Source organism: Meles meles, chromosome 5 (genome assembly GCF_922984935.1).
Source record: "Meles meles chromosome 5, mMelMel3.1 paternal haplotype, whole genome shotgun sequence".
NCBI classification, from domain to species: Eukaryota; Metazoa; Chordata; class Mammalia; order Carnivora; family Mustelidae; genus Meles; species Meles meles.
This window is the reverse complement of record NC_060070.1, coordinates 102885646-102957734: the sequence shown is the minus strand read 5'-3', so window position 1 is coordinate 102957734 and position 72089 is coordinate 102885646. Positions and strand designations below refer to the sequence as shown.

At 36.9% G+C, this 72089-nt stretch overlaps 1 pseudogene; it reads left to right on the top strand.

The window, feature by feature from the left end:
• Positions 1-36487: 36487 nt before the first annotated feature.
• On the top strand, positions 36488-59271 carry LOC123942183 (annotated as a pseudogene).
• Positions 59272-72089: the final 12818 nt, after the last annotated feature.

Below are 72089 nucleotides of genomic sequence, written 5' to 3'. Positions count from 1 at the left end.
GAACGTCTTACTTTCCTCCCATATTCATCTTTACTGCAGAAACAGAGATTGGGGCACCTGGGTGGCTCAGTGGGTTAAGCCCCTGCCTTCAGCTCAGGTCATGATCTCAGGGTCCTGGGATCAAGCCCTGCATTGGGATCTCTGCTTGGCTTGGAGCCTGCTTCTCCTCTCTCTCTACCTGCCTCTCTGCCTACTTGTGATCTCTCTCTGTCAAATAAATAAATAAAATACTTAAAAAAAAAAGAAAAGAAAGAAACAGATTATGTTGGGGCAGAGTTGGACTTTAATGAAAAGAATTTTTTTTTTAAGATTTATTTATTTATTTGAGAGAGAGAGAGCATGTGCACACATGTGCATGGGAGGAGGGGCAGAGGGGGAGAATCCTCAAGCAGAGTCCATGCTGAGCATGGGGCTTGATCCCAGAACCCATGAGATTATGACCTAAGCCAAAAGCAAGAGTCAGATACTTAATGGACTGAGATTCCAAGGAGCCCCAGCATGGAAATATTTCATGGCATTAAGATTTAAAATTTGTTTTCATTGTGTACTGAGTCTATTCCACTTTTTTTTCACTAAATTTGATTTTTCTACTATACCAATTTAGACCTATGCCAAATTTATGTTAAGGTATTAGAACACAGAATGACCAACATTTTCCATCTCTATTAAAGAAGTGGGTGTATTTCACAATGTTACTATTTACCAAAACTAAATTTTAAAAATAAGTTTGGTCACTGTATAGTGTTAAGTCTTGGAAATTAGGAGGGAGATATAACATGTTATGATTTAAAAAATAAAGTAATACAAATGATCTCAAAGCTTAATGTCAGGACCTCATTATATTTGAATCTTTATACATTTATTTTATTTTTGTAAAATTGATAAAATAAAAAGAAATGTAGCTTATTTCAAATAACTTTGAATATTTGAGTTTAATAAATTAGAATTAGGTATTTTATGCCTTAGGCTTTGAATAAGCATGTATTCAGTAACTCTGATGTTAAGATGCATGAATAAATGTATCTCTGATGTTTTGACAACATTGCTAGATGATGGAAACACTGTGATATATTAGACATGGTCCTTGCTCTCATGAAGTTGGAATTTGGGAAAAAGAAAGGGGAATATATATAAATCCATATAAGGTCAAGGAACTGAAACATGTAAGCCATGCAAATGTATCTTACTTTCCTCCAATCATCTCACTCAAAGAGAAAGAGAGAGAAAACATGCAACTAGGAATAACATTTTTTTAAATGCACATTGCCACAACTTCTATTTAATGTTTTAATCAAGTTTTAGCCAACACATTTAGATAAGTGACAACAATTAGAGGCATAAATATTTGAGGTAAAATTATTTCTACATTCTCATAATATAATTTTGTATCTGAACTATTCAAAAAGAGTGAATGGTAAAACTACTCAAGTAATAGGGAAATTTAATAGTGGGTTTTTAATTAATGTATTAAAATTATGAAACTACTTATATAAGCAAGATATAATGAAAGAGGTAATCTAATTTATAATAGCAACAAGAAAGAAAAAAATACTGAAGTGTAATTTATGAAGATATAACATCAGATCTGAACATGTGAATATATAAATATATAATATATAAATATATAAAATGTGTATGTTCTCAGATAGGATAATTCAACATCACAAATATCTCAGCTCTCCTAAATTAATTCATAATTTAATGTAATCTCATTAAAGTTACGGAAAGTCTCTCCACCACCCTTTTCCCCTGGCTAGAAAATTTTATTATAAAGCTAACTTGGAAATAGAATAAATATAAGAAGACATACAAAAAGTCCAAATTATTAAAACAGTGTGGTATTAAGAGAGGAATGAAGCAAATAGAACATAATAGAAAGTCCAAAAAGGACACCAAAGAACACACAGTGTTTTTTATATTTAAAAAATTATTGGAGGTGGGGTGCCTGGGTGGCTCAGTGGGTTAAGCCGATGCCTTCGGCTCAGGTCATGATCTCAGGGTCCTGGGATCGAGTCCCACATCGGGCTCTCTGCTCGGCAGCGAGCCTGCTTCCCTCTCTCTCTCTCTGCCTGCCTCTCTGTCTGCTTGTGATCTCTCTCTGTCAAATAAATAAATAAAATCTTTAAAAAAAAATTATTGGAGGAAATATATTTTCTGGCCATTTAAAATGCTTCAACTGCCCTCACCCCAGTATTAACGTATTTTGAGAAATACAAATAAACACAAATTCATTTTTCTGTATACATACATTAAATTCACTCTGAAAAAATACGTGTACCATCTTCATTTGAAGTATAATAAAATCTCAAATTAAGCAGTAACTAATTTGATGAGGCAAGAGAAAAGCATAAATCCAGTATTGCCAACAGCCACTACTTTTCAAAATGACTTTTAAAAAATTGACTATTTAAAGATTTTATTTATTTATCTGACAGAGAGAGAGCAGGAGCACATAAGCAAGGGGAACAGCAGAGGGAGAGGGAGAATCAGGCTCCCCATGAGCAGGGATCCCAATGCAGAGCTCAATCCCAGGACCCCGAGATCATGACCTAAGCCAAAGGCAGAGGCTTAACCCACTGAGCCACCCAGGCACCCCCCAAAATGACTATTTTTTAAAAATGTTTTAGAATTACAGAAAAATTGAACAGATCCTAGAGTTTCTATTTATGCCCCTTGCACTTATATGGTTTCCCTTATTAAGATATTCCATCAGGGGGCGCCTGGGCGGCTCAGTGGGTTAAAGCCTCTGCCTTCGGCTCAGGCCATGATTCCAGGGTCCTGAGATGGAGCCCCGCATCGGGCTCTCTGCTCAGCGGGGAGCCTGCTTCCTCCTCTCTCTCTCTCTGCCTGCCTCTCTGCCTACTTGTGATCTCTGTCTGTCAAATAAATAAAATCTTAAAAAAAAAAAAGATATTCCATCAGTATGGCACATTTGCTATAGTTGATGAACCAATACTGATATAATTAATGTCCATGATTTAGATTTCCTTAGCTTTGACCTAATATCTTTTTTTTTGTATTCCACAATCCCATCCCATTTCACTTAGTAATCATGTCTCTTTAATCTCCTATTGGTTGTGAAACTGTCTCAAACTTTCTTGTTTTTAACCTCCTTGACGGTTTTTGTCAGCTGTATTGCAAAATGTCTGTGTCTCTCATAGATCAATGGAACAGAATAGAGAGCCCAGAAATAGACCCTCAACTCTATGGTCAACTAATCTTCAACAAAGCAGGAAAGAATGTCCAATGGAAAAAAGACAGCCTCTTCAATAAATGGTGCTGGGAAAATTGGACAGCCACCTGCAGAAAAATGAAATTGGACCACTTCCTTACACCACACATGAAAATAGACTCAAAATGGATGAAGGACCTCAATGTGAGAAAGGAATTCATCAAAATCGTTGAGGAGAACACAGGCAGCAACCTCTTCGACCTCAGCCGCAGCAACATCTTCCTAGGAACATCGGGAAAGGCAAGGGAAGCAAGGGCAAAAATGAACTATTGGGATTTCATCAAGATCAAAAACTTTTGCACAGCAAAGGAAACAGTTAACAAAACCAAAAGACAACTCACAGAATGGGAGAAGATATTTGCAAATGACATATCAGATAAAGGGCTTCCAAAATCTATAAGGAACTTAGCAAACTCAACACCCAAAGAACAAACAATCCAATCAAGAAATGGGCAGAGGACACGAACAGACATTTCTGCAAAGAAGACATCCAGATGGCCAACAGACACATGAAAAAGTGCTCCACATCCCTTGGCATCAGGGAAATACAAATCAAAACCACAATGAGATATCACCTCACACCAGTCAGAATGGCTAAAATTAACAAGTCAGGAAATGAGAGATGTTGGCGAGGATGCGGAGAAAGGGGAACCCTCCTACACTGTTGGTGGGAATGCAAGCTGGTGCAACCACTCTGGAAAACAGCATGGAGGTTCCTCAAAGTGTTGAAAATAGAACTACCCTATGTTCCAGCAATTGCACTACTGGGCATTTACCCTAAAGATAAAAACGTAGTGATCCAAAGGGGCACGTGCACCCGAATGTTTATAGCAGCAATGTCTACAATAGCCAAACCTAGATGTCCATCAACAGATGAATGGATAAAGAAGAAGTGGTATATATACACAAAGGAATACTATGCAGCCATCAAAAGAAATGAAATCTTGCCATTTGCGACGACGTGGATGGAACTAGAGGGTATCATGCTTAGTGAAATAAGTCAATCGGAGAAAGACAACTATCATATGATCTCCCTGATATGAGGACGTGGAGATGCAACAAGCGGGGTTAGGGGTATAGGAGAAGAATAAATGAAACAAGATGGGATTGGGAGGGAGACAAATCATAAGTGACTTAATCTCACAAAACAAACTGGGGGTTTCCGGGGGGAGGTGGGTTTGAGAGAGGGGGAGGAGGGTTATGGACATTGGGGAGGGTATGTGCTATGATGAGTGCTGTGAAGTGTGTAAACCTGGCGATTCACAGACCTGTACCCCTGGGGATAAAAATACATTATATGTTTATAAAAAAAAATAAGAAATAAATAAAAAAAAAGAATTAACTCCTCCTTGGGAAAAAAAATGTCTGTGTCTCTATACAGAAAAGGAAAGAATAATTCCATCTGGCTTTGATCACAGTGTAGTCGGTGGGATGTGTGCTAAGAAGAAGTGCTTATAAATGTATATAAATCTTTCATTACTTTCTACTAATGTTATTTTGAAATAATATTAATATTGTATGACAAATGATTGTTAACGATGAAAGCTAATTTTTTTAGAGGCACTGTATGAATTGGCATTATGGATATAAACTCACAATATGCTTTCTTTGGAAAAATGTGTATTTCTCGATTTCTGCTTCTGAGCATGTTGGGGGAACAAAAATTGTATTCATCCTCATGTCTTTAAACATCTAGAAAGCTGGATAAAACATATGCTAAGAGTACTCTTTAATCATCGGAAAACAGGAAGCATGGTCTTGTCATCTCTGGGAGAAGGGCAGCAGGTGAGAGGAGCCCAGTAATTGCCTCCACTTACCACAGGGAAGCACTTTCCCTGCCACAGTGCAGAGGGGGCAACCTGGAGTATGACAGTCTCACTGAGTTAAGACAGAAATTCAATCTGAGGAGGGCCAAAGCAGCTAGAATTTCTGAAGCAGAATAACAGGAGGGGGCTGCTCAGAGAATTTCAGAGATGGCAGCCGGTTCTCTAGCGTTCTTTGCAAGAAAAGTCATCTGCACATGCACAAGAAATTACCCAAGGTCATGAAAAGAACCACCTGAAATCTGTAGGGCAAAAGAGTGCCGGGAATAACAATGGTATGTTAGTAGAGAGCTTCAAACTGCAGAGTGAAAAAAATAAATATAAATAAACTGATGTGGAAAAGTAGGAAGCTCACTCAAATGTGGAGGACAACACAGAGAGCTAACCAGATTGGAGGAGGGAAAAAGTGAGAGCATTAGTGAACCGGTATAAGTTTAGAAGATTTAAGGCAGTCTAAGGTAGAATCTGCGAAAATGGAAAGGAGGGGGTAAGTTATGATGAAATTAAAGGGGACATTGACAGTACTTGTTCACAAACTGAACATAAAGGGGAACTACAGCACAGCCCCAACAGCTCTGATTTGGGGATCAAGATAGACGGTGATGCTATTCACCCAGAACTGGAATACATGGAGAAGACTCAGAATTGAGGAATAATTGTACATACAGTTTCAGATATTTTCAGTTTAAGGTCTCCACAGGGTACTATTGAAGTGGAGAAATCTAGCATCAAGTTAGACACTGAAGCTAGAACTCAGGGGAAAAGCTGTTAGATGGCACAGATTCAGAAGTCATTCGCTTAGAAATGGACAGTCTGACGACCCTGGATGAGGAAGCTGCATTCTACACAGAATTTCTCAGAAGGGTCCAACAGAGAAGGGAGAACTAAGAATTTTGAAAATCTTCTTACTCAGAGAAATGCTGGATAGAAGATGGGCTGAGAGGTCCTGCAGTACAAGAAGCACCATTAAATATACACACATATGTGTAAGTACATGCTCATATGTAAATGATAAATGAAGATGAAGTTATTGTTTACTTTATTGCACTGTAATCAAAATGACAATTAACTATAGTCTTAGTCAACTCTCACTAAAAACATTGCAGTTAGTCTTTAATACATCCCTCTTTTCACTCTGCCCTGGAGACACTATGCTCTAAAAGCAAAGTAACTGTACGTAACTGATAAATATTTTTATAGATCTTGGGTTTCTGGTCAGACTCTCTTACTACAAAATCCCTTGTAATCATCTCTCCTTTACAGCACTCACCACTCTGCAACTGTCTCTTTCACCGTACCATGAGCTTCCTGAGAACAAGACTATGTCTGCTTTTTATGTGTCGTATTTCCCAAGTCCATTGACTACCAACAGGCACATTGTCAGCTTTCAGTGTGAGTGAATAAACAGACTTTTCAAGAATGCATTCATTCCATTATTAGTTGAGTACAAGTATCTAAAAAATATATATTCATATAGTTCAGTTTTTAGTAACATTTCACTTTATACAAGATTTAGCCACATGCCAATTTACAATATACAAAATGTACTATTCAAATTTATCTTTCAGTCCAATGCTTTCTGCCATAAGATAATTCTCTGTATCATTATTCATCATGATACATTTCTTTAAGTGAACTTAACTCTACCATTTTTATCACTGATGCCACCATTCCTCAGCCACTCAGGTGGTGGGTGGAGAAACTAAGAGGTAGCAGATACTGCTGAAACTTAAGGAATCGTCTAAACATCAGGGCTGGGATTCCTATCAGATACCATGCTTTAAGATATTAATAAAGGTGGTGATCACAACATTTATTAATCTCTTCTGTCAGATATGATACTGAGTGATTTACATATGCTTATGAAATTAATCATACAATTTGTAAATTACAATTTGGAGTTGAGAGAGAGAGATTAAGTATCTGTTCAAGGACAGACAGCTAGCAAATTGCCACCTGCATGCACACTCACATCTGACTCCAAAGATCTTGCTTTTAACCTCGTGGTCTAGGCACCAACTCAGGAAAACACATGGGATACAAGACACTATAAGGCATTCATTCTGAAACAAGGCTCCAAATTATTTAGGTTTTTGTTTTCTTTTGTCTCAGTGCTTTACACCATTCATTCACCAATACAAACAATGGTTTCTTTCGTACCCTAGGTCAAATCTAACCGCAGACTGAGGCCAACTGACGTCACCTGCTTAGCACTGCTCGTCCCTTTCCAGTCAGGTTTCTCTCTTAGTCTTCCTGGAACAACCCAACTCACCTCCAAATATGCAATTACAATGTGGCAAAAAAAAAAAGGAAAGAAAAAAAAATGTTCTTCATGTCCAAGAACAAAGCCCATGCTTCTTCAAGCACAGATATGACTCAACCCATGCAGGAGTCCCTAGTTGACTCCTGGTGTTGTGCAACCAAGTCCCCTTTCCCTTCTAGTTCCCTCAGCATTTCCCAAGATGATCTGCACCTCACTTTCAGGCAATTCATTCCCTTTTATTCATTCATTCATTCATTCAATTTTTCATTCTATGTACATTTATTGAGTGCCTATTTGGTATCCAGTAGTGATATAAATGTTATTGAATAGAGTAGGAAGCAACAGAATGAGGTCCCTTTACTTGTGCAATTTACAGAGTGATCAGACCAAGAGTAACTAGATAACTAACTATAGACTGCTTGGGGATGATATCTCCAGTGAGGAGGAAATGTTTGAATTGAGACAGGAGTAACAATACGAAACCAACAGTTGTGAAGACTCCAAAGTAAAGAAAAGAAGAGCTTCGTGTGTTTGAGATGTATCAGGAGAGCCCTATGGATGGAACATAGCAGGGGAAACAGTAGTAGAAGATGAGGTTAGAGATTAGAAGCTGTGACAAGGAGTTTTATTTAATTGTAGTCGCAGTCGCTAGAGGATTTTAAAAGGGGAACAATCATGATCTAATTCCTCTTTTAGAAATCTTTAGAAAGATCACCCAGGCTACTGAGTAGAAACAAATTTGCGGAGAACAAATAGTGGAAGAAGAAAGACCCCAAAGGAGCAGTGTTTTAGGCTTAGATTATCAGCAAACAATGAAGATGGAGAGAATAAACATGTTGGTAAGGTATCCTAGAGGAACATGCAACATGTCTTGTCACTGACTTTAATAAGACCTTAGTTTCTGAGCAACTAGTTGGATAAATAAGCAATTTAGACACTTGGAGAGAGGACTGGGAGATAAATAGATGGGGACCAGAACCAAGACTCCCTATGTAACCATGATAGGTTTGACATGCCTGTTAGACTTCAACATAGAGACAGAAAGTCAAAGATTGGGTATAAGACTTTAGAATTCAAAAGAGGAGTCCAGGCTGGGAAAATCAACAATGGGCTGGCAATTGAAGCCATAGGACCTGCAACTGGGAGGGAATGAATATAGTGATCCCAGCAGAGGGCCTCTAAAATAGGATTTCTCAATTTTGTTGGTTTTAATAAATTTATCTGATTTCAAATATTTCATAGGTCTATGCATGATACACAGTTAATATTGCTTTATTTCTGGATATCTATCCCACAATTACTCCATAAACTCTTTAAGAGAAATGGCCTCTATTAATTATTTGGGTATTGTCCATTGTGCATTGTTATAATGACAACCTGAATTGAAATGAATTAGAGTGAACTGAAATTCGAGTCAATAGAATCAGAGAATTTTTATGAGTCATTTAATGAAAGTAATTTTTACTTTTACTTTTGTGAACCCAATTGAAAAAATAATAGGTTTTATATTACTAAGATGTCACTGCTTCCACTCAGTTTAAAGAAAAACATTTTTCTTTTTGAATCACTGCTCTCAGCTTCATACAAGGATGTTTACATAAAGAATACTGTAATAAAAATCCTTCCCTGACTCTGTTTTTCCTTACAAAATTGTAATGTCACCATTTCCATAAATACTTGAAATGAAGTAACATGAGACCCCATTAGAACTTCCCTAGAAAAAAGACCCTCTGCTAAAATTTGAGTGAAGGTAGTTTATTTGGAAGGTACTCTCCAGAAATTTGCTGGAAATGAGCAAGAAAGGGGAAGTGGAGGTAAAATGCTAGGCCATCGAGAAAATAACTACTGTGGGAAAATAGAATTTGGTTTTTCTGGGAAACCTGAGAAGCAAGTGTAGGACATACAGTTCAGGGGTGAGGAGCCTTCTGTTGTCTACCTTCCCCAGAACTATTGAAGTCCCCAGTCCTTCCCTCACTTCTGGGTCCAGACTGAGTGGGATCCCAAACAGAACCTAGAAGCCAATAATATTGGATACCCCAAGTTGGAAAGTGGGGGTGTACTGGCTTGACAGGCTAAGTGTGAGAGGGTCGTGTAGGAGACACTGACCATATTTACTAAAATGATATAGGACATGACAGCAATCTGGTTCAGTAAGTTTTTAAAGGACCAACTAGTTTCAGAATATTAAAAAGTTCCCTTTACAATTTTGCAGAGCACTTTAGTGTATCTTCAGTTTGAGGTAGTTGTCCTTTAAAAAGAAATAGCAATGGGTTTTTGTGAGTCACCCTTTAAATCCTCTTTAAACAAATAATAATGGGGAGGAGGAAGAGAATGAGAATATGTGGACTCACGAAATGGTAACCTAAGACTTGAATTTAAAATAAGAAGGAAGGTGAATCATCAATCTAACCCTACGTGACCATGTATTTCTTCATTTTGAGATTTAGGGATGTTTGAAGATGCATGTGTAAGAAAAAAAAAAGTCTGTATAATAAAGTGGTAGAAAAAGAAAAAAATTGACGATTTGCACTTATTTATAAGGGTAGGAAAAAAAAGCCATGCTCCAAAAAATAAATAAATAACTCTCCTCTTCATTCTTTTCTACCAACATGGTCTTTCCTTCAATCTTTGACTTTCAATGGCATTCAAAGTAAAGTATACTTAGGATAGTTCGTGTTTTCTTATGAAGAAAGCATGCAATCAATGAAATATCACAGATAGGAGGGTATGTTAAGTTCTAGAATGGACTCATCAAAACAGAAAATAATCCCTTTTCCCTTTTCAGAGCCACATGTAGGAGTCAGTTACTTGGTGGTAACCAAAGAGAACTAGTTTCCAGGCGCCCATGGTATAATATGGGTCTGCCCATATGATGACCCAGAAGACCCGTACACAACTGTCCCTATCTAGATTTTTATATGCTTGGCTGTTAGGGTGCCTGGGTGGCTCAGTGGGTTAAAGCCTCTGCCTTCAGCTCAGGTCATGATCTCAGGGTCCTGGAATCAGGCCCAGCATCAGGCTCTCTGCTCAGCAGGGAGCCTGCTCCCCCACACCCTCACATGCCTTTCTGCCTACTTGTGGTCTCTGTCAAATAAATAATAAAATAAAATCTTTTTTTTAAAAAGTACTTTATATGGCTGGCTGCTGCATTTAAACACATTTCATTTACAATGCCATGATGATTTGTGAACCATGGGCATGAGAAACCAAAAAAAAACTATGAAGAAAGAAAGCACCATATGTATGTTAGTTAATAGAATTTTTGTTTAACAATTACTTCAACACCTTTTTAATCTGAATTATCATGGGTGGATCATGAGTGAAGTCTCCATTAATCACTACTCCTTTCACAGTAAAGGAGTGACAAGCGCTTTCTTCACAGATGTGGAGAGACAAAATCTCAGCTTTAGTGCTGGTGTGTGTATGTGTGTGTGTGTATGTGTCCTGTGGTTTACATTTATTAGGTTTTTTACAGGTTCTTGCCTACCCTATGCTGGGCTCCCAGATTTCTTATGTACTGTTCTTGGTCTCAGATTTTTTTTTTCACCAGAAAAGGGTCTCTGCTATTATAGATGACACACGCCCTTCAGTTCAAATTAGCTGTGAACCGTTTTGAGTTGCATTGTCTAATGTTGATTTCAGGTTTTTCATGTCTGCTTGTTCTTTGCAGCCGCTTCTCTGGTCCAATGACATCAACACTTACATATCTTCTTGACACATATCTCTTGTTTATTGTCATGTTGACCAATTCAGCTCCTGTGATTACAATATTCAGTGCCACACACTGCGCAAATTTCATACTCAGTACCAACTTTACTCTTGCTGTTCCAACTAACTCCTGAGCTATTAATTTTATTATGGCAATTATCAATATGAAGGCACAAGCAATATTTTGATAATAAAAACCCATTGTGGCGCCTGGATAGCTCAGTGGGTTAAGGCCTCTGCCTTCAGCTCGGGACATGGGTTAAAGCCTCTGCCTTCAGTCGGGTCATGATCCCAGGACCCTGGGATCAAGCCCCGAATTGGGCTCTCTGCTCAGCGGGGAGCCTGTCCCCCATCCCCCCACCTGCCTGCCTCTCTTCCTACTTGTGATCTCTGGCTGCCAAATAAATGAATAAAATCTTTAAAAATATATATTAAAAAAAATAAATAAAAACCCATTATGTTCTCTACTAATGACTATTTAAAATTTGGAATGCTGTCCTTACAGTCAAGGAGTATCTATTTTCATTGCCTTTGTCATTTTTGGTAGACACATTCCAACAGGCTGCCCTAGAAACAGTTCTAACCTTTTATCTGTGAAACATTTTTTCTTCTCTCTTCAAATGTTCCTCTGTCATAATTGACTGACAGAGAATAATTCCAAGCCTGTGCATACTTACCTAAAATTTGGTCTATCTGAAGGGAGGGAAATAGAAGGAAACGAATATAACTTTTAATTTTTAGTTTGCCAACTCTACATCTTCACTTCTCCTTACACATGTGTACACTTTGTGTTTCTTGAAGTTAGAGTGTTTTGTTTTTGTTTTTTTTTAAGATATTTATTTATTTATTTATTTGAGAGAGAGACAGTGAGAGAGAGCATGAGAGGGGAGAAGCAGACTCCCCGTTGAGTGGGGAGCCCAGTGTGGGACTCGATCCCCGGACTCCAGGATCATGACCTGAGCCGAAGGCAGATGCTTAACCAACTGAGGCACCCAGGTGCCCACAGAGTGTTTGTTTTTGAGCCAAATAGGGGTTTTTGGAAGAATAATCTAAATGTAAGAAAAAAAAATCAAAGTGCAATGCACCTATGTATTTTTAAAAGTGAGTGGAATTTTCTGGCACTATATTACCATCACAGGAAAGATTTGAATAAGTCCTAACTGGTGGTGACTCAAGCTAGAGCCCTGTTTGAAGAGATTTCTTTGAGCCTTTCACTTCACTTTCTCAGTGGGAAGGAATCTTTAAGAAAAAGATGAACACATAAATCAAATTTCTTTGTATATGTGCAGATACAATAGAGGTTGAGAATTGGAATGCAGTTAGTTAATGAACAGTATCAAAAATATGTACAGAAATATATCTGCAGTCAAGAATTTAAGTCTAAGTTTACATAGAACGCCTCCAAACTTTAGTTTGAGAAGGAAAGTTTTTATTTCTTTTACCCGAGGATAAAAGGTATATACACAGTTGCATGTATCTGTGAAGATTCCTTTTTGGAAATGTATAAAATATAGATGATTATGAAATCCATACACGGCATTGAAAGTGAATATTTATCTTGATGCTAATAGATTATTTGGGGATTAGGTAAAGAGAACCATGGGGTGGAGCAAAAGTTATCTAGAATTTTAATGTTTAAATGGACATCTGAAAAATGAAGGTAATAATTCTCTTATGCATAAAACAAACACTAGACAGTCATGCAGTTATGAAGAGAACTCAGTCATTAAGAATTTTTAGATAAGTTAGATATGTAGTTTCTAAAACCATTTTTCAACCTTTCATCTTTAGCTTGGCACTTGCTTCTGAAATTATGAAAACAAAAACAAAGAAAGAAAAAGGGACCACTCAACCTAGATATTTCCTGACATCTCCCAATTTTCAAAGCTATTTTGCACTCTCCTTTAATTTGCCATACTGTGATAACACTGTCTACATTTTCAAACCTCCTAACCTCTCAAAAATTAGTCAAACAGGATGAAAACATGGCAATTATTGACATCTGATAATAGCTCCCAGGGACCTGTGATTTGGAAACAAAAACAGTCATTAGTGATCTAATGATAGTGTTTACAATATACATTTTAGCAATCAGCCTCTAAGACTTGCAGATTCTTTATTTCTAGTACTGTTACAATTTTTATTTCCATTCTAACCCCACCAGTCCATCAGCATTTGTATATTTCACTACTGAATTACTTCAACAATGTAACTCCTTTTCTTCTTTTCAGTTCTTCCTCTTCTGAATACAATCCAAAAATTAGGTCATTAATCTTCCTAAAAGGTCGATCTTGTGATCCCAATGTTATCTTTGAGATTTAAAAAAAAAAAAAATCTAGTACTGGAGATTAATACACCAATTTCTCTACCTTTTAGCCTCAAATTGTACTGATAGCCCTTTATGGTGCTATTCCCAGAAGTAATATTAACTCCCACTAAGTCAGTTCTTGAGTATTTCACTAATTTATCACATTCAATTTTACCTCCAACTTTTGTTTATACAGCTTACTGCCCATTTGAAATGCTCCCTATCTCCCATCTGACCAGATATTACTTTTTAAGCTCAATTAAAATGTTCACACTTCATAAAAGTTGTGTCTAGCCACCTGGATATTCCCCACTCTGTAACGATCTAAATGCATATTGTTATCAGTGTGACAGTGATTGACTTGTATAGTTCTTCCTTCCTACCTCATGGGATGGTACTGTGCTCTTTTTGTCTTCCCAACTCTAGCAATACCCTTCACAAAGTATTCAATAGAAAGTTTGTGGAGGAAAAAAATGAAACAAATGGAAAATAATAAAATCAGCACAAATTAATTTCATATCTTGGAAACATAAGCCCATTTTGTTTTCAGTTTAAGTTCATTAATGGTGTCATGAGAGTTGGGATAGAAGCCCTCATTTTATAATGAGGCACTAAATGAACAGTTGGGAATGCTGAAAGTGGAATATATTTGCATTAAACTTTGCAAGGTTTGTAATCATACTGACCTGGCTTTCAATCTTAGCTTTCACCCTTTCTGACTAATGATGGAGAGAAGATTGCTAAGAAAATTTTCATCTGAGTCTCAGAATGATATTTACATCATGGTTGTTTTGCAATCAGATGTTCAAAATGAACAGCACAATGTCAAGTGCAGAGAACGAGTTGAATAAGCACTTGCTGATTTCTTTGTCAGTGGTAGTCATGATGGTGGTGTTATCTATCTTTAATCCCACGAAGATATCACTTGGTGTGTAAGCTAACCTGCTGGTACAAACAGACCTCAACACTTCATGACTTAAACAAAATAGAAGTGTGCTGTGCTCTCCAGTATGCAAGGCCAAAAGCAGGTAAGTGTTCCAAAGAGAAAAATAACTCTGCCTCATGAGGTCATTTAGGGACCCAGGTACCCTGCAACCTGTTGAAAGTGTTGAACATTTTCTTCATCATTAAACTTGATTCAGTATCACATTTATGTTCTGGCCTGCGAGAAGGAAATCTGGTGAAGGGCAGGCATCTACATTTTTTTAAGCATTTAAAGCCAAAGCTGTACCCATAGTTTCTATTCATATTCCACTAGTTAATCACATAGTCACATGGCACATTTAGTGGCCAGGGAAGATGGGACCTTAACCATATTTTAGTTACCATATACGTAGCCCAGGGCATGGAGAAAGACCTCTCCCAGGGAGAAAGGAGGCTAGGAGATCATAATAATTGACCTTGGGTATAAGCTGCCAATAGCACTCTTTATTGTTCATTTCTTTTCATAGATTAGGGTTTACAGTCTCCCCCTAGAAAATGAAGCTGTTTATGGTGGTGCTTCTTCTAGAATATTTAAACATCTTTACATCTTAATTTTTATTTTGTTTTTCAAGAACAACTAGTACATTTTAGATTATAAATTTTTAAAGCCAATGATAGTAGATTGAGGTGAGGATCACTGGATCTTCAAAAATAAAACCCGGGATGGGTTTAACCTAGTAACAATGAAAACTGCGGTGAACGTGCCCACAGTAAGGAAAATATTTACAATGTGATCCAGTGTATACGTATATTTATACCACATGCAAAATAGAATGTGTTTTTCTGTTTTAAAAATAATAGGCATGGCATTTGACTTTATGAACCACAAGCTGAAAATATTGTTTAGCCTTTACAGGTCTATTGAATGTTTTGGAATTGGTCACCTTTCCCTAGGTATAAAAGTTCTCCTTATCTGAATCCTTAGCCTTTCATTACAAAAACTAAACACAAAGAAAAAACAAACAAACAAAAAACAAACAAACAAACAAACACCCCTACATAGTTTAAAATAGAACTAACTATATGAGTAATTTCAGGTTTTATTGGTCTTTATTTTAAGATTTTTTTTTTTTTTAATTGATAGAGATCACAAGTAGGGAGAGAGGCAAGCAGAGAGAGAGAGAGAAGGAAGCAGGCTCCCTGCCAAGCAGAGAGCCCGATGCGGGGCTCGATCCCAGGACCCTGGGATCATGACCTGAGCGAAAGGCAGAGGCTTTAACCCACTGAGCCACCCAGGCGCCCCTATTTTAAATGGACATCATAACCAAATTGAATCAGGAATTCCAGTCTTAATGACTCTCCTGAAATAAGTATGAATATTTATTAAGCACTCACTATTTTCCAGAACTTTACATACTTTATGATGTTAGCATGGTAAAAAAAAAAAAAAAAAAAAAAAAAAAAGTAGGTGTGTTGACCTCCAAATTTGGTTGCCTGGCTTTGAATTTTCTTTATGACACTTCTAGCAGGTTACTTAACTGATCTTTACCTCACTTCCTCTCACAAGATGATAATAATAACATCCAGCTTAAGAATTGTTCTAAAAAATAAACTATTTGAAAAGTCTTATAATAATCTGGCAAATATTAGCCAATTTAATTCACTCAAGTAATATATACTGAATAGCAGATATAGATGAAGCATATTTTAGGCACAAACTTTACTGCAGTTAACTACATAGGGGAAAAAAAAGTCCCAGCCTTTGTGGAATTTACATTTCAATACCATCCTATTTCAATTCTGAAATGTAGGACTCATTATCCTCATTTTACAGATGAGGAAATGGAGTTCAGAGCTGTGATGTAATTTATCCAAACAGCTAATCAAGTAAATAGTGATTGGCAGAGTCCAAAGTCACACAAAGACCAGTCTGGCTCTGGCTTCCATCATACTATATGGACAGCAAACTTCTCTTCGGTTGCCATCATGCACCGGGTACAAGGTAAACCACACACACTGTACACAAAAACAGTGAAAGACAAGGCGCTTCCCAGCTTTAATGTGGTATTTCTGGAGATCTTGACTAGAAATATTTTCTGATGTCTCCCAACACCACATGGACAGAACCTGAGATCTTTATGTCCCCCTGCTCCTGAATGACCTTCTCATTATGAGAAAAATATTTGTGGAAGGGAAGAAAATTAAGAGGTAAATCATTTCTATCTGAAATTATTTGAATGAAGAAAGAATAATTTGCATGGTAAGTTGTGAAAGGGATAAAAATACCTCATTTGCTAAAATTCAAGACCAGAATCAAATCAGTAATCATGAGGGAAATGCAAATCAAAACCAAAATGAGATATCACTTCACACCTGCTAGAATGGCTATCATCAAGAAGACAAGAGATAAGAAGCATTGGTGAGAGTGTAGAGAAAAGGGAACCCTTGTGCACTGTTGGTGATAAAGTAGTTCAGCCACTTCAGGAAACAATATAGAGTCTCCTCAAAAAACTAAAAATAAAACTAACATATGATCCAGCAATCTCAATTCTGGGAATGTATTAGAAAGAAAAGAAAACAACATGTCAAAGAGATATCTCCATCTCAATTCACTGCACATTGTTCAAATTAGCCAAGATATGGAAACAACCTAATTGACAATCGATGGATAATGAAGATGCATGGACATACAGTGGAATGTCATTCAGTCTGAGAAAAATGGCAATCCTTCCATTTACTATAACATGGACCTTGAAGACATTCTAAGTGAGATCAGTCGAACAAACACAAATATTGTATGATATAACTTATATGTGGAACTGAACTCAGAGGAACAGAGTAGAATTTAGTTACTAGGGACTGGGGGATGGGGCAGATGTTGGTCGAATGGTATAAACTTGATTAAGAAAATGAGTACGTTCTGGAAATCTAATGCATTGCCTTGTGATTATAGTGCACAATATTATATGCGTCAAAGTTTCTAAGAGACTAGATCTTAAATATTCTCAGCACAAAGAAGAAATGATATGGGATAGGATGCAGGTAGATGTTAGCTAACTGATAGTAATCACACTGCAACATATAAATAAATCAAATCAATACACTGTACATCTAACACTAATGTTACATGTCAAATATACCTCAAAAAACAGGCAAAGAAAGAGAGCAGAATCAATATTGTTGGTGGAATAGATTAATTCTTTTACTGTGGTATTGTGTCTAAATATAATTCTCTTGTTTTAATGGTTTGCTTCTACATGAGGGAATAGAACATACAAGTGATTAAATGAGGGAATAGATTTTTCTTCTAGCTGTATTATTTTACTACTACATAATACCTCTGATCATACTTCATCTTTCTTACTATATATGATGAAAAGAACTTTAGTGAAAATCTTTTCTTTTAAGGAAAAAATTCATTACATGTGAGTACTTTATCGAGATTATTTAGGAAAGAGATGTTCTATTTAATTGAATGCTCCAAAACATTGATAGAAGTCATAGATATGATGCATAAAACTTTTTATAATACAAGTGTAATAAAATGTTTAATAGTTACATAATGATGGGCATAAGTGAGTTATTCTTTGATAATTTAAAAGGAAAGTCAGGATTACTAATGCTATAAGTCATCATTCTAACATTTCAAATAATTAACAGATTAATTATTGGACGTTCAAAGGTTTACAGAAAAATTGAGCAACAGTTCTCATACATCCCCACTATTCCACTCTCCCAAATCTCCCAATTATCAACATTTTGCATTAGTGTGGTGTGTTTGTTAAAATTGATGACCCAATATTGACACATGATCATTAACTAAAATCAGTATTATACATTAAGGTATGTTTTTTTCTGCTGTAGACCCTATGGGTTTTGACAAATGTGCATTGACATGTATCCATCATTAGAGTATCATACAGAATGCCCTCCCTTAAAATCCCTTAAAATCTTTCTCTCCACTTCCTGCCCCTAGGAGTCCCTGGCAACTATTGATCTTTTTACTATCTCCATATTTTGCCTTTCCCAGAATCTTATATTTTTAGAATCATATATTATGTAGCCTTTTCAGATTGGCTTCGTTCACTTAATGGTATGAATTTAAGGTTCTTCCACATCTCTTCATGTCTTAATAGCTCACTTATTTTTATTGTTGAATATTTTCATCGTATGCATGTACCACAGTTTGATCATCAATTAATTTATCTATTGAAGAACATCTTGGTTGCTTCGAGGTTTTGGCAAATATGAATAAAGTTTCCATAAATATTCTTAATTCCATTAATTAACATTTTAACATCTTTTTTAAAAATTCTACAGTTCAGTAGATACATGTATAGGAAGGCTAGGAGATTTCTATGAATAAATAAATCCTAGAAACTGGTTAAAAAGAATAAACTCTTGGTGTTAACTCATTTTAAAATATTTTAGGTCACTCTCTTTAGTCAAGAAAAATGATTATAAAAGCATTCTGTTACCTCAAATTCAAGACAAATGGGCGTTTGATATGTAACTACAAAATCTTACTAGAGACTGAAAATAACCAAAACAATTCAAGCCATAATAAACATAGTCCCTTTTATTTAACTTACAAAACTACCCAAAATTTGCTGTATAAATTAGCATATAACAGGTGTTTTTTCCTAAAAAAAAACTATTAAAATTTTTGCTGTAGCACACCATGCTATCTAAATTTTTATTTAAAAATTGTACAACAATGATGGCTTACAGAGTAAGGAAAATCAAATAATCAGTTCCTTAACAATTTTTATAAATATTTACATCTAATATGTATATGGTATTTACTATGTATAGATTCTGTCTTAAATGTTTTCATATACATTAGTGAATTTATTCCTTATAATAGGGCAATGTGTTGATACCACTTTAAACTTGATTTCACAAATAAAATATCATAATCACCTTGAAAAGGCAGGATGGATCTTCCCCACCTAAAATTTGGTGCAGATGTCAAGAGAGATGACACCATACATACACAAATGATATGAAAATGTTTATAAGTCATAAGACAGAAGTTTCTAGGAAGAAGAAGATATACTCCCAAGTAGGCCCAGAAGTGGTTTGAGATAACAGGGAAAAGAAACTGGCTAGACTTTTGTGGTGGTTAGGGGGTGGAAGTTGAGATGAGGTTTCCTGAACATGGTTTGAACCACCCAACAGAGGAAAAAGGAGGAAGCATTCAGGCTTTATTTTGAGATTTCCAGACACAGGGCAAAGGGGGAATAGGGCAAAGTAAGTCTTGATAGTGAACAGCAATCAGCAGAAATGGAGTCTGATTTATTACAAACAGAAATTGAGGTTCAATGTAGATAGTTTACCTTGGTCATAGAGCTTATAAATTGCAGATCTGGGATTAAAACTCAGGAAGTTGCTTCAAGCACCCATGCTCTTAACCAAGATACTCATTTTCTTTTTAAAAAAGCATCACTTGCTTACCATAGAAAATAAAGAATGCATAAATAAATTAGGAATAGAAAATAGAAATGACTTTTATTCAAATGATTCACAGAAAACCAGTTATATTTATTTTTATACTACCCTTTAACATTTATTCTATTTTAATACTCTATAAACTGCTTTGAATCTTCCTAAATTACATCCTGAACATTTTTCAAGGAATTAAATATTCCCCCAAACAGTGTATAGAATTCTAAGATGCCACTCATGGTCTCCAGCTCTTGGCATTGTTTCCAATATTGTCTTTTGCAGTTGATCGTGGGCAGATTCTAATCAATAGACCATGACAAAGGAAATGAGATGTCACTCTCATAATTATGTTACTTTGTATTAACAAGGTACAGGTATTCTATAGATGTAATTAAGACCTTTCAAATTCATCAAAAGGAATATTATCTAGTATATGCATGATATAATTAGGTTAGTCCTTTTAGAAAAAGACCCTGACCTCTCCTGAAGGGAGACACTCTTCCCCATTCTTTGATTTCGTAAGTACAAACTCACATCCTTCCTATCTATCTACCTATACACCCACCCAAATACAAACATAGGGTCAATCCTCATTATTTGTCAATTCTACACTGAGTGCAGAGAGATGAAACCTTTGAGCGGCCCCACACACATATTCCCAGGTGAGGTCAAACAAGGCTATAATCTGCCTTCTTATTTCAGCTCTCATACTGTAAGCTACTATCTTTTTCAAAGACTATGTAAGTGCCATGTTTTTGCATTTTTGTGTTTATTGGAGTGATTTTTGGTTTAAAATAACCTCTAACCACTAGGCTGAAGTACTGTCTAGTGTTCTTAAGTACAAAAAGTCTGTGATGTACCTTATGGAGAAAGGCCCATGTTAGATAAGTTTTGTTCAGGCATGAGTTATAATACTGTTGGTCATGAGTTCATGTTAATGAAGTAATAATATAATATGTTCAGAAAAAGGAAGAGCAAATTTGTGGTTCTACATGAGGCTACTCCAGAATGTTCTAAGTAGCATCTACAGTGAAACTATGGAAAAGATGGAAAAGTGGTTAAATTTGTGGGTTCATGAGATGATTATGGATAATAATAAAAAAAAAAAAAGAGGTATAGTGGTAAGCATTTGTGAGGCTGAAAGCCAGAGAAATTTTTGATCACGTTACTCAGAGTCAGGAAAATGTAAAACCCGAATCAGCTAGTACTGGCTCCCTCACACATTTCAAAAGGTGGTAACTGCATGAAAAATGTTAAATTGGCAATTAACAAAATACTTGAAAAAGTGTTTTCTAGGAAAAAGGTTGTTATGAAAGGAGCATATTTCCAGTAGTCATGTCCTTGTTTCACAAGGACATTGACAAAGGAACCTATATAATGCAAGTGGCATTGTAGATAACACAAATGTGACTAGAACCTTGAAAGTCTCGCAAAAACCTTACCCTGTATTTCCCTTGAAACAATAGCTCAGTATTTGCTGATTCACTGTTCACGTGACTTTACAGAATACCATTACCCTGAATAACCAGGACTGGACTGTGTGTGTATAAAATGTGTATATATTATACACACTACAATTACATATGTTATCGTATAACACAGACATATAAACCCATTTGTTTATTGCTAGCCACTAAAAAAGTCCTATAAACATACTGGATCAAAGACAGAACATTAATTGTTCTTAATATAACTTGTCAAAGCTGTTCTTCAGAAATGAAGGAGATATATAAAGACATTCCCAAACAAACAAAAGCTGTAGGAGTGCTTCATCATTACATTTGCCTGACAAGAAATGCTAAAGTGTTCTTTAAGCTGAAATGAAAGGATACTCACCAAGTAAAAACATGAATGTATAAGAATCACCAGTAAAAGTAAATACATAGTCAAAGTCAGAATTCTCTGGTATTGTAATGGTGGTATATAAGTCATTTGGACTTTGTTATAATATTTTATTTTGTTTTATTTGAGAGAGTGAGCAGGAACGGGAGGAGGAGCAGAGGAAGAGGGAGAAGCAGGCTGACCCATGGTGCTGCTCCCAAGACTCTGGGATCAGGACCTGAGGGGAAGGCAGATGTTTAACTGACCTAGCCATCCAGGTGCCCTATCTAGTATAAAATTTTTTAAAAACAAATGTACCAAAAATAACTATGATTGGTTTTTGATTCTTCATATAAGTTGTTGTATCTTAACAACAAGTAAAACAGAAAAATCAGCAGCACCTCTTGGATCAATAAGAGAGGCAAAGACCCAGGACGAATCACTGCCCCCCAAAATCGGAGAGATAGGCAAACATAGGTAGTCCTGGCTGACCACCGTAGGGACTCAGGAGCAGGAAAAACTCAGGGAATCAGGGCTAGGGTAAGAAAATCTGAACTATAATAGATGAATTGCAGTGTGGACAACTCTGAGTTAAAAACCTCAATGTGGACCCAGGCATAGGATGGCACTTACAACACTATAAGATTTACCTCTAGCAGCTTGGGGAGATTCCCACAGCTAATATGGAGAAAAATCCCCTCAGGCTTTGAGTCAGGGAGGAGAAAAGGAATCACCTTGAAATGTACCAAAGTACTCTGATCTTTTTCACAAGGCTTACCCTCAGGGGAAACTAGTTAACAAGACCCTAAACTTCTGGAGTATTATCAGAACACAACCATTCTGGATAAGGAAAATACCCAACTCCAGCACACTCTAGTCAACTGTCCCTGAAACTGTGATTAATATGTTAAGAACTCTAAGGAATAAAGCAAATGGCACATAACAAAAGATGGACAATGTAAATGGAGAAATGGAATTCTTAAGAATCAAAGAGAAATACTAGAAAAACTGCTGTAACAGTAAAGGAGGGCAGTTGGAAGGCAGGGAGGGGCAAGGGAACGTGTCCTAAGAGGAAACAGACCCCATCCTGTTATTCTACACCACCCTGAAAGGAGCCCTCCACCGCTTCCCATGTAAACAACTACCTGATAGGTAGATGAGCATGTGGACAAAAGCCTGATTGGGTGACAGGCCCATGGAAGTTTAATTAGATTAAAACAGCCAGCCAACAATCTCATAAAAACCCTAGACTTAGAAAACAACTGCAGCCCTCTCAGGTCCCCTTCCTTCTGGGGAGCTGTGTACTATCACCCAATAGACTTTGCTCTGCTGTCCACCACTCTGTCTAGCCTACCTCTTCATTCTCTGAAGTGGTGTGATCAAGAACCCATGGGCGCTAAAGGAAAAGAAATCCTGAAACAATAGAAGTGAAGAATTCCTTAAATGGGCTTATTGGTAGACTGGGCATGGCTAAGAAATAAACCTCTGAGCTAGAGAATATATCAATAGATCACTAAAAAAACTGAAAAAATAGAGAAAACAAAATACAAGAGAATATTCAAGGACTGTGGGTTGATTATACCATAGTATAAAGTAAGCATAATGGGAACACAAAAAAGAGAATAGAAAGGAACAAAAGAAATATTTTGAAAAAATAAATACTATAAGTTTGCCAATTAATGTTAGAAATCAAACCAGAGATCTGGAAAGCATAGAGAATACTAAGCAGGATGGATGCCAATAAAACCACACCTAGGCATATTATTTTCAAAGTAGAGAAAATCAAAGATTAAAAAAAATTCTTGAAAGAAGCCAGAAAGGAGAAGAAATAATGTATCTACAAGGGAATAAAGAATTATATCCAGTGTCTCCTCAGAAACCATGTACACAAGAAGAAAGTGAAGCCAGGGGCGCCTGGGTGGCTCAGTAGGTTAAAGTCTCTGCCTTCGTCTCAGGTCATGATCTCAGGGTCCTGGGATCTATCCCCACATTGGGCTCTCTGCTCAGCAGGGAGCCTGCTTCTTCCCTCTCTTTCTGCCTGCCTCTCTGCCTACTTGTGATATCTCTCTCTATCAAATAAATAAAATATTAAAAAAAAAATAAAAAGAAGAAAGTGAAGTCAAATATTTGAATGTTGAAAGACTACCCCCTCCCAAAAAATCACCAACCTAGAATTTTGTTGTAAAATTATCCTTAGAATAAAAGGATAAACAAAAAAGTCTTTGTTTATTAAAACATGAAGGAATTTGTTGCCAGTAGAACCTCCATGGAGAAAAAGTTAAAAGAAGTTCTTAATAGAGAAGGAAAATGATAAAGATGAGAAACTGGATGATTTTCTTACAAAACTAAGCATAGTTTCACCATACGAGCCAACAATCATTCTTCTTGGTATTTACCCAAAATTGTTGAAAACTTATGCCTACACAAAACTCTGAACATGGATGTTTATATCAACTATATTCAAATCTGCAAAAATTTTAAAGCAACCAAGATATCCTTCAGTGGGTGAACGGAAAAATAATTTGTATTACAACCAGACAATGGAATATTATTCAATGATAAAAAGAAATAAGCTAATGAGCCATGAAAAAACACTTAGGAGACTTAAATGCATGTTACCAAGTCAAAGAAGCCAATTTGATAGTAATTACAATTGTATAACACTCGGGAAAAGATAAAATTATGGAAGCAGTTAAAAAAAATCAGTGGTTGGTTGAGAAGAGAAGGATGAATAGGCAGAGCACAGAATTTTTAGTTTAGTAAAAAACAAAAGCTATGACTGATCTTTTAATGGTAAGTAAATGTATCATTATTTATTTGTTTAAACCTACAGAATATAGAATACCAAGAATGAAATCTACACCATCTTCTCATTTTTTTAATAAACCTAAAACTACCATAAAAATTTAAGTTTTTTAAAACTATATAGTTAAAAAAATGTATGACTATAATAATAATAATGATATATTATTGGATATAAAGAGAAAACACATAAATTGCAACAAAAATTAACACATCGGGGGAGTAAAAGTATAAAGTTTTTGTATGTGATTAAAGTTAAACTGTTAGGGGCGCCTGGGTGGCTCGGTGGGTTAAAGCCTCTGCCTTCGGCTCAGGTCATGATCCCAGGGTTCTGGGATCAAGCCCCGCATTGGGCTCTCTGCCCAGCAGTAAGCCTGCCTCCCTTCCTTTCTCTTTGCCTGCCTCTCTGCCTCCTTGTGATCTCTGTCTGTCAAATAAATAATAAATAAAATCTGTAAAGTTAAACTGTTAGTTTAAAATATGAAAGTTAAAACTCTAAGATATTTCTCATAAGCTTTGTGGTACTACAAAGCAAAAATTTATAGTAGATTAACACAAGACAGTAAGAGAAAGAAAACAAAGCATACCACTACAAAAAGTTACCAAATCACAAATTAAGAAAGCAGGAGAAGAACAAAGGAAATGCAAACAGAAAACATTTAATAAGATAGCACAAGTAAATTGTTACCTATCAATAATTACTTTAAACATAATTGAATTAAAGTCTTCAATCCAGAGACATAGACTGACTGCATGGATTAAAAGATTTTGTGATTTGCTGTCTACAAGAGATTCACATTTGCTTTAAGGGAACACACAGGGTGAAAATGAAACAAAACAAAACAAAACAAAACAAAAACTAGAAAAGATACTTTAAGCAAATGATAACAAAACGAGTGAAAGTGTAGCTGTACCTCTAACAAACAAAATAGACTTTATGTCAAAAATGGTCGTAAGACACAAACATTTATTATATAATGATAAAGATGTCAATTCATCAAGATATAACTGTTGTTATTTGTGCACCCAATACCTGAGCACCTAGATATATAAATCACATACTAATAGAACTGAGAGCAGAAATAAGACATCAATACAAAAATAATAGATGACTTAACTATCCTACTCTCAACAATAGAAAGGTTAATCAGACCAAAAAACAATAAAGAAACAGCAGATTTGAGCAATGCTATAGACCAAATAGTCCTGACAGATATCAGCACACTCTACCCAAGAGCAGCAGAATTCATATTCCTCTCAAGAGCACATGGAAGATTCTCCAGAATAGAGCATACATTAGGCCATAAACAAGTCAACAAATTCAAGAAGATTGGAATCATATATAACATCTCTCTGACTCCAGTAGTATAAAGCTAGAAATGAATTACAATGGGAAAATTGTAATTATTTTTTAAATTTGGAAAATTTTATGGGGAAAATTTGTGGGGAAATTAAATAACAGGCTCCTAAAATATTAATGTTTCAAAGAAGACATCAACAGGAAAATTAACAAATATCTTGATACAAAAAAAAATGGAAACACAATCTACTTATGGGATGCATGAGAAACAGTTCTAAGAGGAAAATTTATAGCTGTAAATGATTACATTAAAGGAAAATAAAGATCACAAAATAAGAAGTTTTATACCTCAAAGAATTAGAAAAAAATAACCAATCACAATGTTAGAAAAGAAAGAATAAAGATTAGAGCAAAAATAAATGAAATCAAGAATAGAAAAATAGATCAATAAAGCTGAGGTTTGGGGCGCCTGGGTGGCTCAGTGGGTTAAGCCGCTGCCTTCGGCTCAGGTCATGATCTCAGGGTCCTGGGATCGAGTCCCGCGTCGGGCTCTCTGCTCAGCGGAGAGCCTGCTTCCCTTCCTCTCTCTCTGCCTGCCTCTCTTGTAATTTCTCTCTGTCAAATAAATAAAATCTTAAAAAAAAAATATTTAAAAAAAAAAAAAAATAAATAAAGCTGAGGTTTTTAAAAGATTTTATTTATTTTGAGAGAACACACACACCCATGAGAGGGGAGGGGCAAAGGGAAAGGGAGAGAGATAATTTCAAACAGACTTCATGCTGAGCACAGAGCTCATTTTGGGGGCAGATCCCATGATTCTGAGATCGTGACATGAGCCAAAATTAAGAGTTGGACACTTAACTAACTGACCCACCCAAATACCCCAGAACTGGTTTTCTTTAAAGGCAACAGAACTGACAAACCTTTAGCTAAGGAAGAAAAAAAATTAAATAAATAAAATTATAAATGAAAGAAGAAACATCGGCACCGAGATCACAGAAATACAAAAGATAAGCAATGATTTTGACAATTATATGCCAACAAGTCAAATAGCCTAGAAGAAAAGGGAAATTCTTAGACATATACAACCTCACAAGACTGAATCATAAAGAAAGAGAAAATCTGAGCAGACCACTAATAAGTAAGAAGATTGAATCGGTAATCAAAAATCTCCTAACCAAGAGAAGTCCAACATTGGATGGCTTTGCTGGTGACATCTATCAAATAATTTAAGAAGAATTAATACCAATCCCTCTCAAATTTTTCTCAAAAAATTAAGAGGAAACACTTCCAAACTCATTTTTCAAGTTCAGCATTAACCTGATACCAAAGCCAGGTAAGAACACTGCAAGAGGGCGCCTGGGTGGCTCAGTGGGTTAAGCCTCTGCCTTCGGCTCAGGTCATGATCCCAGGGTCCTGGGAACGAGGCCCGCATTGGGCTCTCTGCTCAGCAGGGAGCCTGCTTCCTTCTGTCTCTGCCTGCCTCTCTGCCTACTTGTGATCTCTGTCTGTCAAATAAATAAATAAAATCTTAAAAAAAAAAAAGAACACTGCAAGAAAATTAAAGGCCAATATTCCTGATAAATATAGATGCAAGAATTCTCAACAAAATACTAGCAAAGAAAATTCAACAGCATATTAAAAATATCATACAACATATTCAAATAAGATTTATTCCTAAGACACAAGGATAGTTCCACACACACAAATTCATAAATGCAATTTATCAAATTAAAAGAATGAAAGATAAATATATGATCCTGAAAACAGATGCAGAAAGTGCATTTGATAAAATCAACATCCTTTCATTATAAAAAACAAATTAGGTATAGAAGAGATGTACCTGAAAATAATGTTGTCCATATATGATGAACCCACCACTAACATCACACTCAACAATGAAAAGCTGAGGAACAAGACACATGTACCCATTCTCACCACTTCTATTCAGTATAATACAGGAAACTCTAGCCAGTAATTAGGCAAGAAGTTACTATTGTTTACAAATGAAATGATGATGTCTATAGAAAATCCTCAAGTATTCACCAAAAACCTGTTTGTGTTGAAGTATCTTTAGACATATGTTGGAACTTCTTGTTTTATCCTCCTTGTTTCCTAACTTCTATTTCCATACATTTCACTTGTATGACTTTGTGGTTGAATTTGATCTCATACTTCACTAATTCATTCTTCATATGAATCCATTCTGATACCCATTTTATCTGTTGAATTTCATTTATTTTAGTAAATTTCTTATTTCCAAAGTTTCTTTTTTTTTAATATTTCATTTATTTACTTGAGAGAAAAAGTACAAGCAGGGGGAGGGACCGAGGGACAAGCAGACTCCCCACTGGGCAGGGAGTCCAATGTGGGGATTGATCCCAGGACCCCAAGATCATGACTTGAGAAGCCGAAGGCAGATGTTTAACCGACTAAGCTACCCAGGTGCCCCACTTGTTGGCTCTTTTTTATGAATGAAATCTCCTCTTCATTCCTTTGAGGTTTATGATTTTATTTGAACACTTGTTCTTTGTACTCTAGTCATGCTTTCCAACTTAATCAGAAAGGAATTTTCAGGTCACAGAGATTTCTGTTTCCTCTTAAGTATCTTTAGATACCCAGGCATTGTCATCCCTCCCTGAGGATGCCCTCTCTATATGCTTAATCTCATTGCTTCTGGGTGACCACAAAGACCTCTACTTAGCCCTAAGCTGGGAGTGGGGAACAGAACTGCATACTTTTTGGTAGCTCCACCCACCAATAGTTATGTCTGTTGAAATTCCTTCTTCCTTAACATACTCATCATGTGCCAGTTTGGAATACCTTCTTCAACGCACCACCGGTCATCCTTGCCACCCATCCCAGGAACTGTCTTGTATGTAACTTTTGGGCTATGACCCCTCCTTTAATCTGATTCCATTGTTTGCCACCTTCCAGTAATTCATTCCTGGTCGAGTGAGGAAATAATGTTTCTATTTCTAGTTTTGTTATGGATTTTTAAAAATATGCTATTGGGTGTGTGGTAAGGGAGTGTTGTCTAAGATGTAAACTCAGTTCATCATTTTAAGGTGATCCTGAAACAATTTTCTAAGTTAAAAAAAATTATATATATATATTTTTATATATATATATATATGAATAAGATTAAAGGAAGCAAGGAAGGAGACATTTGAAATAAAGATGACAAAAAATCATACAAATCTATAAGAAAAATGCTAAGGTATAAATAGAAAAAAACCCAGAATTTATTTATTTTTTTAAAGATTTTATTTATTTATTTGATGCACAGAGATCACAAGTAGGCAGAGAGGCATGCAGAGAGAGAGGAGGAAGCAGGCTCCCCACTGAGCAGAGAGCCTGATGCTGGGTTTGATCCCAGGACCCTGGAATCATGACCTGAGTTGAAGGCAGAGGCTTTAACCCACTGAGCCATCCAGGTGCCCCCAAAACCCAGAATTTAAATGACAAAAATAAACATGAAACATAAAAATCAACTTCAGTAGTAAATAAAATATAATTTAAGAACAAACTGCTTTATATCTGTTAAATTCATAGAAAAGGTGAACGTCAACAGGAAAGTTAATGCTAGCAAGGGTGTTGTAAAATAAACACTCCTATGGACTACTGACTATTGAAATTAAAATATTTGCCGAAACATTTCAAATTTTTATTTATCTGATCCAAATATGTGATTAGATCTTTAAAATATATTTAAATGGGGATGTTAGTTTTATACAAAATTTATAATAGAAGGAAAAATAAGTATCTAATAATAGGAGGATAGTTAAGTGTTTATAGTTTGAACTATAAGCTTATAGTTTGAACTATAAGTTGATGTTTATGATAGCTTATTTTATGAGGACATGCTTATAAAAACTCTTAAAAACATAACATAATTATGTATATAATTTGCTTTCAACTTAAGAAAATCTGTGTGGGGGCGCCTGGGTGGCTCCGTGGCTTAAAGCCTCTGCCTTCGGCTCAGGTCATGATCCCAGGGTCCTGGGATCCAGCCCCGCATGGGGCTCTCTGCTCAGTGGGGAGGCTGCTCCTCCCTCTCTCTCTCTGCCTGGTGCTCTGCCTGCTTGTGATTTCTGTCAAGTGGATAAATAAAATCTTAAAAAAAAAAAATCTGTGTGAATAAACCAGAAACTAAAAAGAAATTTATGAAAATATCAACGGAGGTTTTATATAGTTGATAAACTTCTTTTTTAAGTATTTTCTTTTCTGTATTTGCTTCAGCTTCTGTAGGGAGAAACTAATATTCTAATGAGTAGGAAGAGAAAGCATTTTAAAAAATTAATCACCTAAATTACTTTATTTCTCAGCATCGTTTTTTTGTTTCATGTCTGGTAATTTTTCCCCTTTGTATTAGTGTGCCAGGGCTGTTGGGACAAGGTAGGAAAAACTGGTGGCGTAAAGCACAGAAATGTATCCTATCCCAGTTCTGGAGGCTAGAACTGGCACAGGGTGACAGCAGGTCTGTGCACCCTCAGGAGCCTACAGGGGAGAATCCTTTCTTGGTTCTTGGTAGCTTTTAGTGTTGCCCCCCAGTCTTTGGTATTCCCGGGCTTAGGATGGTCCAGCTCCTCCTCTGCAACCACCTTCACATGGCGTTCACACTTGCCTTCACGTCATCTTCCTCTTGTGCATATCTGTCTCTGTGTTCAAATTCCTCCTTCTTAGAAGGACACCAGTCATCTTGGATTAGAGCTCACTCAATTACTTCATTTTTACTTGGTTACAGCCGTAAAGACTCTATTTCCAAACAAGGTCCCATGTGAGGTACTTCAACATGTTTTTTTTTGGCGGGGGGTGGGGTAGGGAGGCACAATTCAACTCATAATATCCCGGCTCGTCAAGTTACGATGCCCTGCCTACTTCTGTCTTCAAAGAGATTATCTCTTAACTCTGAACATCCCTCTTAACTCTCATCAAAATGTCCTGACTTGGGGTGGCTGGGTGGCTCAGTGGGTTAAAGCCTCTGCCTTCGGCTCAGGTCATGATCCCAGGGTCCTGGGATTGAGTCCGGCATTGGGCTCTCTGCTCAGCAGGGAGCCTGCTTCCCACCCCCTTCCCCCCAGCCTGCCTCTCTGCCTACTTGTGATCTCAGTCAAATGAATAAATAAAATCTTAAAAAAAAAAAAGTCCTGACTTCATGGATGACATGGGTTAGAGGCTTCTTCTCAGTTTGATACTCCCTTATGGGAAAGGGCTTGACTTGGGGCAGGGTTAATGCTCAGTAATGGCTTTTGGGGTCAGGCACTAGTGGCAGACTGGAAGATATTTTTCAGCACCTGTCCAATCCTATCTCACAAGGAAAGTGACAAAGTACTTCCCTTACTACAGGGGAAGGCGAATGAAAGAGTTGTTCCGACCTGGCTCACTGGAGAAAACTAAGGAGGAAAAGACTCAGGATCATTGAGAAGAGGCAGAAATGTTATGTTGGATAATTGCCTCCTCAATTTAATATGGTGGTACTTTGCTTAGAGAAACCTTTCCTGGAAGTGGAAGTAAGTTTCAAAGAAGAAAATGATAGCATGAGCCTAGAACCAGTTTCCTTGCTTTCTCTTAAAAGTCTGCATTCAAAATATAAGAAAGGAAGTACATAATAAGTACGGTAATTTAGGTGGTCTTGGTAATTCTCAGTAAAATGCATTCAATGAAGTATCAATTAAGTACTCAGGAGATACTAAGCATTACTTATTCGCTGAATGGGTTAGAGATCTAAACCCCAGTGAAAAATCTTCTTTCATTTTGAAGACAGAAAGTGGCAAATGTGGGAACAGTGATTAATGTTTTTTTGGTCCCTCCCTACCCCAACCCTGTGCCCAAACCCCTATTCCTTTGGCAGCTCACATAAATAGTGTTCTGGTACAAATTATGGACCATAACAGGGGATTTTTATTTTAAAGCTACTTTGGATTCGGTGTCAGCATATATTATTTAGATCTATATATTGAATTACATGACAATTTATTCTAGTTCATCCCTACATTTAAAATGTGTGTGCTGCATGGTGTTACATCTGCAAACTGACTTACAGGAATTAATTTCAGAGGAAACCCTCTTGTAGAATCAGTCCTAAACCATTATCTCAGCATGGCTTTGTGGCGTCATCCTGGGAGAAATGCCATTTCTTTGCAGGACTGTGATTTCTGTGGCCCTGTCCATTCAGGTTCACTACAGCAGAATGAGAGGCTTTGACCTGGTGACAATTATTCGAAGCAAGTCCCAAATTACAGCATTGTGTCCTGTCTCTGCAAAAACTGAGGATGATCCTAATGAAGCACCTATGTTTGAAATCTGCTACATACCAATTTAAGTACTGTTGTTATATTTGAGACAGGACTGTATTAGAATGTCATTTTTTGCTGCTATTCTGAGTAAAATAAAGATTTCTACCTAAAAAATCTTTTTTTTTAAATTTTCTAATTTTTTAAAAAGATTTTATTTATTTGACAGACAGAGACAGTGGGAAAGGGAATAAAAGCAGAAGGAGTGGGAGAGGGAGAAGCAGGCTGCCTGCTGAGTAGGGAGCCCTATCTGGTTCTAATCCCAGGAGCCAGGGATCATGACCTGAGCTGAAGGCAGATGCTTAATGACTGAGCCACCCAGGTGCCCCCACAAAAAAAAAAAAAAAAAAAAAAAAAATCTTAGATCTAAGTACAATTCAAGTAAAACTGGCATTTCAAATAGGTGATCTCTGAAATTAGTAAGCAGACCATCATTAAAGCTGTAAGGCGCCTGGGTGGCTCAGTGGGTTAAGCCGCTGCCTTCGGCTCAGGTCATGATCCCAGGGTCCTGGGGTGGAGCCCCACATACGGCTCTCTGCTCAGCAGGGAGCCTGCTTCCCTCTCTCTCTCTGCCTGCCTCTCTGCCTACTTGTGATCTCTGTCTGTCAAATAAATAAAATAGTGGGTTAAGGCCTCTGCCTTCGGCTCGGGTCATGATCCCAGGGTCCTGGGATCGAGCCCCATATCGGGCTCTCTGCTCAGCGGGGAGCCTGCTTACCCCCTCTCTCTCTGCCTGCCTCTCTGCCTGCTTGTCATCTCTGTCTATCAAATAAATAAATAAAATCTTAAAAAAAAAAAAAGCTGTAAAGCAAACATTAATGCTGCATGATTCTGTCTTCCCTTTCTTTTACTTTCTTCTCCATATATCTATTAGTCTTTATGATGCTGAATTCAGAAGCATGCTGCAAAATTCCAAACACATGACTTGCATTCATGAATTCATCATAATGCCTAAATTGTTCCTTAGCAAAGCAGTTAGATATCTGCAGGTCTATAGGCCCAATTTCCTCTAAAATCATTTTTCTGGGATGTATTACTTTCCTATCATTAGTTTCTCAATATTTGATCATCCCTGGAATAGACTAAAATGCAGAATTTCATTTTAATTTTTATCTATGAGAAAAGCTACTTAAAAGTTGTTGCCAGTTTCTCTTTCTTGTATACAGATATCAGGTCCTAAATTCTGGAAATTTCTCCAGAATGTACTCCCTAGTTATTACCTCAAAATAAAGCAGATAAATCATAATGCATGTCTTGTCTTGGTAAAGATCTTTGGCTTAGGTGTGGTTGTTGGGTGACAGTATATTCTTAATGAAATGTCTTACCTCCTGTATATCTTTGTATTCAAAATTTTGGCTGGGATAAAGGTGGAATCTGGAAGGATCAGGAGTGGAACATATACTCCTTTGAATCTTGGGCACAAGTTGGATAGACTGGAGCTTGCTGCTGTGAAATGAGGCCTAAGAGGAGATGGTTTTGAAAGAGGGGATCCAACCCATACCATCAAGGGGGCCTGACTCTGTGCATTGTGCGACAGATGCTGGAATCCCTCCACCCAAGCCATGTAAGTAGCACGAAGAGGCTACAGATATAAATGAAACAGTTGCTACGTATGAACTGAGCCTAACCTGAAGCCAGAAGTATTTCTTCTTGGAGCTTCCGTCACTTGAATATGAAAATTAGCATAATTTATTTTCTACCTGGATGGAAAAAGGAAGAACACTAAGTTATACTAAAAATATTTGTGTGCATTTTTGTAGACGGTATCCATATAGTAGTGTACTTCTTCAAATAGGCCGTTACCCCCTGAGAACAAGGGCCATATCTTCTTCATGTTTTTATATTTTATGACAGTATTGTTAAGTGTAATTTAGGTATACTGTAAATACCTGATACGTTTTGTTTTTTACTAAATGGTATTTTATTTTTGTGTGACTTCATGGTTCATGTTGTGATTTCATACACACACACACACACACACACACACACTTGTCTACCACAGAGAGAGAGGCAGTTATTCCAAACCGTGTCCCTGAAACTTGGGAAAATAAGGATTTGTTCATAAAGTCTCAACTGATCATTGACAGAACCAAAATCTAAATGCAAGCTTATGGAATCTGAAAACATCACTATTCAATAAGAGCCACTGGTGGCAAGCTGGTGGTTCTCCAGTCAAATTTCAGCCACCGATTTCTTTGTTTTCCTCTTTTTTGACTCACCACTAGATGAGACACACTCTCTCCAGTCATCCAGGCTGAGCAGCACCTTCACTTCTCAAAACTTAGATTCCTTGCCTGGTCCCTAAAGATTGGATGTCCTGAACTTTACTATAAGCTACACAATAGGGAAAGCTTCTATATGTACTTAGGGACAGAGTTAGAACAGAAGGTACTAAGGGTTAAAAGGAAGCATTAGAAGCAGAAAGAAAGTCCTTTGTTAGGAGAGATCCTCATAAAAAATCCCTATGAACTTTCCTGCTTATAGAATACAAAGGAATTACAAATCATGAGTTTTGTTTTTAAGCAAATAAAAAACCTCTTAATACCCCTTTTCAAATCAAAGGGAGCACATAAAACAAGGAAAAGGATTATGTTAAGTCTACAACTTTACTCTTGCGGTATCTGCTCTTAAAAACACACTGTGCTTGCTTGGTTTATTATATTTTTAGTAGAAAAGAGAAATAACTTGCTCTCCAGTGATATAAATCGAGAGAGTTGTGATAGAAAATCACCAAGGAGCCACAAAATCTGCCAGGTGAAGGTAATAGAAGAAGTCAGGATGAATTCACACTTTAGAAAGAAATCCCACTGGCCCCCACGGGTCACACCTTGCAAGAGCTGTGAGGTCCAAACATTTCCTGGTGTTCCCATCCCCCATTACTGGGCGAGCACCGTGAGCCTTAGGTTCAGAAATAACTACTTAAGCAACAAATACCAATTCAGGCTAAAGCTGAAAGCAATGCTGTGATAGAATCATACCACTTAAGATCATATTTAATAGGAAATTAAAGTGCAGTCTATCCCTTTTAGCCAATCTGTAGCTCTAATTTTCCAGACATTTCCCCCCTCTTTATGCTCTTAAAAGAATCAAATAAAGCTCAAGCTCAGAGAATGGAACCACCCTTCATTTGGACAGATCTTAAAAGAGAATTAATGCTCTAATTCACACTGAGGGCCTTTTAAGCACTGAATTGCCTTAAATTACATCACTTTTATTAGAAGTCTATTCCTCTGTACTTGCCCATCTTCTCTAATTCCTGTGGCATTCTTGAAGACCAGATAAGACGGGCCCTTAAAGGGGTGGGAGGTTGGGGGAACAGGTGGTGGGTAATGGAGAAGGCACGTTTTGCATGGAGCACTGGGTGTTGTGCAAAAAGAATGAATACTGTTACGCTGAAAAAATAAATAAAATGAGAAAAAAAAAAAAATAAAAGGCCTAAATTTAAAAAAAAAAAAAAAAAAAAAAAAAAAAAAGACGGGCCCTTAAAGAGTTCTTTGGATAAAATGTTCTTCATGGGGGAAATAGATTGGTGAGATTTACGATTTTTTTCCTCCTCTGAAGTACTGGTAGGAGTTTTCTGCAGTAGTTAAGAAGAGCTCTAAGGCTATAGGAAGCTCAAGAAGAGTTTTCAGATCAATTTGTGGGAGCGCCAGGTATTTGCCATGATCACTCTGATAATCTTCCCCCATTGATACGGGCCACGTGTTTGACTCAGCTAGCTGTGGTTCAGGATTGCTGGGATCAGTAAGAAACCAAGACTAAGAGGTTTACCAGCTCTGTTACAGGACTGACAGCTGACTCTGGCTTAGCCAGTGCTTAAGAATACAATTACAGCCTGCATTGGGGTAGGGGACCGTTCTCTTGGGACCCGATTGGCAACTATGACCCTAGCAGGTCAAATCCAAATACAGAAAATTACTGAAGTCTAGGCAAATGGACTCTCTGGGTATCTGGTTATATTTTGAATTTATCCTCCCTGGAAGTGATTTTTTTTTTAAAGATTTTATTTATTTATTTGACAGAGAGATCACAGTAGGTAGAGAGGCAAGCAGAGAGAGAGGGATAAGCAGGCTTCCCGCTGAGCAGAGAGCCTGATGTGGGCTTGATCCCAGCACCCTGAGACCATGACCCGAGCCGAAGGCAGAGGCTTAACCCACTGAGCCACTCAGGCGCCCCTGGAAGTGATTTTTATATACAAGATAGGACATTGTGTTTTGGCAACATTAAGGGTCAGTTAGGTCAGGGCTGACCCTCACAGGAAAACAGGGTGTGAAGGAGAATTTGAGATTAAGAGGGAGTAAAAAATTGGGAAAACCTGGCTAGGCAGAGTACGGGGTGTTTGCAGGTTGGTGAGCTCAGCACACCAAATCCTGGTTGTAGTTAAGACACCTTCCCCAAGACCAGTTCAACACAGTTCCCCTTACCTCCTGTTGCCCTCTGTCTTCTGCCTCATTCTGGAGTGCAGGGTTGGGGATCCCACCTTGAGCTCCAGAGGTCAGTCTGAGTTCTCTGAATGTAGCTTGTTGGCAACATTGAGAGAATACAGGCTTTCAGAGCGGACCATGGAATGCAACCAGCACAAACCTAAACTTGGAGTCCTTGTTTTGCCAGGACCTTCACTTTTACCTCTGGTAGGACTGGTTCAAACAAACATTATGCCTACGTATTTCATGCTGCTCAGTACAACATCTCCTACTCATGCCTACACATAATTATCCTTACCAAAATCATTTGCTTACTCATTCGTGAGTATAGTTTCAAAGAGAGCAGTTTACAGACAACAGATCCAATATAAGAAGCTGGTAAGTGTCGTGGAACAAGAGAACTTTTAATGTATTTGTTGACATAATTTTCGTGTATCTATTTCTTAGAAGACTGTGTCTGCTTTGTAATTCTTTTCCCACACTATTGGAACAATGTCAGTAAAATAAGTGACGATGATGTATATGTTAATCTATACAAGAAAAGTAGATCTACCTTATTGTCAAATAAAATATGGGGGGAGTGAACCAAGGAGGTGAAATAGGGCTCCTTCCTGAGCTCCCCCTCCTGCCACCAATGCACTGAATGTCTAGCTACACATAGAGCAATTCCTTATGAAAGAAATCCAGAAAGTAGCCAATAACTCCTACACATCAGACAAATGAGAAAATACCCATATTGAATGGGTAGGAAAGGCTGAGCATACTCTCGCCATAAATCCCACCTTTGCACCCCAGGTGGGACCATACATTTGCAAGAACAATACATTTGAAAACACCATACATTTGAGAGAGAACCCCCAACTCCCACATTCTCCCTGAGAAGCAACGGGGTTGGGTTCCATGTCTAGTGCCCAAAGTTTAAGGACTCACACTAGAATGTTAGACTCCCCTACACACTTCGTTTTGAAAACCAATGGTGCTTATGTCCATGAGACCCACCAGACTTTAGTAATTAAGAAATTCTTAATGAGTGCACAAGCCTTTGCCACAGCTACCTATTTGGGGCTCAGAACACAAAGAACAGGCAAAATCATCTTTCTCCCAGCTTTTTCTGGAAAGAGCTTTATGGGAATACTATAAAAACTGCTCCTGAGGCCAGGCTTCTAATTTCAGCAGGCATTTAGGGCTGGCTGTGTTGCTCCTCAGAGACCTAGGAAGCCAATGGATATCTCTCTCATTTTCTCTCCTTCCACCATGCTCCAGGTCACCGGTATCTCCACGGAAGGAGTTTGTTCACATAAGCTTGCACCCCAGTTTTTCTGGCTGCCACCTGAGAGATGTGTCTCCAGATTGCCTGGGTCTCTGTCAGCTAACAAGGTTTATTCTCAAAGCACATGACTGTAGCAAACAAAGAAGCAGTACTTACTAGGTACACAACGCTCTACACAGCCACCTTCTGCTCAGTGCAGCAGAAGCACGTTAAAAATGGAGTCAAGTATCATATGGTCTCACTTATTTGTGGAGCATAACAAATAACATGGAGGACATGGGGAGATGGAGAGGAGAGGGAGTTGAGGGAAACTGGAAGGGGAGATGAACCATGAGAGACTATGGACTCTGAAAAACAACCAGAGGGTTATGAAGGGGCGGCAGGGGGGTGGGGGGGGTGGGAGGTTGAGGAACCAGGTGGCGGGTAATAGGGAGGGCACGTACTGCATGGAGCACTGGGTGTGATGCCAAAACAATGAACACTGTTATGCTGTAAATAAGCAAATAAAAATAAATAAATTAATTTAAAAAAAAATGCCCTGCTCCCAGCCTTTCCCTGAAAAGGGTTCATCTGCATACTTGAAACTCTGCTGTCCGAGGACCAGGTTTCTAATTTAGCAGGCATCAAGGTGCTGGTTGCCAGTCTTCCCAGTAAACCAGGGAAACTGGTGGACACTCTCCTGCCTTTTCCCTCTGGTCTGCTCTAATAATAAAACTAAGTCGCCAGTATCTTCCTGGAAGGAAACTGTACAAACATCCACCACCCCACCTTTTGTGGCTGCCACCTGAGGGAAGCACCCCCACATTTCCTGCCCCTACATCCATCCATTCACCCCATACACCTGAGCCTAGCACAGAAGAAACTCAGACAAAAACCAAGCTTCTTCTTTCTACCTGGAAAGGGCTTGACTACATGTTTTTCCAATTCCTGGTTGATGATAGAATTTTGAATCGGCCTGCAATCAAATATAAAAATCAGCTGTGTTTCTATGCATCAACAACAAACTGTCAGAGAAATTAGGAAAACCTATTTACAATAGCATCAAAAAGAATTAAATACTTGTAATAAATTAAACCAATGAAGTTAATGATCTGTACACTAAAATCTATAAGGCATTTATGAAGGAAATGAAAGATAATAGTCAATGAAAGGATATTCTGTGTTCAAGTATTGAAGGAATTAATATTCCTAAAATGTCCATACTACCCAAGCAATCTACAGATTCTACACAATCCCTATCAAAATTCTAATGTCATTTTTCACAGGAAAAAAAAAATTCCTAAAATTGGTATGGAACTACAGAAGACCTCAGACTCAGACAGCCAAAGCAATATTGAGAAAGAAAAAAAGAGCTGAGGGCATTACAATTCCTGATTTCAAACTGTATTATGACTCTATAGTAATCAAACCAGAATGGTACTGGTAAAAAAACAGAAACAGAAACTCTTTATAGAATGAAGAGCCCACAGGTAAACTCATACATCATACGGTCAACTTGACAAAGGTGCCAAGAACACACAATGAGGGAAGAATAGTGTCTTCAATGAACAGTATTGGGAAAACTGGATCTCCACAGACAAAAGAATGAAACTAGATCCCTATATTATACTACTCACAGAAATTAACTCAAAATGGACTAAAGATGTAAGGGTTAGACCTGAAACGTTAAGGTCCTAGAAAAAAAATAGGGGGTAAGTTCTTTGACATTGGTCTTACAAATTAGTTTTTGGATTTTATACCAAAAACAAAGGCAACGAAAGCACAAATAAATAGGTGGAGATGCCTCAAAAGAAAAAGCTTTTACACAGCAAAGGAAACCATCAATAAGATGAAAAGTCAGAATAAAATGGCAGAGAGTATGTGCGAACCACATACCTGATAAGGTATTGCTCTCCAACCTATACAAGGAATTAACATAATTCAATAGCAAAAATACAAATAACCCAATAAAAAAGGAGACAGATGATCTGAAGAGACATTTTTCCAAAGAAGACAATCAAAGAGCCAACGAGTACGGGAAAAAGGTGATCAACATCACTAATCATCAGGAAAATGCATATCAAAACCACAATGAAATATCAACACGCATCTGTTAGGATAACTACTACAGAGAAGACAAGAGATAAATGCTAGTAAGGATGTGGAAAAAAGGGAACATCCAGAACCTGTTGGTGGGAATGTAAAGTGGTACAGCCATGTGGAAAAAAGTATGAAAGTTTCTCAAAAAATTAAAACTAGAACTACTGTATGATCCAGCCATACCATTTCACGGTACATGCATTGGATTTAAAATCCTTATCTCAAAGATGTCCCTGCACTCCCATGTTCATGAAAACATTATTCATAATAGCCAGAGGTATGGAAACAATCTAAATGTCCTATAGATGAATGGAGAAGGAAAATGTGATATATATATATGTGATAAACTATGATTCAGCCTTTTAAAAAGGAAATCTTGTCATTAGCAACAGCAGGAGTAAAACTGAAGAACATTATGCTAGGTGAAATAAGCCAGACAGAGAAAGGCAATTACTGCATGATAACACTTATATGTAGAATCTGAAAAAAATAAAGAGGTCAGACTCATAGAATCTGAGAATAGAAAAGTGGTTGCCAAGGGCCAGGGGATTGGGAAAATAGCAAGAAGTTAGTAAAAGGGTACAAACTTTCAGTTATAGAATGAATGATTTCTGAGGATCGAATGTGTTACATGGTTACTCTGGTGGATAACACTGTATAATATAATTGAAATTTGCTAAAAGAGTGGAACTTCAATGTTCTCAGATACACACAAATGTAAATAGGTGGGGTGATGGGTATGTTAACTCAATGGGAGGAATCCTTTTATATAAGGTTTGCATATCAAATCATTATGTGAGACACTTCATCTTTCAATTTCATTTGTCAATTATACCTCAATAAAGTTGAAAAAAAAATAGGAGAGAAAAGAAGAAATCATGGTGGGTGCCAGTTATCATAGTTTAGAACAAATGTTTGTATGAGGAATTATCTGGAGATCTCTTTTTTCTAAGTCATTCCACAGTTTGAGAATTGCAGATTTATTAGATTTAGAAAATTACCTTAGGTGAACAGTTTCCCTGATTGATTCTTAGAGACCTAATTATGAATATCAAAGGCAAACTATGTACAGGCAGGAAGATATTATAAAGATTATTTTAAAAGAGGTATTATAATTTTAATTACTCTATATTTCAAAGAAACAATGATTTCTGTCTTTGAAAACTGACTTGTTTTTGTAAAAATGAATGTGAAAATGTCCAGTGAGTCAGAAAATTGTCAGTGTTCTTCAGTAATGGAATATTGGCAGGGTTTTTTTTGTGCTTTGTTTTTTGTATGTATATTTTTATCTATATTATTGAAAATATAAAAACTATGTCTCTATACTTTTTTAAACTTACTAGAGAAAATAAGTGGCAGAATGTATAATTGCTACAAGATATGTAATTTCTAAAAGAGGTTGATATGTTAATTTGATCTACTGAAATATATCTTTTTTTTATTAAGATTTTCTTTATTTGAGAGAGAGAATGAGCGATAGCATGAGAGGGGAGAAGGTCAGAGGGAGAAGGAGACTCCCCATGGAGCTGGGAGCCCAACTCGGGACTCGATCCCCAGACTCTGGGAACACAACCTGAGCTGAAGGCAGCCGCTCAACCAACTGAGCCACCCAGATGCCCTCTGAAAAAGATCTTTAACAACTAGTTATACACTACAGAAAAAAGCATTCACACAATTATATGTACATCATCACTAGGACTAAGATATTTGTTTTGCATGAATGCAAATGTGGGAGTTTTATTCTTTATTTGAAAAAGATTGTGTTTCTTTATCATTACCTTTGAATTCAGACATATAATTAAGAAAACACATAATTGAATAGGACTGCCTCTGTATACAGTGCAGGGATGGGCTTCTTTGTTCTTTTACATTTCAAATTCAATTTTACCAAACCATCAGGATGGAAGTTAGATATAAGGCCGCCTTGAATTTATAAAATAATTTTCTTCCCAGGAACTCAAGATTACTTGCATTATTCTTACAAGATGTTTGTTAGGTTGCCAGTCTTTATTGTGTTCTATTATGCACTAAGATGTATCAGGCAGAATGAATCCCAGCTCCTCCTGCCATCTAATCAAGGGAGCTGAGCAGAACCAAGGAGATCCATATGCGTTATGAGTCTAATTTACTTTCAGACATGATAGACCTCATATGTCTATATATGGGATTATGTTTGTGGAAACCTTATCAAAGGAGTCATGGTAGAAGGATAAACATTCCATGAAATTGCTACTGTATCAAATATATTTAGTACACTGGTGGGTAAATGGTGGTATTGTCTTCAGAGCAAGTTAGTGGACCACTTTTGTGCCACACATCTCTCTATAAGCACATCCATTTTCAACAAACACAGTTTCAATTTATTTTTATTTTTCTTACTGTTCACATCATCAAATTACCCCTGTGCTGAAGATTTATCAACCAATGTAAATATTCAAAGAATAAGACACCAAAACTCATCCTTGTCTTTCACAAATCTGCACAATAAAAATGATGTTGATAAGCACAATATTACCCAACACTTACTGAAAATTTCCTCAAAGCCAGAAGCTACTCTAGTTCCTTTATCTGCATAATTTCATTTAATGCTCAGCACAACTCATATAGCAGATTTTTTAATGAGATATTGAGAATTCACATAATTTGCATAAAGCCATAACTAGTAAAATCCTCTCCGTATGCAAGTTCAACATTGTCCATTTCCAAGTCAATTATGACCAAAGCAAAAAAATACACAGGCAACTGACAAACATTCATACTGTGAAGAATTTGCAATATTCGCAATAGAGGAGACAAGATCTCTATTTATCAAGGAAGCAGTCTTGAACTGGCACCACTGCATGCCAAAGGAGAAACTTTACCCTTGAACTCAGGTTGATTCAGATTTGATGGTGCCTGAAACACATTCAATTATATGACCCTCTCTTTAAGGATAGGTTATAAAAGTATCAATAAAAGTAAGGGATGAAGGTGTACATTTATGAGGAATGAGAAATCCCAACAAATAAAAACTAATCAGCCAAGTCCCACAAATATTGCACAATGCAGAAAAATAAAACGTTGGTTGATTAATTAAAAATCAGATACACCTATCTAAAACTTCATTTCCAACAATTTGTGGCACATATTCTCTGCCTCTTCACATGACAGCAATGTTATAATTTTCTAAAAGGAAAACAGGTAATATTCAATTGTTCTTCTGGCATGATTGATGGAAAGTTGGGTATATTTTTAAAAATCATTGATTCAAAACTTTCTCTTATGTCACATTTCTTTATTGATAATGTCACATTTGCTCAGAAAGTGATACCTATAGAGAGGTGAGTCATCAAAGAACTGCAATGAATTCTGCTGGCCCACTTTGTCTGCATCCTTCCTGTAACCTCACCTCTTCCAAGACCAGCCCTCACTAGGCCATCGGCACACCAGGCATGATGCAGCCATGGTGCCCGGTCATGGTAACCTCTGAGTAGGGAGCAGATTCTGAATGAATTCTTTCTGCTTAAAGTCAAAGAGGGGGCCTACATACATAATGAGGTCTACCAGTCACAGATCTAACAATTGAAGGTAAAAACATTAGTCTATTGATTTGTTCTCAGCCCAAGCCACCATCATGGGATGGAAAGTCATACCCAAGCTGGGCAGCCCACTACGCCCCCAGCACCTCTCCACATCCACTGTGAACAGGGCTTCAAATTATGCTTTGTTAGATTCTTGATAAGCTATCTCTGATTGCAATATTTTATGTCTTTATAGAGAAGTGGGAGATGGCAAGTCATGGAGTATGCAATAATGGAAGTTTCATAACTAGGGAAATGTCTTGTTAGAAAAAGAAAATCCATGTGAGTCTCAGTGTCAGCACTATATTTATCCTAGAGACCTTGGGTTTTTTCATTGAGCAAGCTCAGTCCTACTAGCCAACTCTCTTTATCAAAGCTTTAAAAGAGAGAGAGAGAGAGAGCCAACAGAGGCATTTAGGAGGAAAAGTATACATCCCTCAATGCTAGAAAAGACAATGGGCTTTGGATCCAGATAAACTATGTCCATTAAGTTTTTCTATTAAATGAGAGCAATACATATTGTGGACTGTGGAGTAGAGATTAAATGAGATATTCTAAGTGTGAAGGACAGTTCACTGCTTGGTTTATATGTGCTTACTGTTAAATTCCAACCATCTCCCCTGAGCCAGTCAAGACCAATATGCTTCACCAGTGAAATAACTTTTACTGCTGTAAACATGGCAGACAGGGAGCCTTGCTGAGCACTGACAACTCAAATATGCATCAAGTCACAGCAGATGTCAATCTCTGTACTCTTTTTCTAATATCACATTTTTGAGTTTAGCATGTTATGTCTCCACTGTTGTCATAAATCTCTGCTCACTTGACTAATTCTGAAGGTATTCCTAATGAGGATACTCTGTATTAACGGCTTACTGACTTCAACACTTCTTGATGTGAGTGACTCCTGCCTCCCTGTTCAACCCACTAAATTGCATTTCCTTCAGCGTCATTGCTGGCTTGTTTCGAACTTGGAATTACTCAAGCCCTGTGGCACTGAGGAGCTGGCTACAAAACTAAGTCATTTGATTTCATCTAGTATATTCATGCTTCTCTTCCCTGCTGGCTTATGCTGCCAAGTACTCAGCAAGTAGGAGGGTCTAATGCAGTCTTTTAAACTACTTCCCAAAGAGGTACACAAAACCATGCCAAATAATATGGTTGAAAATATATATTAACTCCCAGGATGACTAGTCTATAAAAACCACACATACTTGAATAAAAATTGTAAAGGCCAAAGTAATGCTAAGAACTTTACCTTCATTATCTCTCTTGTGCTTCATCAGAACTCCATAAGGGAGCTACTAAAATTATGCCCATTTTATAGATCAGAATTGGACAAAATATGGCCTTTGTGACTGGCCTGCTATCTGTTTTTGGGTAGCCCAATAAGCCAAGGATGCTTTTTAACTTTTTAAGTGGTTGAAACATAATCAAAGGAAGAATATTTTGTGACATGTGAAAATTATCTGAAATCCAAATTCTATACTTATAAAGTTTCATTGGAATACAACACGGCCACATCCATTTGTTTACAGATTGTCTATGGGTGCTTTTGCTCTACCAGGCAGAGCTAAGTAGTTGCAAAAGAGACCTGATAGCTAGCAAGGCCTAAAATATTCCTATTTGATCCTTTATAGAAATCTTTGCTGACCCTGTTTACAGATAATGAAGCTAAGACCAGAGAATCCAGTAACTTACCCAAGCCTACTCTAAAAAATAAGAAACTAAGATAAAATCTGGATCCCTTTGACCCAAGAGATCATACCTTAACAACTAGATACTCTTATGATAGTTCTGGTGGTTATAAAATTTAGTAAATTTCACACACAGAAAGCAAATCACATTTAACTGCTCTGTAGTCATATTTTCTATTTTGACCATGGCAGATAGGTTTGGCAGAAGGTGACTGCTACCACTTCTATAAAATTGTGTGCTGGTGAATTTATAAGGACAGCATTTTGCTTTGCTGACATCTGCACGGCACAGTGACGTTTTGGTCCTATTTCAAGTGGAATGATTGCCAGCCCCCATATTATAACCCTTCTACTTCTCAGCTAACTTCAAAAGCTCAGCACATATGTTAGGCTTTTGGAATTGGATGAAAGGTATGGGACTATGCCCAAGAAATAATTACAAATGATTATTCAAAATTATACATTCAGTTAATTGCCAGTAAAGAGGAAAAAGTAATCCCTTCCTCATTTCAGAAGCCAGAAATAGTGGCAAAGGATTTGATCCATTAAATAAGTGAAAAAAGTGACAATTTCATAATGATTATCTCAGAGCAACATCTTAATATGCAACATTCATCTTAAGATTAACTTTTAAATACATTTATAATATTTCATTTGCACCTCAACTGTTCAATTTTAGAGATAATGATTGAAAATAACTGTATAGTCTGCTTATGTTCTTTTTCACCATAGTGGCACATCATGCTGATTTTCAAGAATCCCATTTGCATATGTTAGAGCACACAACCAGGGACATCAAGGATTAAGGGACATTGTAGACTACAACTCTGCAGAGACTCGGCACAATGACAAACTAATAATTAGCATTGTGATGATACACTGACTTATGAGTTAACAAATTCATAGTTTGTATCACACGCTATCCTCATTGCCACAGCATTAAAATCTTTGGGCTGAAAAACAATCTACTTTTTTTGTGTCATGGCTGCCCACTCTGAAAATCTTCGTCTTTCAACTATTGCCTCAATTATTGCTATGTTGGACCTTAGGGTATTTGTTTTTGTGACTTGGCAATAAAGGTAAATGGTACATCTTGGATGAGCCTTGGTTTTGCTAAACCAGTGTTTACCTTCAGTAAATGAGTAAAAGACATAGGTCTTAAAAAACTAAATAAATAGGAGCACCTGGGTGGCTCAGTGGGTTAAAGCCTCTGCCTTCAGCTCAGGTCGTGGTCCCAGGATCCTGGGATCAAGCCCCACATCAGGCTCTCTGTTCGGCAGGGAGCCTGTTTCCTCCTCTCTGTCTGCCTCTCTGCCTACTTTTGCTCTATCAAATAAATAAATAAAATCTTTAAATAAATAAGTAAATAAATAAAACAAAAAACAACAAAACTACAGGTGAGAAGAGAGGACATATGTATTAGAATATTGTAAAGTGTAAAGTAACTTGCTAAAAATTAAAGTTGGACTTCCTATCTCCAGTTCCATTCATAAGGAGCTTAGAAGTTGCCATTTCATCCTAACAACAACTTAAAAACTACAAATACTGAAAAATCAACAACTCTCTTGGATCCATAAGGGAGGGGAAGACAATGGAAATACCACTGCCCCCAAAACTGAAAAGACACACAGGTCATGGCTCACCAGAGCAGAGACCTAGGATCAGAAATTGTCATGGGATCCAGGGCCAGCACGTGAGATCCTGAACTGAAATTGAAGAATTTCCTACCTAGGTTTTGGTGTGAACATCTCTGAGAGTTAAAAACCCTAGGGGGGCCCAGTCATAGTGGGGCCCCCACAGTATTAGGAGATTTACCTAGCAGATTCCCATGGGGAGAGTGGAAAAATAACTATTTTTGAATACTCTATAACATTCTGTTTTTTATAGGGCCTGCCCTCTGGTGAAACTGGTTAACCAGAGTCTAACCCACTGGGATATTATCAGAGCCTAAAAAACTTGGGTAAAAGAAATACCCAAATCTAGCCCATTGTAGCCATCCTGTCCTACCTGAGAGGTAAGGAAAACACTTAGACATACTCGTATAGTTCATAGCCCAGAGGAAGCAGCTCACTAAAAGACTGACACCTAATCATTGGACTATGATTAGAATGCTAAGAATGGTTTCTCTCCCCTCACACCTCAGTACCACATTACTAAAAGTCAGTTTGTAACAGTTCCTTTTACCCAGCCCATTGCTGTTATTATTTTCCAAGGCCAAAGTTTGCCAGACACAGCAAAAGGCAAAGGACAGAATTTGAAAGGACTGAGCAGGCATCATAACCAGACATGGCAGGGATGTTGGAATTAACAGATTGAGCACTTAAAACAACTCTAATAAATATGCTAAGGGCTTTAATGGATAAAGTACACGGCATGCAAGAACAGATGGGTAGTATAAACAGGAGATAGAAATCCTAAGAAAGAACCAAAAAGAAATGCTGTAGATACAAGCCACTGCAATGGAAGTGAAGGATGCCTTTGGTGGAAGGGATGGCTAGCAGACTGGATATGGCTGAGGATGGAATTTTGGCCATTAGAAGGGTTAACAATAGAATCCCAGAAAACTGTAAATTGAAGACAACAAGGAAGAATATCAGAACAGAATATCTGAAGGCTGTGGGGAAATTTTAAAGGGTATTATATATGCCTCATTGTACTACCAGAAGGAGAAGAAAGAGAAAGGAAGAGAAAAAATATTTGAAACAATAATCACTGGAAATTTGCCCAAATTAACATCAGAAACTACACCATAGATCAAGGAAGCTCAGAAAAAGACCAAGCAGGATAAATATCAATAGAACTATACCTCAGATGTAGAGTTCAGTAATTCTTCAGTTACATAGAATACCCAGTGCTCATTTTCATCTGAAACTAATGATGTACTATATGTTGGCTAATTGAGTTTAAATTAAAAAAAAAAAAACAAAACTATACCTCAGAATAACATCTTCAAATTAGAAAAGTCAAAGATAAGAAAAAAAAAGAGTCCTGGCCAGGTGGGGGGAGGGAGGAAGAGTCAGAAAGGGGAAAAAAAAAATCTAGAGAGGAACGGAGATAAGAATTATATCTGATTTCAACTCAGAAACTATACAAACAAGAAGAAAGTGGAGAGAAAACCACCTATGAACTTAGAATTCTATACCCTCTGAAATTATTCTTCAAAAGTGAAGGATAAATACTTTATCAGACAAACAAAACTGGAGGGAATTTGTTGCCAGGAGACCTATTCCCTGACTTGAAAGAAGTGCTAAAAGAAGTTCTTTACAGAGAAAGAATATAATATAGTTAAAAATGTGAATCTATATAAATAAAGGAAGAACATCGAAGAAGGAATAAGTAAAGGTACAATAAAAACTTTTATTTTTTTCTTATTTGATTTAACACCTAATAATTTGTTCAAAATAATAATATAGTTAAAAATGTGAATCTATATAAATAAAGGAAGAACATCGAAGAAGGAATAAGTAAAGGTACAATAAAAACTTTTATTTTTTTCTTATTTGATTTAACACCTAATAATTTGTTCAAAATAATAAGAGCAACTATATATTCAATTACATATATATATTTTTTTATATTAACTTAAACGAATTACAGCAATGATACAAAGGACAGGAGGAAGGAATTAGAGTTATTTTATTATAAGGTATTCACACTGCACGTGCAGTAGTATAGTGTTGTTTGAAAGTGGATTTGGAGAAGTAATAAATATTTTGCAAACTCTAGAACCACAAAGAGCATAACTGATATGCTAAGAAATGAGAAAATGGAATCACATAAAAATGCTAAATTAAATTCACAAAAGTGAGGAAAAGAGTGGAAGACAAAAGCAGAAACAAAGAATAAGGGGAACAAGCAAAAAACAGTAATATAGTAGATCTTAATCCAATTATATCAATAATCACTAGAAATATAAATGGTCTAAATGCACCAATTAAAGACAGATTGTCAGAGTGGACCAAAAACATGACTTAATTTTATGTTACCTATATGAAATCTCCTTTAAATATAAGGACACACATAGATTAAACATAAATTCATGGAAAAATACATCATGCTAACACTAACTCAAAGATAACAGGAGTAGTTATGTTAATTTTAGACAGAACAGATGTCAAAGTAAGGAAAGTCATCAGAGATAAAGAAGGACATTACATAGTGATAAAGGGATCAGTTCTCCAAAACCACAACATTTTCTTAATATGCAAGTGCCTAACAAGAGAGCATCATAATCCATGAGGCAAAAACTATGGAACTTCAAGGAAAAATAGACAAATCCACTACCATAGTTTGAGACTTTACCACCCCTCTATCAGAGATCCAGCAAGCAGAAAATCAGTAAGGACATAGATAAACTCAACAATATCATCTATCAACTGGATATGATGAACAGCTATAAGCCATTTCATCCAGCAATAATATAAAATTTTTCTGAAGCAAACATGGAACATTCACCAAGAGAGACCACATTCTGATCCATAAGACACCCCTTTACAAGTTTAAGGAGAATAAATTATACAATGTCTGCTCTCAGACCACAGTGGATCTAAACTAGAAGTCATTAACAGGAAGATAACTGGAAAAATCCCCAAATAGTTCAATATTAAACAACACAGTTCTTAATAACACATGGGAAATCTCAAGAGAAATTCAAAAATTCAAAAATATTTTGAATGAAATGAACATGAAATCACAACTTATCAAAATTTCTAAGATGCAGAGAAAGCAGTGCTTAGAGGGAAGGCTACAGCATTGAAATGCACAGATTAGAAAAGAAGAAAGATCCCAAAACAATCATCTAATTTTTCACCTTAGAAAACTAGGAAAGGAAGAACAAATTAGATCCAAGTAAGTAGAAAACAAGAAATAGTAAGAATTAGAGAAGAAATCAATAGGAAAATCAGTAGAGAAAATAAGAAATCAATAGAGAAAATCAACCAAAGCAAAAGCCAGGTCTTTGAAAAGACCAATAAATTGATAGGGAAATTAAAACAACAGTGAGATACCACTACACTCCTACTACAATGGGCAGAATCTAGAACACTGATAAACCGCATACAGGGGAAGATGTAGGGCAACAGGAGCCCTCATTCATTGTTGGATAAAATGCCAAACGGCACAGTCATTTGGAAGGCAGTTTGCCATTTTCTTACAAAACTAAGTACATTTTTTCCAAACAATCCACCCTTTGCACTTCTTGGTATTTACTGAAAGGAGCTGAAAACTTACGTTCATAGAAAAACATGCACATGAATGTTCCCAGCAGCTTTATTCATAATCACCAAAACTTGGAGGCAACCAAGATGTCCTTCAGTAGGTGAATGGATAAATAAACTGTGGTACATCCAAACAATGGAATATTATTTAGCACTAAAAAGAAATGAGTTATCAAGTCATTAAAAGATATGGAGGAGGAGCACTTGGGTGGCTCAGTCATTTAAGCATCCGGCTCCAGCTCTGGTCATGATCCCAGGATCCTGCGATGGGTCCCCTCATCAGGCCCCTTTTTAGGCTCCTGGCTTAGCAGAGAGCCTGCTTGTCCCTCTCCCCACTGCTCATGCTCTCTCACCCCCCCAAATAAATAAATATATGCTTTAAAATATATATAGGAAATTTAAATGCTTATTATTATGTGAAAGAAACCAGTCTGAAAATGTTCCATATTATATGATCTCAACTATCTGGCATTTTGGGAAAGGTAAAACTATGGAAACAGTAAAAAGATCTGTGTTTGCAGAGGGTGGGCGTGGAGGAGTAGAGATGAATAGGCAGGACACAGAGGATATTTATGGCAGTGAAATACTCCATATGCTATTATAATGGTTGATATACATCATTATACTTTTCTCCAAACTCATAGAGTATAAGACACAGAAAGTGAGCCCTCAGGTAAACTGTGGACTGTGAGTGACTGTGAGGTATCACTGTAGATTCATCCTTGGTAAGAAATGCACCTTCCTGATCAGGGCTGTTGCTAATAGAGGAGGACAGACATGTGAGGGGGAGGAGTATATGATAAATCTCTGTACTTTCCTGTACTCTGTACTCTCCACTCCATTTTTTCATAAACCTACAGCTGCTCTTAAAGTTTTTAAATAAGAAAAATCAAAGCAAATGAAATAGCCCTAAACTGTCTTCTGACTTGTAGTGTCTTTTTCTAATTTTCTGGACAAAACCTGTTTCAAATTTAAGCTACTTCATACCTGTGAATCTTGGCCTGGTTATATTTCTTCCTTCCCCCAAGTCCTCTAAGGAGTTTGCATGCCTCTTGTTGCAGTTTCGTTTCTTATTATTGCTGTTTATTTCTTTGAGTCATTCTGCCAGGTTGCATATACTATAAACATTTTGAGGGCAGGTACTGAATCTTAAAAAATTATTTTCATCTCCAGATATAGGGGATTAATGAAAAATCTTTGACTTCAATTAGATGAGACATTTAATTGTGGAAACATACATGATAAGGAAAGATGTGTGGTTTTGTTTGACAGGCACAGGGAAACGATTATGTGCTACCCAGTTTCTTGTGTTAAACAAATAAATACCTGTCCATTTGCTTTGATCTTTTGCAAAGAGAAAGAATAGATAAATATGAAGTGGAGAGGAGAACTTATTTTTTGGGAGAAAGTAGAGAAGGGGAAGAGGAACTTCAGAGGGAAGTTAGAGGGTTAGACCTGAAAAGAACATGCCATCCAGAAGGTAAAGAAGGCACAAGATGTCATATCGGAAGCACTGGACTGCCCAATCCAAACCTAGTTTTCAGTAGGATCTTCCCTCCAGGTACAAGCATAGTGTCCAAGCATGTTCGCCTTTTCTCCCTGTTTCTAGTATTTATTAAACATTTAGTATATGCACAAAACTGCTTTAGGAGCCTTAATATTTTTGTATTCTAAGTACCTCAAGTTAATTTTGCTGAGGTGGGTAGGTAAATACGATTGGTTATTCTTATTTATGATAATAAATCTGATCTGAACAGACTTTGTGGTTAAGATACTTGCAGTCAACCATCGTCAATTCAGTGAAAGACGAGTCAATTCTAAAACATAATATTTTTTCTTTAATAGGCTTTGAAAGCTAATTGTCTCAGTTCAAATTCTGATTCTACCATTTACTAGCTCTTTGTACTTTGAGATCGTTAAGGAAGTTCTATAAGTGTTCGGTTTCCTTGTTGGAAATATGGGGGTGTTAGCAGAGTTTAGCCAATAACATTTCTGTGAAGATCAATTGAAATAATGCATTAAAAATACTCTGCACATTATTGGCACTCAATAAATGCTGATAAATATTAATAATATTGTAATTAGTGTAATTGTAATAGTGTAATTAGTGTAATTAATAATATTGTAATTAGTATAGAATTGTAATTCTATAGCTGTCCCTGTTATGGATCTCTTGATTTCTAGGACAGACATTTTTGAGTGGATGGTTAATGCTGATAAAGCTTGAATTCAATAACTGGACTTTAACGATCTATTATTTGTCCATTCAGAATGCTTTATATAAAGAGAACTAATTGTCTCATGCCCCAGGTCCTTGGTATTTTCTCTCCATACTTAACAAAGCACAGAATCACCATCTTGATGATCTGTCCATTTTTATTTTAATTTTTTAGCTAGCTTTAAATAGTATGATGTAGTCAAGTATATCTTATAGTTCATTAGTTATTTAAGCTGAATAGAATATATAGACCAACAATATGTTTTTTGAAACATCTAGTTCTAGTGAGTCAAGTCTGATAAGGATGTCAACACAGTTACTCAATATGCTTTTACTGTGAATATAGGACACTTATTCAAGAAATGAGGGGTGGGCTAGTTTAATTGGCTAAAATGGTTAATTTTATTACTATTTCTGGAAATGAAATTTTTTTGAGGAGTACCTTATTGGCTCCTATTCATGTTTATTAAAATTATCATTTTTTGGAGTATTTAAAAAAAGTTCAGAATTCATATTTGATGTCCAGGTTACTTAACAATGTCCTTCGTGCTGCACGTTAGCCAGATCAAAATGATTACAAACACAGAACTCTGGAGCAACAGCAAATAAGCTTCCTTGTCATGAATATAACAAAACATTTAGAAAAAAAAAATAGAGAGAGATTCCATTCTCATATGGCAAATTAAATTATATTTTGATGATCTATAAATGATATAGAATATATAATTTCAATCCAATTTCACATTTCATTTATTAAAAATAAAATACATTAGCCCAGAAGCAAATAACATTTGTCCCAATAAGGCAAACTCATGTACATATGATCTTTCTCTACTTGTGATATACACATCTTTCACAGCTGAGTAAGCAAATTTACAGTTCTGGATTGGGTGGATAAATTAACCACCTTTACACAAGTCGAAGAGCGAACCCTTTTAGTGGGTAACTATTCTAAGCTTGAAGATGGAGGAAGCATGATTTCTCTCTAATATAATGTCATTTATTAAATACTGATCTTAGGAAGTACATGTATGTGTGGGGGGGTTCGGTAGGAGATAATGAAGGAGATAAATCATTTCTAAAGAAATAAGTTTTAATATTTTATTTTGGAAGAATATATTATAGTATTATAGTTAAACATTGTGATTTCAACACTGAATTTTGGTAGTGTCATCTTTCCTGAAATTATTAAGGCTTAGGAATTTTCTTAGAAGCACTAAGAAATGAAGCATTCAGTGAGTCTCAAATATGACCTCTAAACTAGCAGCATGCATATCACCTGAGAAGTTAAAAATGCAAATTTGTAGTCCCCAACCCAGAACTAGTGACTCAGAATCTGTTGGAGTAAGATCCAGAAACCTGTATCTTCATGAGCTCTCAAAGAGATTTAGATGCACACTAAAATTTGAGGACCTCTGGTCTAATTTAACTCCTCATAAAAAGGAGAAAATTCGATACAAGTGCCAAGAAGTCTAGTACCAAACTCATGAAATCATTAACTTAAGTCTCATGTTTTCCATGGATGACTTTCCAGATCCTTTCGGGTCCCATCTGGCTATTTTACTTCTTTGACTGAATTAAAGAACAATTGACACAGTGCCATACCTTCTCCATTTTGTGTAATAGGTCAAGATCAAACTCATTTGGTGTAGAAGATGGATCTTGATCACAGTCAGGGCTATTCAAGTAAACTCTAGAATAACAATTTGAGGTTCAGCATCAAGAAGCTCATTGCCAATCTGACTTGCATATGTGGGCTACTTCTACTCTGTCTAGTTATCAGATCAAGTCCTTATTTCTAGAAAAGGAGTAAAATACTGATGTTCTTCTCCTATTTCCACCCCTTCCCACAGAGGATAGAATGTCCAGACAAGCATGTGCTTCTGTCCACCACCTTTACTAACTCCTCTGAGAGGATGGATTGATTCGTAAGATTAATCAGAAAGGAAGTCATTGAATAGGCCACTTTTCACTAGCATGCATAAACAGTGTGTGTGTTTATATGAGGACGAAACAAGGGGGTTGGCAGGAAAGATAGGTGGAAAGGAATAGAAGAAGTATTGCAGGAAGAATCAGCATATTCCTAGATCTAAGCCTTAGCACTACTCTTCAGCCAAATCCTGAGTGTGGTGAAGACTGACTGCTTGGGTATCAGATGCTTCCTTATTAGAGAAGGCAGAAAGAATAAGGTACAGAATTGAAACACTAACATTCACTCCATGAAAGTAATTTCTCAGATCTAGTCTCTGTATCCATGTTTTGTTCTCTCAGTCCAGATTTCTGCCTGGATAACCAAAGACTTCCAGTCTCAGAGGAACTTAGTTGCTCCAACAAGTCCCCAGATTAAGGAATATGTGCTAGAAACCCTGTCAGGAGCAGGTTCCTGTGGCCAGCCATAACTCCTCAGGCCAACTATTCTCAGATAAACTAGCAGTTTATATGCTCCACTTACCTACCTTTGGGGCCTCATCTTACTCCTTGTTAGTACTTCCAAATGTTGGATTCTGCTTCAGACTATCTGTTCTGAGCTCCTGTTCTATTTCCAACATTCTAAGTTTTTCCTTCCTCTCATCCTCCCAACTGAAGTAGTCAAACTATCCCCATGCCTCATGAGAAATTATTGTAGTTCTAGCTCTAGGCTTTAGATTTTTCTTTACAATTGTGCTGTGGTTACTGATCATATTGTGAAATATGGTAACTTTACCTGGCAAATAATGTCAGGACAAAGAGATACTTGGTGAAAATGCTTCATCTTTGAAGATAGGAAGAGCTCAATAGATAAAACACTTACAGAGTCATCAAAAGCTTCTTTCTTTGTTACTTTTAGCCTAAGATAGTTTCATGGTTGCTACCATCTTGAGAAAGTTTGCTATGTATTTTACACATTTTTTATCCTCATCATGAATGTGGATGAAGTGTTTAAGAAAACTGGCCAGCATCCCTCAGTGAGGTACCTGATTGGCCGAACTGGTGAAGCATGCAACTCTTCATTTCAGGACTGTGAGTTCGAGCCCCACATTGGATGTGGTGATCACTTAAAAAAATAAAATCTTTAGAAAAGAAGAATAAGGGGGGGGGAGAAGAAAAGGAGAAAGAGAAGAAAGAAAGAAACATAGCCAGCATCTTGAATTTAAATCAGAGATTTCCAAGGAAAGATATCAGGAAAAGTCTCATTGACTTTTTAAAAATATACAAAAATAGCAAAATAAACATATTTTTAGCTGGGGAGACACATTTATTTTGTGGTCACTTTTTTGTGGAAAAAAAAAAAACACTTGTCATTTTCTCTTCTCTCCTCTGTCTCTTCTTTTTCTTTTCTCTTTTTACCTCTGCCTGGACAATCTTGCCCAGCATAATTATCCAGTTCAATGCAGATTGCTTTCACATCTGTCTCATTCTTCCCTCTTGAGCTCCAGATACACACCATTAATGTCTACCTACATCTGAGCATCTCGTGGGCATCTGAAACATAATACGATTGCAATGTCTTATCCTCACTGCCTCCACCTTACCACACACCAAGCCTGCTCCTTCTTCTGTATGCCTTATCTCTGGTAAGGAAACTATGCAGTCTAAAACTAAACTAAACTAAACTAAAACTAAAACTATGCAGCTAAAAACCTAAAAAAAAAAATCTAACAATCAGCCTTTCTTCCAATAAAAATCATATATTTGGTTATCAAGTATTTATTCTAATCCCAAATTATTTAGCAATTTTTTTCATTCTCATTCATTAGTTTGTCATCCACCAGCAGTTTCTTGGATTCACTGCAATAGTCTCCTTGTCAAACCCCATGTCTCCACATTTCCTCCCAACCAATTCTCACTTCCTTGGACTTCGTTTTACAAAATCATCATCATCACCCCCATTATCACAACAACAGTAATAATAACAGTTGTTCCATACTTAAGAGACTGCAAAAATTTCTCACTGCTTCCAAAATGCAGTCAAAACTTTAGCTTGACACATATAATATATAATTCAGCTCTACACTTTCTTTTCTGACATTTACTGTTCCTTCTTTGCACCTCCCCCCCATAAACACTAGGATCAAACCTCTTCATTGTTTTAGAAAAATGGCATGCCTTTTATACATTTCTTTCTTTGTATATGCTTCCCACTGTCTAGAGTATATCCTCTATTTTATTGACATTCAGTATTTCCACTATGGCATCTCACATGCAATACTGTTTATTTGTGACTCTTGGCTCACTAGACTGTGCTCCTGGAGGGAAGGGAATACAAGTCAACCATAGAGGTATCAAGCGAACAATGGACATTTAATTTCAGTGACTGAATAATAAATGAACCAAAGGCAACATGCATAGTAATTACATCTATAAATAAAGATCTCTGTGATGTTAGAATAAGGTTGATAAATCAGTGAGTAGTATATTGTTCAAGAGATACTCATATAAGAAAGGATGAAAAAGATAAGATACCATTTGTTTCTTCTTTGTTACTTGCAGAATGAGGAAAAACTTGATTCTACATCAAAAGCAGTCCAAAGAATGCTACTTTACATTCCCATCAAAGACCTATTTAGAAATTATGTCACAAATTTCTAACATATAACATCTACTCAACCCCCCACCTGTAACGTCAGGCACACTTCATCTATGTGAAGCAAAGATAAGGGCCATGAATGATACAAACATATTTTCAGGTCTTTGATGATATTAAGGAATAATTGATAACTGTATTGTACTTAAATTAGAAAATTATCCTTAAATTTTAGTGGTATATGGTTAAAACACTGGTGTGACATCAAAGATGGCTTCAAACATAATATGAAATGGTGAGACAGTAAGAGCGTGGATATAGCAGCTTTACCAAGTGTTGATGGGTGTCTAGGACAGGTGATGGATAATGGGAATTCATTAAAGTATCTGTCCACTTTTGGATGTGCTTGAAATTCTCTCAGTGTATTTACAAAAACATTTTCCATCATGACCAAGGCTACATAGTTGTGAACAAATAAAGTGACATCAAATACTTGTTATTGTTTCTTCTGAGGTACTCTGGTACTTTCTATTTTATTCTTTCCCTTCTATTTTATTTAAAACAATAATGATGACCCCTAAATTTATTTGTTTTTGCTACTGAGCCATGGAAAACACTGTTTTATACAATGGAATAATTCTTCATATGTTAATTTTCCCCCCTGTCCAATGCACACTCTATGAGTTTTCACATTTCATATTAAATATCAACCTTCTCATAAGGTTCACAAACTTTAAGCATCTCATACACCTGATGTTGCTCTAATTTTGTCACATGGCAAAGTGCAGCATCTTAAAAAAAAGAGACCTATTAAAATTATGTTCCTGACTATATATACAAACAGAAACATTACTTTGACTAAAACAGTGTTGTTCCAAGTGATGAAATTGTATCCTTTATTCAAATTTGACCCTCGTATAAAATGAGAGTCCTCCCTTTATATCCTCTTCTCTATGTTCCACACTGTATGTAAGCCTCTGTACTCTCATTTTACTGGTCCTTCTAGCATTAGGTTCTGATTATTCTTTAGCTTTGCAACCACAAATAGATGTCCAGATTCACAGACTCCCTAGGCATCCAAGTTATTCCTTAGCTTATGTTTGTACAGCATATTTTTCAGATTTTTAAAAACTGAATGATATTCTGTGGTTTTAAATACTTTTCCATTTACCAAGGTGATTTTCAATCTTATTTTCTGTGGCACAAGCTAGGCCTCCTGGGATGGTGCCATCTACAAAAATAAATAAATAAATAAATAAATATTTAATAAATATTTAATAAATAAATAAATGAATAAATACTTTTTATATAGCAGCATTTGGCTGAATGATAAAAGTTGAATACTATTCAGTCTCACTGAACCATCTTTTTTACTGTGACCTCAACACAGTGACGTTTTATTTCAAGCCTCAAGCCTACTATAACTGATGAAATAAACATAATAAATAAGGAACAACTGAGTACCACTAAGTTCTTGATAATAGGCTATATAGATTATCTAAAAAGTGACAAACATAACAGTTTGGAGATGATTTAGTAGATATTCATTTATAGCACTATATTGAAGAACTGTAAGAGTAGATAAAATGAATATATAAACTTACACATTGTGTTATAGTCTCTAGCTTTCTATAATTGTTCTTATGTGTTTACATACTTTCTACAAATGTATGTTATAATCCTCAATATCTGTACTCCATAATGTGAAAGATGGTCTTTGGGGTGCCTGGGTGGCTCAGTGGATTAAAGCCTCTGCCTTCGGCTCAGGTCATGATCCCAAGGTCCTGGGATCGAGCCCCACATCAGGCTCTCTGCTCCGCAGGGAGCCTGCTTCCCTTCCCCTCTCTCTGCCTGCCTCTCTGCCTACTTGTGATCTCTGTCAAAAAAAAAAAAAAAAAAAAAAAGATGGTCTTTGATGGGTGCTAGGTAATTTAATATTCAGCATATTGAATTAAAGTACAACTTTTCCTATTTCATTATTACTCTGACATAGGAAGATATAAAGACAAATAATATCCAGGCATAGAAAACATAATTTGTTAGGTACTTAAAGAAACATACCTACAAAAGTTTTTGGTGATTATATATTGAATAACATTATGGTGGGGGGAACCTTGGTGGGAGGGAAAATTTGAGTCAGAAGGAGTTTCAGATGAAATTATAACATCTGGTTTTGGCACGATCACATTTCTGCAGTATTATCTCAACAGTAGGCAGACCGGGTCTGTATACCAAAGAATCCTGACCCTATGGGACAAGAGACCTCCTCTGCTCATCCTGCTGGGATCCCCCCAGACGACAAATACTCTTGACACTGAATCACTGTCAAGATACACTTCAAGGTGCTCATGACCCAGCAACCAAGCCTTGTCCTTTGAGGGACCCTTAAATTTCATGTCTCTTCTGCAGCCTGCTCCCCTCAGAGACTTTTCCAAACCAAGTTCTTCAGTCTGTGAGCCCTGAAGCCTTGTTACCACCCTTGCTCTTTGGAATCCTGTTTGTCACCTTTGATCACACTTGTGTGAGGCAATCATGGTTGCATCCCCCTTAAGGAGCCAATTTTAATCTTCTTTCCATATTTTACACCACTTTGAGGTTACTAAAAGGATCTGAAAGGTAGAACCAGAGCAAGATGGCAGAGGAGTAGGAAACTTAAATATCATTGGGTCCCAAGAGTTCAGCTGGATAGTTACCAAACCATTCTAAACACCTACAAACTCAACAGGAGATCGAAGAGAAGAAGAGCAGCAATTCTAGGAACAGAAAAGCAACCACTTTATAGAAGGTGAGACCCATGGAGAAGTGACTCTGAGGTGAAAAATGGGAAGATAGACTGTTGGGGGAGGGGCCAGCTACTGGCAGATAGAGCAATGGAGCACAAAATTGGAACTTTAGAAGATGGCTCCACTGAGGGACATCACCCCAGAGGCTAAGTGGGGAGTGGAGCCCTTGTGGGGACAGTGTGGTCTCAGGACCTGCAGGATCACAGAAAGATGAGGGATGCCTGAGTATGGCAGAGCTCCCAGGTATTGGAGTAGGAAAGCGGACTATAGAGATGGAACCAAGGAGTGTGCTACCAGCTCAGGGTTACCTTAGACTGTGATGTGAGGCACACTCAAACCACTGTTCTTTGAACAGGGACCCCACAAGTGGCAGATATGGAGAGACACCCTCCTTCCTTTTCTGGGAGGAGTGGCACAGGAGTGTGCTACAGGAATCTGCTGGGTTTGGAGACTCCAAATGGGGCCACATGCCAGAGATACAAATGCTCAGTAACAGGCCACATGAGCTCGGAGTGAGGCTGGAGACCACAGGAGATGGGAAGGATTTACTGCTTCTCTCTGAGGGTGCACTGAGGAACAGGGCTTGAGCTCTTGGCTCCTCCAGACTGGAGATTGGGAGGCTGCCATTTTCATTCTCTGCCTCCAAAGCTCTATGGAAAGCATTCAGGGGACAAAAGATCAAAACATAGCAGATTACATAGCCTGGCCCCTGACAAGGGTGGTGCAATTGTGCCTCAGGCAAAGACATTTAAGAATTAGTACAACAGGCCCCTCCCCTAGAAGATCAACAAGAACATCCAGCCAAGACCAAGGTCATCAATCAGTGAGAACTGCGGAACTCCCAGAGCTATAGGAATTCATGTTTTTTGTTTGTTTGTTTGTTTTGTTTTGTTTTTTTTCTATGATTAATTAGTCTTTCAAAGTTAATCTTATTCTGTTTTTTATTCTTTAAAATTTTTCCTTTTTCCTATTTTAATGTTTTTAAACTATTTTATTGATACCTTTTTAAAAAGTCTTTTTAAATTTTCATTGTTATAGTCATATTCTCTCCCTTCATCTTAGTTGACCTTATTTTTTGTATATATATCGGTTTTTCTTTCTTTAATTTTGAGGATACAGTTTCTTATAATAGATCAAAATATACCCTAACTCTAGTGAATGGCTTTGTTCTTGTCTCTAGCCTGATCACATTCTTTTCTCTCTTTTTTTTTTTCCTGTTTTCAACCAACTTCTTATATAATCAATTCCTTTTTTAGAATCTTCTTTTAATTTATGTCTTTACAGTTATATTCCCTTCATTGTGTTTATATATATATATATATATATATATAAAGTTTTTTCATTTTTTAAAATTTTGGGAGGCAGTTTCCTCTAACCAAAATGTACCTAAAATAAAAAATCAAGTATGTGGCTCTGTTCTTTTCACCAGTCTAATATATACTTCTTTCTTTCTTTTCCCCATAGTTTCAGGTCTCTTCTGATTTGGTTAGTGTATATTTTTCTCTATTGTTGCTACCTTTTTAGCATTTTGTTCTCTCATTCATCTATTCTTATCTAGATAAAATGACAAGGCAGAAAAACTCACTTAAAAACAAAAACAAAAATAAAAACAAAAAAACAAGAGGTAGTACTGATGGCTAGGGACCTAATCAATAAGGACATTGATAATATGTCAGAACAAGTGTTCAGAATGATGATTATCAAGATGCTAGCTGGGCTCCAAAAAGCATGGAAGATACTAGAGAATCTATTTCTGGAGAAATAAAAGCCCTTTCTGGAGAAATAAAGGAACTAAAATCTAATCAAGTTGAAATTTAAAAAGCTATTTATGAGGTGCAATAAAAAAAAAATGGAGGCTCTCACTGCTAGGATAAATGAGGCAGAAGAGAGAATTAGTAATATAGAAGACCAAATGATGGAGAATAAAGAAACTGAGCAAAAGAGAGATACACAACTACTGGACCACGAGGCAAGATTTGAGACATAAGTGATACCATAAGACAAAACAATATTAGAATAACTGGGATCCCAGAAGAAGAAGAAAGGGGGGGGCAGAAGGTATGTTAGAGCAAATTGTTGTAGAGAATTTCCATATTTTGGCAAAGGGAACAAACATCAAAATCCAGGAGGCACAGAGAACCCCCTCAGAATCAATAAAAATAGGTCTACACCACGTGGTCTAAGAGTAAAACTTACAAGTCTCAGTGACAAAGAGAAAATTCTGAAAGCAGCTCAGGACAAGAGGTCTGTAACATACAAGATAGAAATATTAGATTGGCAGCAGACCTATCTACAGAGACCTGGCAGGCAAGAAAGGACTGGGATGATATATTCAGAGCACTAAATGAGAAAAATATGCTGCCAAGAATACTATATCGAGCTAGGCTATCATTGAAAATAGAAGGAGAGATAAAAAGCTTTCGGGAGAAACAAAAATTAAAAGAATTTGAAAACACCAAACCAGCCCTACAGGAAATATTGAAAGGGATCCTCTAAGCAAAGAGAGAGCCTAAAAGTAACAGACCAGAAAGGAACAGGACAATACACAGTAACAGTCACTTTCCAGGCAATACGATGGCACTAAATTCATATCTTTCAATAGTTATCCTAAATGAAAATGCGCTAAATGCCCAATCAAAAGACAAAGAGTATCAGAATGTATTTAAAAAAAAAAAAAAAAAACTGGGGCACCTGGGTGGCTCACTGGGTTAAGCCGCTGCCTTCGGCTCAGGTCATGATCTCAGGGTCCTGGGATCGAGCCCCGCATCGGGCTCTCTGCTCAGCAGGGAGCCTGCTTCCCCCCGCCCTTTCTCTCTGCCTGCCTCTCTGTCTACTTGTGATCTCTCTCTCTGTCAAATAAATAAATAAAATCTTTTAAAAAAAATAAAATAAAATAAAAAATAAAAAAAAACTATCAGTATTCTCTCTGCAAGAAACTCATTTTAGACCCAAAGACACCTCCAGATTTAAACTGAGGGGGTGTAAAATAATTTACCATGCTAATGGACATTAAAAAGAAGCTGGGGTAGCAATTCTTATATCAGATAAATTAGATTTTGAGCCAAAGAATATAATAGAAGATGAGGAAGGAGACTATATCATACTAGACAAAGAGTCTGTCCAACAAGAAGATCTAAAAATTTTAAATATCTATGCCCCTAACTAACATGGGAGCAGCCAATTATATAAGCCAATTAATAAAATCAAAGAAACACATTGACAGTAATATAGTAATAGCAGGGGATGTTAACACTGCCCTCACTAAAACTGATAGATCATCTAAGCAAAAGATCAACAAAGAAATAAAGGCTTTAAATGACACACTGGACTAGATGGACATCACAGATATATTTAGAACATTCCATCCCAAGGCAACAGAATACACATTCTTTTCTAGTGCACATGGTACATTCTTCAGAATAGATCACATCCTGGGTCACAAATCAGGTCTCAACTGGTACCAAAAGATTGGGATCATTCCCTGCATATTTTCAGACCACAATGCTTTGAAACTAGAATTCAACCACAAGAAGAAAGTTGGAAAGAACTCAAATACATGGAGACTAAAGAGCGTCCTACTGAAGAATGAAAGGTTCAGTCCTGAGAGAAAAATATATAGCAACACAAGCCTTTCTCAAGAAACAAGAAAGGTTTCAAGTATACAACCTAACCCTACACTTAAAAAGGCTTTCTTTGCTGTTCTTTCTCCAGCTCCTTCTCCAGCAGGAGAAGACAAATAATAAAGATCAAAGCAGAAATCAATGAAATAGAAATGAAAAGAACAGTAGAACAAATCAATGAAACTAGGAGCTGGTGCTTTGAAAGAATTAATAAGATTGATAACCCCCTGGCCAGACTTACCAAAAAGAAAAGTGAAAGGACCCAAATTAGAAAATCATGAATGAAAGAGGAGAGGTCCCAACCAACAAAGAAGTACAATTATACGAACATATTCTGAGCAACTATACACCAGCCAACTTGACAATATGGAAGAAATTGATGCATTCCCAGAGACATATAAACTACCAAAACTGAACCAGGAAGAAATAGAAAACCTGAACAGAGCCATAATCAGTAAGGAGATTGAAGCAGTCATCAAAAATCTCACAACAAATAAGAGCCTAGGGCCAGACAGCTTCTCAGGGCAATTCTACCAAGCATTTAAGGAAGAATTGACATCTATTGTCCTGAAACTGTTCCAAAAAACTAGAAATGGAAGGGAAAAATGCCAAACCTTACACCACCTCACACCAGTCAGAATGGCTAAAATTAACAAGTCAGGAAATGACAGATATTGGCAAGGGTGGTGGAGAAAGGGGAACCCTCCTACACTGTTGGTAGGAATGCAAGCTGGTGCAGCCACTCTGGAAAACAGCATGGAGGCTCCTCAGAGCTACCCTATGACCTAGCAATTGCACTATTGGGTATTTGCCCTAAAGATACAAAGGTAGTGATCCGAAGGGGCATGTGAACCTGAATGTTTATAGCAGCAATGTCCACAATAGCCAAACTATGGAGAGAACCTGGATGTCCATCAACAGATGAATGGATAAAGAAGAAGTGGTATATATATAAATGGAATACTATGCAGCCATCAAAACCCCCACAGAATCCTGCCATTTACAATGATGTGGATGGAACTAGAGGGTGTTATGCTAAGTGAAATAAGTCAAAGAAAGAAAAGTATCATATGATATCTTTGATATGAGGAATTTGAAATGTAGGGTGGGGGTTTGTAGGGGTAGGGAGGGAGAAAATGAACAAGATGGGACCCGGGAGGGAGACAAACGATAGGAGACTCTTAATCTCAGGAAACAAACTGAGTGTTGTTGGGGCATGCGGGGGGGGGGGGGGAGGGATAGGGTGGCTGGTTTATGGACAATGGAGAGGGTATGTGCTATGGTGAGTGCTGTGAATTGTGTAAGACTGATGATTCACAGACCTGTACCCCTGAAGCAAATAATACGTTATGTGTTAATAAAAAATAATAAAATAAAATGAAATAAAAGGATTTGAAAGGAAAAAGAAAACAAAACCTTGAATTTGGATAAGCCAATATGGAGTCTGATGTAGTAAAGTATGTAACTAATCTCAAATCTGTAACTTTAGTGTGGATAAGGATTATGGCCATTCACCATACTTTATTTTTTTATTTTTTAAAAGACTTTATTTAATTATTTGAGAGAGAGAGAATGAGTGGTGGGGAGGGACAGAGGGAGAGAGAGAGAGAGAATCAGACTCCCTGATGTGGGGCTCTATCTCAGGACCCTGGGATCACCATCTGAGCTGAAGACAGCTGTTTAACCCACGGAGCCACCTAGGGGGCTCCTGGACACTGCATTTTAAACACACATTTTGCCACTAATAAAACTAAGGTGCATTGCTTTTGTAGTAGGTGGTTTGTGAGAATCCCAAACATTCTTAGGATTCCCTAAGATACATGAGATAAAGACAGCTTAAAACTGACTTCCCATGTTCACTATACATTAAGGAATCTCACAATCTCTAAAACCATTGCATTTAGGAATCCAATAAAAGTAAGTGGGCTTCTGTCACCTTGACAACTGGAACAGCTGTTACTCCTTACGAGTCATGGAAAGGCTGGGCAGGAACACTGTGCAGCAAGATGATGCTGGAAAAACACCTGCTGCCACCAGCCTGCCCTGCCTCCCAGTCATTCTGCTCTAGCCAATCTGTAACCTCTGGCTTTCTATTTCTCCCAATGCACTCAGAAACATTTTCAAGGGTGGATGGCATTTAAATATATACTTCATCTTCACATGTTTGAAGTTTTAATTCCCAACATCTGGAAATCAAACTTTGTCTAACTTTGAGTTCACTGGAGAAAACTGCTGAGAGTTTAAAAGTTATCACTGCCTTTATCCAAGAAAACACATTAAGAAATGCTGGTCTTACTTTGTTAATAATTACCTTGTGCCCTTTTTTCAAGGGGATTCAAATCACAAGTTAAATTTCTTGAATATTCAAATATTTCTGTTAAGTACCAAATATTATTATTTTCATGTATTATAAAGGGACTCAAACACAAAGTTCACTGCCAGTAAGTGGTTTGTCAGAAGATAGTACATGGAGCTTTTCACTTTCCCTCTGTTCTCCATTCTATTTTTATCTAATTTTATTTTAAAGCAATGTCTTTCATCTTATCATGATTAGAATGCAAAATATTTTCAAATTTTTCCTCTGGAAATCAAATGAGATCAGCACTTAAAGTCCCTTCCCTGTGCCAAGCACCGTGAAAGCACTTGATAGAACAAATGTTGTTTAACTCTGAATCATATAAAACACATTTTAAAAAATTCTTTACAAAGTGCAAGACATATTGTTTCGTACTTGAATTAGCAAAATACGTAACAGAATTTTCTTTTCTCTTTAAAAAAGTGCATTATATTCTGCTTGGGGGAGAACCATAAAACATCAAGCCAAGTTTAGACTCCCCTGTGCATGAAAACTGTAGCAGGTGACTGATGTCAGCCTTCTGTGAATGTCTCAAGTGACCTCAAGGAGATCTCAAAAATAGGAAGAACCAGAAAACCAGCAAAGCAGAGGCATGCAGGCAATATTTTTGAATAATCAGGTATGACAAAAACATAATGTATTAAGATTTTTCTCCTGTCTATGTGGAAATCAGAAAACCCCAAGTTTTATAACTGAAACAAATTATACCTTATGGCACACAGGTATTTGGAGAATTGCTTGCGAGCATGTATCCCCACGTCCCGCTTTTGTATATTTAACCCCCCATAGCTAACAAGCTTTGGAACAATTCCTCAAAGCAATCTGAAAAACTGCTTCCTAGAGGATCATCCTCAGTAAGACAATTAATAAAACATTTACTGACCTATTTTGAGGTTGGCTTTCTTCCAGTTGACAATTTGGTGACCACGAAAGGACCCCAGAAGAGACACGGCTCTCTCCTTTGGACTCCACCAGGAGATGGAGCCTTGGCACTGGCTCTTGTGCCAAGTTGTACTTGGAGTACAAAATACATTGTCCTTGGAGAACAATAGACGCGGTGGGTTCTTCCTGGGACTGGGACCTTCCCTTTTGGTAGATGGTCCAGAGCTTTATTCATTGTTTTTTTCTTCTCCAAAGTCAGGAAAAGGTGCCATTCTGTGTATGACCCAGAATTAACCTTTCTTTCTTTCTTTCTCTTGCAGTCAGGAGAGTGACATTTTTATGCTTAACACAGGTTCCAGGTCTTATCTGTTGTCTGGTCCTCCGGCATAAGTCAGAAAGGGCACCATACTGTATAGAGCACAGGTTTCAGGTCTCTTGGAGGGATAAATTTTCATCCCAGAAATTAAAAATCCTTCAGAACTTTGACAATTTGAGTACTTGATGCTACAATGACATAAATGAGGTTCTGAAGAAATCTGAAGACAAGGGCCAGGAGCTCCTCTCATTGAAGAATGCGGGGATTAGCATTACCCTACACTGGTCTCACAGAGATTCCCATGTACAATACAGATCATCTAGTTGCTTTACCAAGGGATGCATGTAAATCTTAGGCTCAGCATTCTGAGCACTTTCGTTTTTGCCAGACTTAATGGAGAGAGACACTGAGACACAAACACCATCAACCACCTCCAGGGGGACACCTGGAGATGCAAGCTCACTCTGATCAACACATTGGTCCACAACTAAACCCCCTTAGGTAGTGCCAAGCATTTGTACCCACTAGGACTGAGATAAACCATCACTGGAAAAACAGGATAGGTAACACTTCCAACACTCCAGGGGGATTCATGTTTAACATACATGGATCATATACTTGCAAGCTTCTAAATAAATGAGAAAATTATACTAAAGATAATTCGAACAATGATTTTGACATTCAAATGGCCTAAATGGGGATCCTTTGAAATATCGTGAACTTACTCAAGAAAGCCAGCTGTTAAATTAAATAACCAGAGTGGGAAGCATATTTTGATTGGTATTTAGAAGCTTCTGAAAGAAACACTGGTGCCAAGTAAGCATCTGCTTTGGCTCAGGTGGTGATCCCAGGGTCCTGGGATGGAGTTCCGCATTGGGATCCCTGCTCAGTGGGGAGTCTGCTTCTCCCTTTGCCTCTGCCTGTTGCTCTGCCTGCTTGTGCTCTCTCTCTCTCTGTCAAATAAATAAATAAATAAATAAATAAAATCTTTAAAAAAACAAACACTAATCAAAGTTTGTTGGTTTAATTAAAACAGGTTTTAGGTTTTTGTTGTTGTTTTCTTTTGGTTTTGTTTTTAGAACTGTCAACATTAAATATACTCTTATTCTACCTAGGTTTACTAAAAGTCAAACAAGTGCATGTAATCTTGGTTATAGAATTTGTTAACAAGAAAGGTAATTTTTAGGGGCGCCTGGGTGGCTCAGCGGGTTAAAGCCTCTGCCTTCGGCTCAGGTCATGATCCCAGGGTCCTGGGATCGAGCCCCGCATCGGGCTCTCTGCTCAGCAGGGAGCCTGCTTCCTCCTCTCTCTCTGCCTGCCTCTCTGCCTACTTGTAATCTCTATCTGTCAAAAAAATAAATCTTAAAAAAAAAATAAAAAAAAAGAAAGGTAATTTTAATATGACAGCTGATAAGCATCTTAAAGTTTTTAGTGGGAGGTTGGGGGAACAGGTGGTGGGTAATGGGGAGGGCACGTTTTGCATGGAGCACTGGGTGTTGTGCAAAAAGAATGAATACTGTTACGCTGAAAAAATAAATAAAATGGAAAAAAAAAAAGATCAAGGTGATTAAAATAGTTATAAAAGTTTATAAATTTGTCAACAATATTTATGTCTACTTAAAGTATTTTCCTCTAATTTTTTTGTAAGTTAAAACATTAGAGTTTTGCTAAGTTACATAATGGATAGTCATTAAATAGCTAAATCATTTTCAAATAAGATAAAATACTGAAACATTAATTACTAACATAGGTTTATCTACATTTGACTTTCTATTACAGAGAAACTAAAGGTATTTGGGTCTGCTCATAAATATATTTTGTGTCATGTTGAAACAGAGAGAAAGCATATGTTTCTAAAAATCACTAAACGTATTTGTAAATTTCCCTAACTAAAAAATAGTGGTATAACTAACAGTTCACAATTGCTTACTACTTTAGTTTTCACTAGAAACTAAGGTTTCTAAGATTTCAGAACTCTAATAAATGTAATTAAGATTAATGGACATAATAAGGGAAACAAGTGTATGCAAAGACAGTGAGATATATGTTTATGGTATCTAAAAAAAGGCGTGGGAAAGGGGAAATGGATTTTTGTTGAGGGAAAACAAATTATTTTATCTTAAAGTGAGATTATTTAAAGAGGGAAAACAGGACAAAATTAAATGTAAAAGAAAGAAGAAGACAAAAAATAGAAAGAAAAGAAAAAAATGTAAAAAATTTGCAAAAAGGACATCTTTGGAAAAGAATTTTATGTATGGTTAGTAGTGGCTAAGATTAGAATAAATTTATAGAAAATGAGTTTTAATGTCAAAAGTATACTGGTATAAGATTAGAATTTGGTTTTCTCTGTTAAAATAACGAAGTTTTCTTAGATTATTGGTCTAATCTTAATATGAAATTATAAGCAAAGGTTATTTATCTTTAATGTAATCACTGAGAAAAAGTTTCTCTGTTTTGTCTTTATGAAATATTTGATCACTTAAGATAACTGAATCTCCCTAGTATTAAAAGAGCTAAATTTTGCTGACAACTATGTAATTTCTTTATTTGCCTTTAGAATCTTTTATTGCTACCTTGCTTAAATAATTAAGTATTATTAAGTATTAAGTTTTGATCTATAATTCTGTTTAGGCACATCCTTTAAAACATTTATATTTTTGACAACCTTCACAAAACTCAAATTTTGAATGAAGTCTTTTTGACTGATTGGTCTTGTTTAATTCGTATATTAAATTACATGGAAAGCATTGGCAGATAAATGATGATAAACCTTCTTAGATTTTATTGTATGGGTAAATGCTATTAATATAATTGTTCTAGAAATTTTTTAAATTAACATACAATGTATTATTTGCTTCAGGGGTACAAGTCTGTGAACCATTTGTCTTACACACTTCACAGCACTCACCATAGCACATAACCTCCCCAATGTCCATAACCTGACCACCCTATCCCTCCCCCACCCTCCCACTCCTCAGCAACCTTCAATTTGTTTCTTGAAATTAAGAGTCTCTTATGGTACGAAATTTCTCAAGTTTTGGTTTGTTTTGGTATACATTATCACTTATAAATCTAATTATTGAAATGGTGTGTTTCAGAAATAACCAGATTTCCTTGTCAATTGCCTTATAATAAACTCTCATCAGATCTTTAACCATGGCCATTTTTGAAACTTTTTTCATTTACCATTATTGTTTTTACTCTGATGTTCTCGTAAATGTGTTTCAGCTTCCAGAAAATTCATGGAAAAGACTTAATGACAAATGTAGGTATCTGATACCCTTAAGGTCATAAAACTAAACCGGATAAAAGATTGCCAGAACTAATAGGAATACTGGATTCAGACAGAACAGAAATTAGTAGCATGGTAGTGAATGGACTGAGGAAAGTGATTATATTTTTTTATGACTTTTGTTTGAAACACATACTGGTTCTATAATATTTGCTCTCCCAGATTTAAGGAAAATTTTTCTCTTAAGCGATCTTTGACTAAGAGACATTTGGTAAAATATCCCTTTGCAAACAAATATGAAAGCTTTCTCTTTCTCCCTACCTGATCTCTCTAGAATTTGGAAACTCTCAGTAAGTATTCTTACTTCCAGGGCAGTTATAGTTATTTTGATAAGTTCAGTAAGAATCTGTTCTCCTTGTAACAGGACATCATTGGAAACAACCCTTCTATTACCAAGGCTTTGACTGGAATGTCATATTTGAGAGAGACATGCATAGACTCAGAGATGACCTGACAGCTTTAAGCAACTGAGGTTGATTTTATGCAGCCAATGAAGGCCCTTGGAAAATGAGCCTGTTATTGCTTACAGGGTTCCTGGGAACTTTACCAGGTGAGTAAGGAAGGTCACTTCCTGGCAGGCTTTGAAACCTCAGAATATTTTGTGGACCTTAAGAAGAAGGGAAGTAGCCCAAATTTATAGCTATACAGGTGAGTCTGATGGCAAGTATTGGGCTTGGTTTCTTAGCCTCAAAGGGCTGTTAAAAGTTCAATTTAAAATTCCTGATAGAAAGCTTCAGCAAAGCATATTTGAAAGGACCTAAATGGCCAATCTCTATTCTCGCTGGCATTGTGTAAATAATTAGGACAAAGTTGTTAAAACTGGACTTGTTTTACAAACAAATTAATCATAATTTGTCTATTAAGAAAAGAGGGTGATTTTAAGAGAGAAAAACTGTTTCAGTAACACAACTTTGTGGATGTTATTGTTCTGATTACTTGTCTTTGAATGCTTGTGGTTTGCCTATAAAATTGGGCTGGCTCCTGAATTCCTCTGGTTTTCCCAAACATGTAGTTATGACTCTCCAAACTAAGATTTCCAATTTTCTTCTGTTCTTTTGACTTAGAATAATTGACAACTTAAACTGCCCTTTTCCCTGAAGGCCTGCAAACTGAAGCTAGACAACTTGAGGTAAACTTCAGAGAAATTGCCACAATGGCCATATTTAGACAATCTTCATGCTTATTGCTAAATGGGCTGCTCAGAAAGATCACTGGAGACATTCAAACTGAACTAGGAAAATCTGTCAGACTGCACTGTCCATCCTCACTCTATCTGAAGATGCTTTGAGCCCAACATCTAGAAATTATCTCACTGATAACAGTCAGGACCCAGACACTGGGTTGATAATTTGCTCCATTAACCTGTGTTTTTCTTTTCTTTCCATAAGAAATGTCTCTCTTCATTACTTACATTGTTTGCACAATGTAGGCCTAACTCTGAGACACCGCCTGGAGGACTGCTCCTGAAATGAGACAACTGTATTTAACCGACCTGACCTGTTCTCAACACCAGGAAAGGTTCATGAGATAGGAAACAGACTTCTTACCTAAGGTCCAGAACAGAACAGTTAAACTCTGGCTAAGAGGGAACAGCGTTGACAGGTGATGTTATTCTAAGGAGGGAAAAAATCTTGTCAAAAGAGGAGAATGTTACTTTGTAACCATACCACAGGGACTTTGAGTGGAAATTTATTCCAGATATGGGATGGATTCGTGAAGATGACTCTCAGTTGGGGGTAACTCCACTCTGCTGGAACAAGCTAATCAAACCGAATATCAGCCTTAAGTGACCCAACGCCCAGTCTCAGGGAAATGTTAGCTCAATGGCTTGGGTTCTGAAATTCTTGGTTTAAATTGATTCTAATGTTTCTAACCAAGATATTAGCCTTTTTACTGTTCATAGATGTACTCTGCAAATGAACTTCTTGTGTGAATTGGTGTACTCAG